The sequence below is a fragment of the Dromiciops gliroides genome, chromosome 4, assembly GCF_019393635.1.
Source record: "Dromiciops gliroides isolate mDroGli1 chromosome 4, mDroGli1.pri, whole genome shotgun sequence".
NCBI classification, from domain to species: domain Eukaryota; kingdom Metazoa; phylum Chordata; class Mammalia; order Microbiotheria; family Microbiotheriidae; genus Dromiciops; species Dromiciops gliroides.
In genome coordinates this window covers 333544629-333616717 of record NC_057864.1, presented here as the reverse complement: position 1 = coordinate 333616717, position 72089 = coordinate 333544629, and the positions used below count along the sequence as shown (strand labels likewise).

At 36.8% G+C, this 72089-nt stretch overlaps 1 long non-coding RNA gene across 1 annotated transcript; it reads left to right on the top strand.

The window, feature by feature from the left end:
- The first annotated feature begins 21623 nt into the window (after positions 1–21623).
- On the top strand, positions 21624–40481 carry LOC122726820. Its single transcript, XR_006352822.1, has 3 exons — positions 21624–21733; positions 24751–24938; positions 39902–40481. It is a non-coding gene; the product is annotated as an uncharacterized LOC122726820 (long non-coding RNA).
- Positions 40482–72089: the final 31608 nt, after the last annotated feature.

Here is a 72089-nt window from a genome sequence, read left to right as displayed (position 1 = left end):
ACTCTACCTAGGGATCAAACTTGTGACCGTGAACTAATCAGCACCTAAGTCTTGTAGAACAATTTATCCTAAAGAAATGCACTAACCAGCTACACACATATTCATTCTCTCTCTCTCTCTCCCTTTCTCTCTCTCTCTCTCTCTCTGTTTCTTTGTTTCTGTCAAAACACATACACAATGTTGACCACATAAAGTGATAAAACCTCAGATGTGAAAGGGAATTCCAACTACTACAAGGGTTGCTCTATGGCATTTAGCAAAGTAATCATTCAGCTGCCATATGAAGATCTCAAGTGGTTGGAAGTTTACTACATCTCAATGGAACTCATTCTACTTTTAAATACTTCTTTTTAGGAAGTTTTCCTTTTATTAAGCTCAATTTGACTTTTCTGCAGATGCTACCCATGACTTCTAGTTCTGCCCTTTGGGGCCCAGCAAAACAAGTGTAATCCCTCTTGTTTACACTGAAGGGCTGTCATGGGGAAGAGGGATTACACTGAAGGGCTGTCATGGGAAAGAGAGATGAGACTTGTTCTTCTTGGTCTTAGAGGGCAGAACTAGGACCAATTATAGCAGCTGATATTTATGTAGTACTATATGGCTTAAAAAAAAATATATATATATATATGTGTGTGTGTGTGTGTGTGTGTGTATAGATAGATAAAATTATAAATACATATACATACACATGCATGTATATATATATATGTGTATATATATATATAAAATCTTCAAAACAATGCTGAGATTCAAATATTACAGGTGATAATATCTCCATTTATAAAACTTACAATAAAACAGATTCAGATGACTTGCCTGTGGTCACACAGCTAATTTCAGAATTTGGTTCCTTTTGAATGAATGAATGAATGAAGCAATTATTAAGTACTCACTATTTACAAAGCAAATCCTAAGTGGTGGGGATACAAGTACAAAAGAAGAGACAGTCTACTCTCAGGGAGCTCAAATTCTGTTTTGGGGTGACAATACATATGGAAAGTTTCAGCTGCAAATCAAATGGAGAGGTCTCATGATCCTTAGAGTACAATAGCAAAACAGATGTAAGTGTTATTTTCATTCATTTCTTTTTTTTAATAATGTATGAGGTATTTTATTTTTTCCATTACATGTAAAGATAGTTCTCAACTTTTGTTTATACATGCTTTACAATTTCAGATTTTTCTCCCTCCCACCCCTCCCTCCCCCCTCCCCTAGACAGCAGGTAATCTGATATAGGTTATATCTATATATCTCTATACATATACATATACACATATATATATATACACACACACATATATATATACACATAATAACATTAATCCTATTTCTGCATTAATCCTGTTACAAGAGAAAGAATCAGAGCAGTGATGCAAAACCTCAAAATAGAAAGAAAAAAAAACCAACAGCACCCAAAACAAAAGAAATAATATGGTTCAATCAGCATCTATACTCCACAGTTCTTTCTTTCTTTTTTTTTTCTTGGATTTGGAGATCCTCTTCTATCATGAGTTCCCTGCAACTCTTCTGTACCATTGCATTGGTGAGAAGAATATAGTCCATCACAGTAGGTCAACACTCAATGTTGATGATACTGTGTATAATGTTCTTCTGGTTCTGCTCATCTCACTCATCATCAGCCCACGCAAGACCCTCCAGGTTTCTCTGAACTCCTCCTGCTCATCATTTCTTACAGCACAATAGTATTCCATTGTATTCATATACCACAACTTGTCCAGCCATTCCCCAAATGATGGGCACCCCCTCAACTTCCAATTCCTTGCTATCACGTAAAGAGCAGCTATAAATATTTTTGTACATGTGGGTCCCTTTCCCCCTTCCATGATTTCTTTGGGCAAAAGACCTAAAAGTGGAATTGCTGGGTCAGAGGGTATGCACAGCTTTATTACCCTTTGGGCATAATTCCAAATTGCTCTCCAGAATGGTTGGATCAGCTCACAGCTCCACCAACAATGCATTAGTGTTCCAATTTTCCCACAGCCTCTCCAACATTTATTATCTTCCTTTTTTGTCATTTTAGCCAATCTGATAGGTGTCAGGTGGTACCTCAGAGTTGTTTTAATTTGCATCTCTCTAATCATTAGAGATTTAGAGCATTTTTTCATATGGGAATACATAGCTTTGGTTTCTTCATCAGAAAACTGCCTGTTCATATCCTTTGACCATTTCTCAATTGGGGAATGACTTGGATTCTTATAAATTTGATTTAATTCCCTATATATTTTAGAGATGAGGCCTTTATCAGAAGCACTGGCCTCAAAAATTGTTTCCCAGCTTTCTGCCTCCCTTCCAATTTTGGATGCATTGCTTCTGTTTGTACAAAAATTTTTTAATTTAATATAATCAAAATCATCCATTTTGCATTTTATAATATACTCTATCTCTTGTTTGGTCAAAAACTGTTTTCCTTTCCAAAGATCTGATAGGTACACTATTCCTTTCTCTCCTAATTTACCTATGGTATCACCTCTTATGTCTAAATCATGTATCCATTTTGACCTTATTTTAGTATAAGGTGTAAGATGTTGGTCTATGCCTAATTTCTGCCATACTATCTTCCAGTTTTCCCAGCAGTTTTTGTCAAATACTGAGTTCCTATTCCAGAAGCTGGAGTCTTTGGGTTTATCAAACACTACATTACTAGTGTCATTTACTACTGCATTTCCTGAGCCTAGCCTATTCCATTGATCTACCACTCTATTTTTTAGCCAGTACCAGATAGTTTTGATGACTGCCGCTTTATAGTAAAGCTCTAGGTTTGGTACTGCTAACCCACCTTCCTGTGAATTTTTTTTCATTATTTCCCTGGATATTCTTGATTTTTTTTCCAGATGAATTTTGTTATTATTTTTTCTAGCTGTATAAAATAATTTTTAGGTAGTCTGATTGGTATGGCACTGAATAAGTAAATTAATTTAGGCAGTATTGTCATTTTTACTATATTAGCTCTGCCTATCCATGAGCAATTGATATCTTTCCAATTATTTAGATCTGATTTGACTTCTGTGAAGAGTGTTTGGTAGTTGTGTTCATAGAGTTCCTGGGTTTGTCTTGGCAAGTAGACTCCAAAGTATTTTATATTATCTACCGTTACTTTAAATGGAATTTCTCTTTCTATCTCTTGCTGCTGGACTTTGTTGGTCATGTATAGAAATGCTGATGATTTATGTGGATTTATTTTATATCCTGCTACTTTGCTAAAGTTGTTAATTGTTTCAAGTAATTTTTGACTTGATTCTCGAGGATTCCTTAAGTATACCATCATATCATCTGCAAAGAGTGATAGTTTTGTTTCCTCCTTGCCTATTCTAATTCCTTTAATTCCCTTCTCTTCTCTGATTGCTAAAGCTAACATTTCTAGAACAATATTAAATAATAGGGGTGATAATGGACATCCCTGTTTCACCCCTGATCTTATTGGGAAGGCCTCTAATTTATCTCCATTGCATATAATACTTGCTGATGGCTTTAGGTAGATACTGTTTATTATTCTAAGGAAAGCTCCCCCTATTCCTAAACTCTCTAGTGTTTTTATTAGGAATGGGTGCTGTACTTTGTCAAAAGCTTTCTCTGCATCTATTGAGATAATCATATGATTTTGGTTGGTTTTCTTATTGATGTGGTTGATTATGTTAATAGTTTTCCTAATGTTGAACCAGCCCTGCATTCCTGGTATAAATCCCACCTGGTCATAGTGTATTATCCTGGTGATCACTTGCTGTAATCTCCTTGCTAATATCTTATTTAAGATTTTAGCATCAATATTCATTAGGGAGATTGGTCTATAATTTTCTTTCTCTGTTTTTGCTTTGCCTGGTTTTGGTATCACTACCATATTTGTGTCATAAAACGAATTTGGTAGAACTCCTTCTTCACCTATTTTTCCAAATAATTTGTATAATATTGGAATTAATTGTTCTTTAAATGTTTGGTAAAATTCACCCGTAAACCCATCTGGCCCTGGGGATTTTTTCTTAGGGAGTTCATTAATAGCTTGTTCAATTTCTTTTTCTAATATGGGTTTATTTAAGGATTTTATTTCCTCTTCAGTTAACCTGGGTAGTTTGTATCTTTGTAAATATTCATCCATTTCATTTAGATTGTCAAATTTATTTGCATACAGTTGGGCAAAATATTTCCTAATTATTGCTTTAATTTCCACTTCATTGGTGGTAACATCACCCTTTTCATTTTTGATACTGGTAATTTGGTTTTCTTCTTTCTTTTTTTTAATCAAATTAACCAATATTTTATCTATTTTATTGGTTTTTTCATAAAACCAGCTCTTAGTTTTATTGATTAATTCTATAGTTTTTTTGCTTTCAATCTTATTAATTTCTCCTTTAATTTTCAGGATCTCTAATTTAGTGTCTAATTGGGGATTTCTAATTTGTTCTTTTTCTAACTTTTTAAGTTGCATGCCCAATTCATTAATCTCCTCTTTCTCTTTTTTATTCATGTAAGCATTTAGAGCTATAAATTTTCCCCTAAGCACTGCTTTGGCTGCATCCCATAGATTTTGGTATGTTGTCTCATTATTGTCATTCTCTTGGATAAAGTTATTGATTGTTTCTATGATTTCTTGTTTGGCCCATTCATTCTTTAGAATGAAATTATTTAGTTTCCAATTGATTCTCATTCTACTTTTCCCTGGCTCTTTCTTACATGTAATTTTTATTGCATCATGATCTGAGAAGGATGCATTTACTATTTCTGCCTTTCTACATTTGACTATGATGTTTTTGTGCCCTAATACATGGTCAATTTTTGAAAATGTGCCATGTACTGCTGAGAAAAAGGTATATTCCTTTCTATCCCCATTCAATTTTCTCCAGACATCTATCATGTCTAACTTTTCTAGCAATCTATTCACCTCTTTCACTTCTTTCTTATTTATTTTTTGGCTTGATTTATCTAATTCTGAGAGGGGGAGATTCAGATCCCCCACTAGTATAGTATTACTATCTAATTCCTCTTGTAACTCATTTAACTTCTCCTCTAAGAACTTGGATGCTATACCACTTGGCGCATACATATTCAATATTGATATTACTTCATTATCTATAGTACCTTTAAGTAAGATGTAATTTCCTTCCTTATCTTTTTTAATGAGATCTATTTTTGCCTGCACTTTGTCTGAGATAAGGATTGCTACCCCTGCCTTTTTTACTTTAGCTGAGGCATAATATATTCTGCTCCAGCCTTTTACCTTTACTCTGTGTGTATCTCTCTGCTTCAAATGTGTTTCTTGTAAACAGCATATTGTAGGGTTCTGGTTTTTAATCCACTCTGCAGTTCGCTTCCGTTTTATAGCAGAGTTCATCCCATTCACATTCACAGTTATTATTACTGACTGTCTATTCCCCTCCATTCTATTTACCCCCTTTGTACTTTTCCCCCCTTCTTTCACCCTATTCCTCCTCACCGACATTTTACTTCTTTCCCCTGCCTCCCCCTATCTGCCCTCCCTTTTTATCACCCCCCTCTCTTTTCTTTACCCTTTTCTCCCTTGCTTTTGTCCTCCCTTCTATCAGTCCCCCCCTTACCCTTCCCCTTTTGTTTCCCTAAAGAATGAATTAAGTTTCTTTATCCCAATGAACGTATATGTTATTCCCTCTTTGAGTCAAATCTAATGAGAATAGGGTTGAAACCATGTTCCCCCCTCCTTTCTTTCCCTCTATTGTAATAGGTTTTTTTCCACCTCTTCATATGATATAATTCATCCCATTCCACCTCCCCTTTCCTCTCCTCCCCATAGACTCCCTTTTTATCCCCTTAATTCTTTTGTATCATCACATCAAAGACAATTTATATTTATACCCTCTATATAAAGTCCTTCTCTCTGCCCAAATACATTTATAGTTCTTAAGAGTTATGAGTATTATCTTCCTGTGTAGAGATATAAACAGTTTAACCTAATAGGGTAACTTTTTTCCCCCTCTGTTTACCTTTTTAAACTTCTCTTGAGTCTTGTATGTTGAGATCAAATTTTCTATTCAGTTCGGGTCTTTTCACCAGGAAAGATTGAAAGTCCCCAATGTCATTAAATGTCCATCTTTTCCCCTGAAAGAAAATGCACATTTTTGCTGGGTAATAGATTCTCGGCTGCAATCCAAGCTCCTTTGCTTTCCGGAATATCATATTCCAAACCTTGCGGTCCTTTAATGTTGAAGCTGCCAGGTCCTGAGCAATCCTGACTGTGGCTCCATGATATTTAAATTGCTTCTTTCTGGCTGCTTGGAGTATTTTCTCCTTCACCTGATAATTCTGGAATTTGGCTACAATATTCCTTGGAGTTTTCCTTTTGGGGTCTCTTTCAGGAGGTGATCGGCGGATTCTTTCAATGATGATTTTATCCTCTGATTCTATGATATCAGGGCAGTTCTCCTTAATAATTTCCTGGAATATGGTGTCTGGATTCTTTTTCTGGTCATGGCTTTCAGGCAGTCCAATGATTCTCAAATTGTCTCTCCTCGATCTGTTTTCCAGATCAGTTGTCTTTCCAATGAGGTGTTTCACATTTTCTTCTATTTTTTCTTTTTTTTTATTCTGCTTGACTGATTCTTGGTGTCTCATGGATTCCTTATCTTCCAACTGTCCCACTTTAATTTTTAAGGCATTGTTCAGTGAGATTATGCACCTTTTTTTCCATTTGGCCAAGTGAATTTTTTAAAGTATTGTTTTCTTCAGTGAGATTATGCACCTTTTTTTCCATTTGGTCAAGTGAATTTTTTAAGGTATTGTTTTCTTTAGTGAGATTGTGCAGCTTTTTTTCCATTTGGCCTAATGAATTTTTTAAGGCTTTGTTTTCTTCAGCTTCCTTTTCCAAGCTGCTGATTCTTTTTTCATAGTTTTTTTGTTTTGCTTTCATTTCTCTCCCCATTTTTTCTTCTACCTCTTTCAATTGATTTTTAAAATCCTTTTTGAGCTCTTCCAGGAAGACTTTTTGTTCTTGCGACCAATTCACCTTCCCTTGTGAGGCTTCAGATGTAGCCAATTTGAGGCCATTGTCCTCATCTGAGTTTGTGTTGGCTTCTTCCCTATTGATACAGAAGCTCTCAATGGAGAGGGCTCTTTTTTGCTTCTTACTCATTATTGCAGCCTATTTATTTATTCTTTAAGTTGATGTCTGCTCTGGGGGCACCAGGGTCCCTGTTTGGGGCTTCTTGTGCAGGTGTATAGGTGCTGTGTGACCGGGCTTTTACTCTGAGGCCTTTATGGTGTGTGGAGATCCCCAGCCCTGCACTTCCTGTCTGATTGTGCTCGGCCAGCCAGGCGCCAGACCCCGGCGTCTGATCCCGCCGTTTGTGGCCCTCTCGGCCGGTGCAGGTAGGTTTTTCCACTGTCTTTCTTGGCCACCAGATTTTTGAACCAGGTTCCGGGAGCCTCAGTTGTTCGGCTGTGGCCCGCAGCTCCTGCTGACTTGCACTGACCCCCTCGGCGCTGGGTTGCTGCCCTGCGCTGGGCCTCCCTTTTGCCCGAGTCAGACCGACCTTTTCCTGAAGTCTTCTAAATTATCTCTGGTTGGAGGACTGTGTCTCTCTGTCTCTTTGAAGGTTCTGTAGTTTCAGAATCCGTCCAGAGGCTTGATTTAATGTTCGTTTTGAGGGAACAGAAGGAGAGCTCAGGCAGCTTGCTGCTTCCTCTCCGCCATCTTGGCTCCGCCCCCTCATTCATTTCTGATGTTAAACCATTTGATGGTATTTGACAACTTGAAAATAACTTCAATGATATTTTTTAAAAGATTCCTAAAACTGATCCAAACTCTGAGCACCTGAAAAACAACAATAACCAAAGAACAACAGATGATTGTTTGATGACCATTGATAGTGGTCCTAGAAAACATATAATAAAACAAATCTCCTTACTAATAGCAGAAGCATAAGGCAGCACTTGAGTGGCCTTTTCTGATAAGTGGAAGTCAAAGGGAGGCATATTTTGGCTCAACATAAAAGAAAATAATAATCAGAGCTGTCCAACAATTGAACACACTAATCCAGAGGCAAAGAATCATTTGATTCTTAGAAGCACACTCTAGGTGATCACTTTTGGAAGAACAGTTTTACAGTATGTGTAAGGGTTTGATTAGGTGGTCTCTGAAGATTCCTCCACTTTGGCCATCCTATGATTCTATGGCATGTATGTTTCAAGGTAAACCTCACGTATGTAATTTTGGCGGCTGATTTTGAATCAGAAAATTAAAAAAATTTAATGACTTTGGAAGACTGAGAAAAGTAATAAAACATGTTCCCAAATGGCCAGGAATTGGCTTATTCAAGTCAAAGATAATAGTCCAAATGATTTTCAAAGGCCCTCATTAGTTTACTCATAATTAGATAGCACTGATGGTCACATTTGCAGTTATATGCTTCTCTCCATAAATAGGTACAGTCTCTCTCTCCCTCTCCCCCTCTCTCTATCTTCCCCCCTCTATCTCCCTTCCCCCCTTTCTCCCTCCCTCTTCTCTCTTGTCCTCCCTCTCTCCATATATGTATACACACAAATATATAGTGTATATTATAAATATATGTATACACACATATATATGTGGTAACACATCAGTATACACATATACATAGGTATTAGATCTATGCAGATTTCCCTACATACATGGATGCACTGTATATAAGGAGAAATATCTGAAAACTAAACTCATTGATATTTTCCTGTAACTTCCCAAATAAAAGCATTTTTCCATTTACAAGGAGACCAGCTATACATTATTTTGATGGATTAAACTAGTACTCAGACCCCTCTATGTCTTTTCTTTCCTCTTGGAAGAATTGCATTTAACAACATTGGAAAGACTGGAATATTGTGTGAGACATTTTTGAGAATATTTATTGTTACCTAGAAAAATATGATGGGAATTTCTTCTTACAGGTGTCAGAGTGTATAAGTGATTAGAGCTACTGTGCTTAACAGTGATTTCTGAATAATACTTTAAAAATGATCTGGCATATAGTTAGGGTACCACTGATGGCCACCTTAAGAATATTGTTTCTTGACAATATTTTCCCATTGCAATGACAGAGCTTGATGAATCACACATTCTCTTTCTTGGCTTATTTGCTTCCTTTCCCACTTCTGTGGTGTCTTTCCATTTCTCAGGGATGAAAAATATAACAGCAATCATAAGATATGTATTGTGGAAGCCATGATTCCAACCTCAAGTGATGATGCCTCCATTATAATTCATAAGTGGTATGTAACCCAAATGGAAAGGTACATTATGTAGTAGAGCCTGAACAGAACACCTGCACTTACAAAAATACAGCAGGCAGATATAATTAATGGCAGGTGTGAATAAGAAAAAAGGTCTTATATAATTGTCCACAGAATGGCATAAACCAAATGAATAGATAATAAAAACAACCAACCCATGCAAAAGCTGGTATCTTCAAAATAAACATAACCTTGGCCAAGCATTATTATCATCACTGTTATCATTGTCATCATCATTGTAATCATCCCTTCAACATTAGCTTTTCAAAGCAGAGGCTAATGTTCTGGCAATATTTTTCAAAACACATTATTTATCTTCCTTAACCTTGTCAATGTTTACCTTTTCCTCTTTCTGAGCAGCTCTCCCAGAGCTACAAATATCCCAGCCCAAATTGGGACTCATTATAAGTTGGGCTTTCTTTGAAAGTTCTTCCTTTTGTTGTCTGGAGCCAACCAAGCTGAGCAGAGCAGCATGATCAGTCTAGCACTGTGAAGTGGGAAATCAGAGCCATTGAACACTATGAATTTTCCCAGTGTTTCCTTATGTCAGAGCCCCCTGAGTTAAATGCATCCATGCACTTCCACTGAGAAAATTCAGTGTTCTATAGCACTCAGAAATTTTTGTTTCCTACCTATGGTGAGGCGGTTTAGAAGTTAGCATTGAGCTTCATTATGAAACACAGAGGGATAAAATGGTTCAAGGGCCTTTAGAAGACATTAGAAGAACATAGAAGGGAAGTTTCTTCTTTTTTCTTCATTGAGCACCCCTCCCCCTTCAATGCTTATGTTTAGTTCAATCATGAATGATGGACTTTGGGAACAGGACTTGTGTTTTCATCACTCTAAGCAACTCCAGAAGAAACTCTCTTTACAAGTGCACTTTGGTAACTGCTTTACAATTTTTAATCTTACAGCATTCTATGGGGGCATTGAGAAGTTAAGTGACTTGCCCAGGGTCTGTCACCTTGTAAATGTCAGAGGTAAGACTTAAACCCACATCTTCTTGACCCATACCAGTGGTGTGTTGACTTATACTAGTTCCCAAAAGCCCATTGTTAAATATTAAGTGCAAACATTTATATCCTGGAAAAGCAAACTTACAAATTAGGGTTCAACTTATTATTTTGTTGATTGTCTAGATGTTAAAAAGTGATTAGAAAATGTTCATAATGCAAATTAAACTTAATGTAATAAAAAAGCTGATTACACACAACACTGTAAATCTATTATGTATAACTTGCTATTCCTTTTTAATATATAATAGAGTTATCATGTACATTTTCCCCTTTTTTTTCCCCTTCCCCTGACCTGGAAATGGCCACCATTGAACACACACACATATATATGATGTATCTGTATCTGCAAATGTATCTGCACACATATGCATCTACACATATAGATTTATATGCATATATGCAAAATCATTTTATAATACTTATATTTATTAGTTCTTTCTCTGGATACATATAGAATCTTCCTCCAGATTAAACTTAAAATTATGTTATCAGTAGATTTCACCAACCATCACCATATGTTAAACATTTACCAGCATATCCCTGGATGCCAGGTCTCTCTTCATTATACTATGCTGTCCCTCACATATATCAATATCTGAATTATAAAGGTACAGGTGGAACTGTCCCTAGTTTTGGAAAACTAATTTAAGTAAGATGAATTTTTAGAGTACATTTGGTGTAGTGGAAAGAACCTTGGATTTGAACTTCTAAGACCTGAGTTTGAAACTCTGCTATGCAACTTACTACCTGGTTGACTTTGGGCAAGTCTCTTCTACTCTCTGTGCCTTGGTTTGTTTATTTGTAAAACAAGGGGATTAAACTATGTTTTCTAAGTTTCCTTAAATCTCTAAGTGTTTGCTGCTATAAAATAGAAGCGTGAAATAGAGGGTCCTCAGTGAAATGATAAAGATTTACTAGGAACTGTCTACAACATAAATATACAGTCAATTACTTGTCATTTTTCTAATACACTTATGCCTTTAAAAACTGAATTGAGGTAGGAGTTACGTTAGGAGCTCTACTCAAACACCGGATTGTCAGCATGTTGCCATTACATAGTAGTTGTATTTTTACAACATGCAAACCATATGGCTAGGCCATTCATTTGGTTGCCCCGTTTGTATGATGCCAAACTTTCAGACCGACAGAATTTGGCACCTTGAACAAACTGGGAAATTCATTGTTAGCTCTGAGAAAGCTAAAGAGACAAGTTTGTAGAAGAGACTGATCATACTTTAAATCATTTGTAAAATAGTTATTAAATACCTAGAAAGAACATGTTAAATAATTCAGACATTTACATCTCACAGACTTCTAAGCCTCAGTAATGCTTATTAGAGATTTGGCCCTGAGTTTATCACTTGTTTCTTAAGTATATTCAATATAAATCATCTGTGTTTTCTATGTGTCCCACAATCCCACACATAGCCTGCTTTGTGCCTGGAAAGAGATCACGGCCCTGCATTGATTTTAGCTGACAGGCTAGATAAAGCTCTTTGGACATGCGGGTGTGTCAGAATGCCTTCTTCCCTCTATTGGAAGCAGAGAGATTGTTGAGCTTACTGATTGAACCTTAAAGATTTGGACAAATCTCAGATGTCTTCTTTTCAGAGAGAAAAGTATGGCAGGGCTTTGCATTATGGGATATGTGTGTGTGTGTGTGTGTGTGTGTGTGTGAGTGTGTGTGTGCATGCAGCAATGGAGGCCCATTTATGAATGTAAACTATTTTCCACTTAGTAAAACTGCTTTCATTTACATGAATCTTAAATGAGGTATACAGGATGGAAGTGATTAAGTAGTTGTGTAAACCTTTTGTGAATTAGAAAACAGTAGGGGTATAAAAGTACAGTGGTGCAGTGGATAAAGTACTGGGCCTGGAATCAGGAAGACCTGAGTACAAATCCAACCTGACACTTGCAGGCTGTGTGACCCTGGAAACAAAGCTTAATCTCTTTGACGTTCAGTTTCCTCAGATGGAAAATGGGGATAATAATATACTTATAATAACATCTTGGAGGGTTGTTGTGAGGATCATATGAGATAAAGTATGTAAAAAAATTCCCAAGCCTTCAAGTACAGTCTTATGTAAGTGTGTGTGCATATGAGTTTATGTGTGTATTACTAGATCTGTTTGGGGAACTCTGGTCAGAAAACTACGAATGTAGACTAGCAACTGTTCTGCAATTTAGTCCTAGAGAGTTGTCTGGGGCAAATATCATGCTCAGGATCACACAGGCAGTATGTGTCACTTGTAGAAATTGAACCCAAGCTTTTTGTATTCCAACTCTCCATCTATCCTCTTTTCATAGACAGTGGCTATTATTGTTGTTGTTGTTATGGTTTAACATACTACCTTTCCTATGTTCTTATCTTGTTTTTTATTATAGTTATGTTATACTTATAGCCTATGTATATATTTTTCATATTCTCCAATAGATTTTAAAGGACCCCAAGGACAGGGGCCATTTTATTTATGTTTTATTTTTTAATCTTCCCCAGTAACTAGTATGGTGCTTTGAACACTGTGCACTAAGGAATATTTGTTGAATCTGACTATTCAAGAAAGGGTTAAGAAAAGCAAAGGGAAGTCAAGACAGTGTATAGGTAGGGGAAATAGCAGGAATAAAAGCAGGAAAGTCTTGGCACAAGGGGCGAACTACATGGATAAAGGCCTGAGAGGTAAGAGAGAAATATGGATAAGTGGTAGACATTAGGATTGCATTGGTGGTGTTCTTGAAAGTCAGGTAGAGGAGCTGTACCTAAATGTCATAGGCCCTATATAACCATTGGGGGTTCTTCAGTAAGGGACTAACAGGAGGAAAAGACAAAATATGGGTGTGGTAGCATGCAGGATGGTTTGGCAGCAAAGAAAGAGGGGGGAAGTAAAGTGAGAGGTAAGTAATAGAAACCTAATCTAGAGACATAGCAGTGGAATGGAGAGGAAACATTTCAAGGGGGAAACAAGAACAACAAGGTATGAATTGGATAGGGGTGAAGGAGAGGGAAATATTGAATATCGCTGTACCATAGATTTAAAGCTAAAAGGGAACTTAGAAATGAATAAATCAAGTCTCATTTTGTAGATGAGGAAAGTGAGGTAGTGGGATGTTAAGTGACCTGTTTAAGGTTGCATTGCTAGTAGGTCTCTGAGGTAGAATTAAATTGCAGGCTTTCCTTTATCTATACCACTACTTAGTTTCCAGACAAAGATCTAATTTTTCTAACATGAGAGACCAAAAGACCGGATACAATTCTGTAAATCTGGGAGCTAGAAAAAATTATTTTGGATGAGGGCTAATTCATTTTGTTTCAGTACATTGTGAGTCAGAAGTGAGTTAGAAAAGGAATCAGCTACATGTTGGGTATGTAGAACTGGAGTACAAGTTGTGACCAGGGAAATAGGTTTGGGAGTTCATTAGAACAGAACTGGTAGCTGAAGTCATTAGAGTGGGTGAGTTCACTGAGGAAATGAGAGGCTGTATGCAGCTATCTTCAGAAAAAAATAGATTATTGAGAATTGAAATTTAGGTAACATTTAGTTAATTGTAAGGAGGAGGAAGGGGAATCTGAAAAAGAGAAAGTAGGTATTATCAAGCAGATAAGGGGAGAAATAGAAAAGTGAAATCAAAGAGAGGATAGAATTTTAACTATGGTAGGGGGATTTTATTCATATAGTGTAGTGATAGAAAGCAATACTCCAAATGGTTCTAGAAAATGCATCGGACCAAATCTTGTTAGGAAAATCCAGAAAACCTCACAGGAAATCATCTGTCCAGCCACAGGGACATCTGTGGGCTCTGAAAAGAGGTTAGGTATGGGGCACTTGGTGCATGGAGCACTCCAGGGATAAAAGAAGGATTATGAACAAAGTGAAGAGAACATCCCAGACCCAAACCAGGGCACCCAGAGAACATAATGTGTCATTACAATGGGGACAGGTAAGAACTGGCAACTTGGCTGCCCACTACCCATCCCAAGATCCAAGACAGAATGAGGAGACTTACCCAGGGCAGTGGTGTTCTTGAGTATAGAATCTTGGCAATGTAATAAGAAAGAGAAAGTTTAGAAGCCAGCAACGACAGTGATATGACTCAGACCTCAGGCACAAAGCAAGATCTTATTTCCAGTATCTATCTCAGAATATGGAAGAATAAGCAAGGCAGAAATCCTATATGAAAGGGTAGTCTATAGTTCTGTCACCCTGAGGCAACAAAGCTTCACAGTTGGCTGATATGGGTTGAATTCAGCAGCACCTACTATTGCCCTGACTCAAATGAAGTTTAGGAACTTGTAGAGCTCAGATCAGGGGGAATAGTAATCAGACTTTGCCCTCCTTTAGACCACTTTAAGAACACTGAAAACTTGCAGGTCATCAATTTGTCCCTGGGATCCTGGAGTAACACAACACTAAATACTTTGTAAGGTATTTAGCAATAGCACGAGATCCTCTCAAAAAATGTGACAGAGCCCAGCCCTAACATCATGCCTGAAGTCAGGAAGTAAACTGGAATAATGAGCAAACAAAAAAAGAGTTATTATGTAAGGAGTTATTATGGGGTATGATAAAATAATGGAATTTGGCAGATGCCCAGGAGTCCCACCTGATTTACTATTGTTTGAGAAACCAACTAAGTACCTACGTGGGATGATTAGATACAGGCCACACTTGGCCTGCCCTGAGTGATGTATACTGCTAATATCAGCTGGGGGACCACTCTCTTAGCCATCCAGGTTGAAGGACCTCCCTTTTGAGGCTGGGAGTGGGTTCTTTCCTGTTGGTGACCTTCCAAGAGTGGACTGGAGAGGGGTTGCACAGTTGAAACTATGGATCCCCAGGTGGTGAGTTAATAGAAATGAGGCCAGCTCTTTGAATTAGCTGAGCTGGAAGCAAGTTTGGGGATTGAGTTAGTCTTTGCTAGAGCCAGGGAGCTTATCCATTTTTCTCTTTCCCTATTTCCTGGCTTTATTAATTTCATCTTTGATGTAAATTTTATTCCCATTAATAAAACCTGATTTGTTTGTGGAAAAGAGGGTGTTAATCTCCTTTTTTTATTAGCCTGGGAGAAATAACTAACAAAGGCAGTTGGGAAGGGAGGAAACTTTGGACCTAGAGGCCTCTCATTATTTTCTGAACCCCAATATTACTGTGAGCCACCCAATTAACTCTTCACATACAAGCATAGAAGAAAATAGAGAATTCAAAATATCTATAAGCAAAGCCCCAGAGAAAAATACAGCTTGGGTATGAACTCAATTAGAATTTCTGGAAGAGACAATGCAATTAAAAAAAGAATAGTTAAAATGCTTTTGTAAATGGAAAAATTGTACTTAAGGAGAAAAACTGGATAAGAAATAAGAACCATAGAAAAATGAAGAAAGGAAGAATTACCTTGCCCAAGTAATAAACTCCCTGAAAATTAGAACAAAATTAAATAGAAGCCAATGAACCAATGAGGCAACAAGAAATTTTAAAATGAAGATTAAAAGATGGAAATAATAGAAAACAGAAGAAAAATGCATGATATCTCATAGGAAAAATTAATCTAGAAATTGGAATGTGAAAAAATTAAGAATCATTGGACTATCTTAATGCCATGACCAAAGGAAAAGCTTAGACATCATATTTCCAAAAAACTTAAAAGAAGATTGCCCACATATTTTAGAACCAGAGGGCAATATGTAAATAGAAAGAATCTACCAACCACTTTCTGAAAACAATTCCCCAAAGAGAACTCCCAGGATCATCATAGCCAAAATCCAGAACTTCCAGATTAAAGAAAAAATGTTGCAAGCATCTAGAAAGAAAGAATTCAAGTATTAAAGAGCCACAGTTAGAATCACACATGATTTAACAATCTGCACCCTAAAGGAGAGGAGAACTTGGAATACTTTATTCCAGAGCGCAAAGATTGTAGATACAGCCAAACAAATGTATGTATAATGATGCAGGAGAAAATGGATCTTTAGTGAAATAGAGGACTTCTAAGCATTCCTCTTGGAAAGACCAGAACTGTGTAGAAACTTTGAAATTCAAACACAGGAGTGAAGAGAAACATAAACATGAATGAAGAGTTATAAGTACTCAACAAAGACAAACTGCTTATATTCAAATATGGGGAGATAATATTTGTGTCCCCTTTGAGTCCTATGATAATGAGTGTTCATAGATAGAATCTAGTTAGACAAGGGAGTAAGAATGTTTCTGTTTTGTGTGGATGATCTTAAGAATGGAAAAAGAGGGGAAGAAGAATAGCCTGGGAGTGTAGGGGGTAGAATGGAAAGGAAAGTTACTGAAAATTATCTCACACAACAATATAAACAAGGAGGAGGGAGTGGAGGGAAGTTAACACTTGAACCTCACTTATATGAAAAGAAGAATACACATACAAAGTTGGGTAGAGGCATACATTTCACTCATAAGGATGAAAAAAGTGGAGGGGTCATTAGAGAAAGAGATTAAGACAAAGATTAGTCCTAAATAAAACCAATTCTAAGGATATACAAAAGTGTTTATAGCTCAATTTCAGGTAGCAATGAAGGAGAACCTGAGGAGGTACCCATATATTGGAGAATGAATGAACACATTTGCTGAATTCTTATTAATGTAACTACCAAGAGAGATTCCAAAAGATTAATGATGAAACATGCTACCTACTTCCTGACACAATGGTGAAGGAGTAAGAATAAAAAATTAAACAAATAGCTTTTGGACCTGACTGGTGTGGAAAACACAATAACCAATCACATATCCTGAAGATCTATGGTGAAACATGTTGTCCACCTTCTGACAGAGAAGTGACAGGCTCAGGGAAAAGACTGATGTGTGTGAATGTATATAAATATATGTATATATACACACCTATCTATCTGTATATCTATATATCTATCTGTCTGTCTGTGTATCTGTCTATCTATCTATCTTCATATAATTTATCTAGGCTTGGATAATGTGACAACTTATTTTGCTTGACTATACATGTTCATAACAAGACTTTTGTTTTTCTTCTTTCTTATTTGAGGTAGGTAAGGGAAGTAGAAAGGAGAGAACTGATATTTGCAAATAAAATAATTAATTAAAAAAGAAAAGTGTGAAGATGAGGTAAAATTGTCAGTGTAACTATTGGAATGACGCCACCTGCTGGAGACTTACTGTAGAAGAGTTCCGCCCATGAAACGAAGGTCTTTGAGGGCAAGACCAGGAGTCTTTTCTTTGGCATCAGGAAGTGATGCGGACTAGTGGGAGGAGGAAGGAAGAGACTGGTGCTTGCTCTTGCTCTCTTTCCTTTGAACTCTGGTGGAGAGCGGAGCTAGAAATGTGCTCTCCCTTTAATAGATAGGAATCTAGGCCTTTCTTCTCTCTTTATCAAATTCTTATTCTCCTTAATAAATGCTTAAAAGTCTAACTCTTGCTAAAGTTTATAATTTATTAGCGACCACCCCCTCTAGATATTTTAGACAGTTTAGCTAGAATTTTAGCCCTGAACATCAGGAAGTATGTCATTGATGATCTTTAACAAATCAATCTCAGAAAACTGTTGAGGGTCAGAATGCGGATTACAGAAATGAAAAAAAAAAAGAGCAGGCAATGGAAAATGGAGGCAGAGAGTATAAATGTTTGAGAATTCTGGCAGGAAAGGACTTGAAAGGAAATGAAAGTATTAGAAAGAAAGCAGGATCAACTGAAGGTATTGAAGGTTTTTTCTTTTTTTTTTTAAATATTGGGAAAGATCTGAATGTGTTTGAATGCATAAGAGAAGAATAAGAGGAAATGGGAATCAGAGGAAATGAGAAGAGAACAAGAAAATGTCTGACCTCCCTAGATAGGTAGATAAAGTATTTATTAAGTAATTACTAAGTTCCAGAAATTGGACTAAGTGCTGAGAATACAAATGCAAACAAAAAAGATGGCTCCTACCCTCTTGGACTTTCCTTTCCTTAAGATAACACATAAAAGGAACTGAAAAGTTGAAGGTGTTGGGCAGGAGGGGAGCAGTGTTATAAAAATCCAGAGAATTGAAAACAAAGCTAGGTTAGAACTGGTCACTTCTCTGGAGATTATATAGTAGAAGAGATCACTGAAGGAGGTAGTGCTGTTTATTCCTTGGAAATTTTCAAGAGATGATTTGGCCTAAAACATTTACCTGCCTAAAGTCAGGGGACAGGAGAAAATATTTTCTTGGTGTCTCTTCTAACTCTATGGTTCTATGGTAATATCTCTGTGGATGCCACCATTTAAAAAGTCCTGATATATAGTTTCTTAAATTGGGAAAGTACTTAATGAGTGTAACTAGGGATTTGAACACAGTTATATAAAACTGTATCTATTCATGGAGATTGCTTGGTGTTCCATGTCTTTATGAGGGGCAGAGTTAGAAAGAACTTAGAAAAGTAGAGAGATCCTGGTATTATGATTTTTGGCTTCAAGAAATAAGGTGTGAGGTTCTAAATTCTTTTCTGGGAGAGGTCCCTGAAGGGGAAGAAAGATTCTGGGAAGAAGCCAACTGATGGAGGGTTAGCACCACAATCATGTCCCTATCCCCAGTTTACTATACTTGAGACTCTGGGGACGTTCCCCTTCAGTAAGATCTGGGTCTGAGTTTTCTTCCTCCAAATTGGAAAGGTCATTTATTCTGTTTTATCTAATATAGTCTCATTTGTATAACTTCTCTGATTTCTGTTTGCTGTCTGCTTGGATAAATGGACTTATGTCCTATTCATTTTGTGTTATGTTGTCTTTTTTGCAATTGATATTTGGAGAGAAGGGAATAAAACCTTTTTATATATAGCCTGGAACACTCCTTCCTTGTTAAGTGATAGTAACCAATAGCATAACTTAAAACACAATCCCTCTGCCCCTACACCGACAAACAATATTTAGCAGCATGGATAGATATAATTCTAACTTGGTACTCCCTCTCTGAGGATGGCAGAGTAGCCAGTCTCATGTATTCAATCACTTTCTTTCCTAACAGAAAGCAATGTTACCCTTGAAGAATGGGTAGAGGAGACTCTAGAAATATTTAGCCTCCTTGAAGGTTATATCTTGATAGACCCATGTAGGCACCTCTAATCTATATGGGCAACACACACACACTCTCGTCCCTTACTCATAAATTATCTCATTTAATCTTCACAATGACACTGTGAGGTAGGTGTTACAGGTATTATTATCCCCATTTACAGATGAGGAAACAGGTTTAGACCATAAGTGGCTTAGCTAGAGTCTCACAGTTAAATGGTAGAGATGGGTTCTCAATCAAGTTTTACAAGACTCAAAGCATGGCATCACATCCACTATGCCATGAAGTCATCACAACTTGAATTTCCAATTTGATTCAGTCAGTTACTCTGCATATTACCACTTCAACAGGATTGGCAACTCTCTGAAGCTTGCAAACTTCTACTTAAGAAATGATAAATATTTTTATTCATGATAAAATGGCTGTTAAAGATAGGATGGGGTGACTAGATCAGGCTAGAAATTTGATTGCCTCATCCTGTGTACACATGACTTTTTGGCTTCTGCATTCTACTATTGAGGGGATCCTATCTGGATCCCTCAGCAAATACCAACAGATATTGATGCTGCTATTTGAAGACCTGGAAGAGACCTTTGAGATAATTAGTCTTACCTTCTTCAATTTATGAATGAGCCAGAGAATTGAAGGATTTACTGAAGGTCACATAGGTAGTGTTCATCAGAGACACAGTTCCAGCTCCTGTCCTCTGTCTCCAATTTCAGTATTATTTCTACTCTGTCATACTGACTCCTGGTGGCAGAGGGAAATGGCAAATATGAGCCCTTCTCTCATGATTTTTATTTTAAATTTTGAAAAATGTGAATGTAAACAAAGGTTGATGTTGCTAAATTGAGTAATAGATTGGCATAAAATTTGACAGGCAATAAAGATATCAGGGCACCAGACTTTAGAGGTATTACTGAAATAAATTTTCTAAGAGCTAAAAATGTTCCTGTTATTAATAATTCCTTTTTAATAAATTAATCTGAAATTTGTCATCCATGGGCTAAAAGCTGTCTTTTAAATGCTCCTTTACTGATACACAATGACCTTTTAGCCCTTGCTGATTAGAAAATACACCAGCCGTATGGGCCTTCATGTTATGCCACTGGCTCTGGCTGGGTTCCATAGCACTATGAATAGTGCCCCCATACTGTGGCAGCTGCCATTTTCTTTTTGCCAGCTGGCAGGATCATGGCTATCCATTAATGCTTTGGAAAATGATTAATAGCTTCCTCCAAGGATAAGAGGTGAATTTAGAATCACTTACAGATGAATGAAAATGATCTACTGGGTGATTCTCCTACCCCAGAATTCCTCCAACCACAGTTGTCTTGCCAGTATCTGAAATGAAGCATAAAGTAGTTCTGATGACAACATAGAAGCTTCAGAGCAAACACAACACTCAAACTGAATGTCTGTCATTATCAATGTCTATTTTTATGTTCTATTTTTAATACTAAAATGCTGATTGTTTATATAATTAGGACCATTTAATAGTTATAATGGGACATCTTTCAAGATTTGTGAATGGGTTGTATTTCTGTTCACATCAATAATGTCAAATGTGATTTTCAAAAACATCTTCTCTTGTTGTCTCTCCATATGTTTGATGGCTACAGTGACCTTCCTTGTTTGCATCTCTCTCTTTTTGAAATGTATTTTGTTTGAGAAAGAAAAAAGGAAGCTTTATTTAATAAAAGATATCTAGTAAAAAAACCTACAAGGATATAAAGAAACACAATGGGAAAAGACTAATTTTCATGACACATGCCATTTCCTTAACTAATATTATGGAAAATACATCACATTTCATTCTAAAACTGATATTTATAGGGTACTTTATAATTTGCAAAGAACTTTTAAGTTATCTTCTCATTTGAGCTTACCAAAACTCCATGACGTAGGTATTGTAGGAATTATTATATCCATTTTTTCAGATAAAGAACTCAAGATCAGAAATGGTAAGTGACTTACCTATGGTCATGAAAACAACAATGATCTGAAACAGAATCTGAATCCAGATCTTCTTGACTCCAAGTCACTTTATCACTATGCCATATGACCTATACAAGATTAAACTTAACTGAAAATATGTAAATAGAAGGTACACAAGCTTACATTCCTCAGTAAATGAGATACCTGGAACATCATCATCAAGGTGTGATATGGTCATAGCGTCTGCTCCTTAGGAGGGGTAAGGGTTAAGATGTCACTGAATAATACCTGGATTGTGGTCCTCTCAGCTCTGGAAGACACTATAGCTATCACAATCTTGGAGCTAGAGGGCAGTATTTCCCCAGCAGTGAGAGATTGTGAATAACCTTCAGAGCAGACAAAAGAGAGTCTGCCTCAAGAAGTCTAATGCATAGCTGTGAGAGCTGCCAGTTGGAGTCAGAGGGAAGAGGCTGCAATGTAACAAAGCTGCTAAAGAGATGAAACCTGTAAAGGTAAGAGGGGGCTGTGTTATGAAGGACTTGGAATTCCAAACAGAGGAGTTTGTATTTGATTTTAGAGGTGATAGGGAGCCACTGGAGTTTATCGAGAATGTTTGTGTGTGTGTGTGTGTGTGTGTGTGTGTGTGTGTGTGTGTGTGTGTTTGTGGTTACATGATCATACCTGTGCTTTAGGAAAATCACTTTGGTGGCTGAATGGAAGATGGATTGGAGAGAGACATGAAGCAGACTGACCCACCAGCAGGCTATTGTAATAATTCAGGCACAAGGAGATGAGGGCCTGCACTGGAGTAGTGGCAGTGTCAGAGAAGAGAAGGTATTGTATTCAAGAGATGCTGCAGAAGTCAAATAGGCAGGCCTTGGCAACAGTTTTGATATGAAGGGTGAGAAATAGTAAGGAATCAATTATTTACCTAGGTTGTAAGCCTGAGGGAACCAGAGCATGATATAGCCCTCTACAATAATAGAGAAGGTAAGAGCCAGGGAGGGCTTAGGAGGAAAGATAATGAGTTCAGATTTGGATACGTTGAGTTTTAGACATCTGATTTGAGATGTCTGAAAGTCATTTGAGATGTGAGATTGGAGGTCAGCAGAGAGTTTAGGGCAGGATAGGTAGATTTGAGAATCATAAGCATATGGACGGTAATTAAATCCACAGAAACTGATGGGATTACCAAGCAAAGTAGTATAAATGAAGAAGAGATGAATGCCCAGGATAGAACCCTTGAGGAGGCTTATGGTTAGAGGACATCATCTGGATGAGGCTCTAGTAAAGAAGAAAATGACTTGTCTGATAGCTCAAAGGATAACCAGGAGAAAGTGGTATCCAAAACAGCTAGAGAACAAGAGGAGTCAAGGAGAGTGGGATCAATGGTGTCAAAGTCTACAGAATTCAAGGAGAACAAGAATTGAAGCTTTCAGATTAGACAGTTAAGAGATCATTGGTAACTTTGGAGCAAGCACTTTCAGTGTAATGGTAAGATTGGAAGATGGATTGTAAGAGGTTAAAAAGAGAGTGAGAGGAGAGAAAGTGGTGGTACCTATTGTAGGTAGCCTCTTATAGGAGTTTAGCCACAAAGGGCAGATAGAGATATAGGATAGCAGTTAGCATGGATAGAAAGATCAAGTGAAGGTTTTTTGAGGATGGGGAAGACAAGGACATGTTTGTTGGTGGTAGGAAAAGAACCAGTAAACAAAGAGTGACTGAAAATAAATGATAGGGTGGGGATGACTAGGGAGGGAAATCTGTTGCAGGAGATAGGATAAAATGAGATTGCTTGTGAAGGTAGAGGAATAAATCCACCTCTTCAAGTGAGACAGGGTGGAGAAGTAGAAAAGTGGCAGAAGGCATATAAATGATATGAGATGAGATAGAGGAGAAAAGAGGGAACTCTTGATGAGAGGCCTCATTTTTTCCTGTAAAATATGAGGCAAGATTCTCATCTGAGAGGATTGGAGAGTGGGAGACATGGGGCATTTGAGGGGGGATGAAAAGTTTGGGAAGAGCCACTGTGGAAAATGAGATATCAAGTTGATAAGGGTAGTATTTAAATAGGATTGCCTAGCAGCACTGAGGGCCCATTTGAGATTGTGTAACAGAAATTTGTAGTGGACTCAACCAGATCAATAGACCTATGCAATTTTATTCACCTACGTTCATCTCTCTCCTCTCTCCTCTCTCTCTCTCTCTCTCTCTCTCTCTCTCTCTCTCTCTCTCTCTCTCTCTCTCTCTCTCTCTCTCTCTGTTTCTGTGTGTAGGAGCAAATGGTAGGACTGATCCAAGGCTAAGACTTGCCAATAGGGTACAACAGACATTACAATAAAAGCAACTCAAGAGAAGATGACAATGTACAGTTAAGCTGATTCCCTAAGGGATCAAGGTGGGGAAAAGAGGAGAGAATAATTGTATATGAGAGATACCCTGGGAGAGAACTAAATGATCAAGAAATTGAAGGTTGGAGTATGGATGAAGTATAGAATTTGGTAAGGAAAGGCAAAAGAAGAAGTGGAAAGCCAATAGTTTATGTTTAGATAAGGAGATTAAATTTTTGAACATGGAGTTGATGCATATATGGGTGATAGCAGGATTAAGGGTATGACTATTTTGGGTGTGGCTGAGGTTGCATGGAGAAGTAGGTCATGGGAAGTAAGTAGGTTTAGGAATTGATTTTTTAGGGTATTTGAGCAAGATTTAGTATGTATAATGAGTTACCTAGTATTAGGGCAAGACTTGGAGAGGCAGGAGAGAAAAGTTATGAGATGGGTACCAAACTTCTTGAGAAGGGAAGAGAATTTACCTGGAGGTCAGTAGATAATAGTTATTGAGATTTCTATTGGATGGTAGATATGAATTTCAAGATCTTTAAAGGAGGAGAGGTTAGTGATTGACAGAGGCAGGGGGAGGACCTTAAATTATAAATGGAGAGCAACTGTTACAACTCTCCCACATCAACCAGTGAGCCAAGGAGAATGAGTAAAGGTGTAGCAAGTACTAGAAAGGGCAGGGAGGCTGTATAATGATGAAGGAATCAAGTCTTAGAATATCTAGAAAATGTAAGTGGGAAAAGAAAAAAAGATTTAGGATGAAGAGAAGTTTGTTGTCTATAGAAAAGACATTTCAAAGGACATAGTGAAAGTGGTGGATGGTGTTTGTTTGGAACTGTAGGGTGGAAAGGTGAAGGAAAGGGAATAAGAAATTGTATGATAAGGCATGGGTTTGGATGATGACTGACGGGTTCAGAATCATTGGGATGTGCAGGGTACAACCAGGTGTGAAATGTTCATCACTGAGTGCAAGGCACCACTCCTATTTTGAGAGGGAGCTGGAGATTTAGCTGCAAACAAATGGAGAATGACATGGAAGGCATACATTGAGCTACTGAGGTGAGAGGCTCCATTTGTTGTTTTACTACTCCTCTTTCCTCCATGACTAGAGATTAGGTAGGAAACAGTGCAGCAGGGGATGGAAATCCTGTTACTCACTGATTTTCCTCTTCCTCTTTCCTCAAAAGACAGGTGCAGAAGGAGATGGAAGGCATGAGGTCAAAGGGAAGCTTGCTCCTTTTTGTATTGGAGATTCTCCACATTCCAGTATGTAGATCATGTTGGCAGCTGGAACTGGAAGTTGCCTTAAAGAAGTCACTTTTCTGGCCTCTAAAATTCTTCCTTCAGGAGGCAGGGAGGAAGCAGATATAAACAGGTATTTCAGAGGGGTAGGTGGTGTTTGGTTGGAACTTAGGGGTGGCAAGATTGACTGAAATGGGAATAAGTTCCTCTTCTCACCTGGGGATGGGGACCAAGTAGGCACGGTGTGAAGTTTAAGTGTCCTGGTACTGGGGGAAATTACTTTGGGGCAGAAGAAAGTCCTCTGGCCTAATCCCTTGCTGCCTTCCCTCCTGGGACATGCATAACAAAATGGAAAACAGGGTCAGAGGAAGGTCTCCCTGACTATCTCATGCCTGTGGGTATATGTATGTGTATGTGTATGTGTATGTGTATGTATCTATGTATCTATACACATACACATATGTTTGTATATACATATTTGTATGCATTTATGTAATTAATTTATAGCTGGCAAAATAAAATGGAAGAAGTAGTTATCAGGAAATACAAAGAATAGGGCATGGGGATAGATCTTTGTACCCAACATTAAGAATTTACTTACCTAGATGTTCTGATCTCTTATAAATTTTATCAAATTTTTTTAGGTCTTTTTTGTTGTTGCTGTTGTTCCATTCTTCTTAGTCATATCTGACTTTCCATTACCCCATTTCAGTCTTGGCAAAAATACTGGAGTGGTTTGCCATTTCAATTTTCTGCTCATTTTACAGATAAGGAACTGAGGCAAACAAAGGTAAATGACTTGTGCCACCTAGCTGCCCTTATTTTTTTCCTTAGTTTTCCTAAAAATACCCCAGAGAGAGTGATCTACATGGACACAGGCTCATTTTATCCATAGGCTAAAGGATGAGATAATTTTTGTAGCCAGGTATGGGCTAATTGGATTCTGGGAGTCCAACGAATGTCTACAGTCTACAGTGAAAAAGGTGGTGAAGGTAGAAGCAGGGCCATCTGGGAACCTTATATCTTTATGCTACCCTGTGGGAGAAGAAGAGCATGGTATGCAAAGAATGAACTCTTTTATCCATGGTGGGAAGAGAAGAAAAGAAAGAATGAGTATTTACCCAACTATTCCTTTTGTATTGATTTTTATTCCCCCTTTCAAATTATCACCTTCCATGAGATTAGTTTTGTTTAGGATTGATGCTAATTTATTCCCACAGGTGTGTTAAATATTGTTAAAAGGTACTATAGATAATAGGACAACTAGGTTACACAATGTATAGAGTACTGGACCTGGAGTTAGGAAGCCCTGAGTTCAGATCTGAACTTAGACACTGACTAGCTATGTGACTATGTGCAAGTACTTTAGCTCTGTGTGCCTCAGTTTCTTTATCTGCAAAATGATCTGGGAAAGGAAGTAACAAACACTCCTTATTTTTTGCCAAGAAAGTCCCCCCAAAGAGGTCACAGACTCAAACATGACTGAAAACAACTAAATAACAATAGACAATGGTGTAATATAAAAATTTTTACATTGTTTCTTTGATAATGGCCTCATTTCTCAAATACAAGGGAAATTGAGTCAAATTTATAAAAAAAAGAGACATTTTCCAATTGATAAATGGTCAAATGATATGCAGAGGCAGTTTTCAGAAGAAGAAATCAAAGCTATCTATAGTCATATGAAAAAATGATTTAAATCACTATTGATTATAGAAATGCAAATTAAAACATCTCTGAAGTGCTACCTCACACATCAGAAATTACAAATGCTGGAGAGAATGAGGGCAAATAGGTACAGTCATGAACTATTGGTGGGGTTGAGAACTGGTCCAAACATTTGGGAGAAGAATTTGGAACTGTGCCAACAAGGTCTATAAATAAGCACATACCCTTTGCCCCGGCAATACCACAAAAAGATCTGTACCCCAAATAGATCAAATAAAAAATGACGGGGACCTATATGTACAAAAATATTTATAGTACTTCTTTTTGTGAGAGCAAAGTATTGGAAATTAAGAAAGAAGTGAGCAGAACAAGAGGACACTGTATATAGTAATAGCAATATTGGGTTTTTTTGTTGTTTTTGTTTTTTTGTGGGGTAATGAGGGTTAAGTGATTTGCCCAGGGTCACAAGCAATATTGTTTTAAGAATGACTAAACAAAGAAGTTATTTTGTCTAATATAAATACAACTTATAAATATGACTGACTTGGGGCAGCTAGATGGCGCAGTGGATAAGCACCGGCCCTGGATTCAGGAGTACCTGAGTTCAAATCCGGCCTCAGACACTTACTAGCTGTGTGACCCTGGGCCAGTCACTTAACCCCAATTGCCTCAACAACAACAACAAAAATAAATAAATAAATATGACTGACTTGCCTAGGGTCACACAGGCATCATGTGTCAGATTCAAAGCCATAGGTTTTCCTGGCTGTGAGATCAGATTTATGTCTACTATACAAAGTTGTTTCTGAAATAAACCAAAAAAGAATAAAATAAATACACAAGTGGAAAGGAGACTAGGATAAGATCTATACATGTACTAACATAAAAACAAAATAAAGAGGAGTGTTCCAGTTTGGTACACTAGAAGCTTAACCTCTCATGAGGGTTATACAGAGTCTAAAGAAAAAATGTTTAAGAATATGTATCAATCATCAATATCATAATTAATCATATATGCATGCAAGTATTTCTATGTTTTTCTAAAATCACTGAGCTCATAATTTCTTATAGCACAGTAGTATTCCATCACAATTCTGTACCACAACTTGTTCAGCCATTCCCTGATTGACAGGCATCGCTATAATTTCTAGTTCTTTGTTACCACAAAGAGAGCTGCTATAAATATTCTAGAATATATAGTTCTTTTCCTTTTTACCTATTCATCTTTGGAAAATGACCAAGGGGAGGTATCACTGGGTCAAAGAGTATAGGTACTTTAATAACTTTTTGGTCACAATTTCAAATTTCAAATTGCTCTCCAAAATGGTTGGATCATTTCATAATTCCATCAATAATGAATGTGTCCCAATTTTTCCATATCCTCTCTGACATTTGTCACTTTCCCCTCTTTTCATTTTAGCCAATCTGGTAGGTGTAAAGTTAGACATTAAAATTGTTTTAACCTTCATTTCTCTAATCACTAATAATTTAGAGCATTTTTATATGATTATAAATTGTTTTGAATTCTTCTTTGGAAAACTTCCTGTTCAAATCCTATGATCCTTTATGAATTGAGGAGTGACTTGCATTCTTACATATTTGACAAAGTTCTTTATATATTGTAGATATGAGACTTTTTTTCTGATTAACTATCTATAAATCCCCCCCACACTGTAATTTTCTGCTTTTCTTCTAATCTTGGTTATATTTATTTTATTTGTGCAACCCCTTTTTAATTTAATGCAATGAAAATTATCCATTTGTACCTAATTTTGCTATCTCGTGTTTATTCATAAATTGTTCACATATCTATGTCTGATAAGTAATATATTCCATGTTCTAATTTTCTTGTAAAATCTCTCCTTGTACATAGGCCATGTATCCATTTTGACCCTATCTTGGTAAATGGGTGTGAAATACTGGTCAATACCCTGTTCCTGCCATACTGCTTTCCAGTTTCCCCCCAAATTTTTACCAAATAATGAATTCTTATCCCAAAATCTTAAGTCTTTACACTTGTCAACACAAGGTTATTATGTTTATTTACTGCTTTAAATTGTATGCCTACTCTATTCCTTTCTATTTCTTTGGCAATACCAGATAGTTTTGAAAATTACTGCCTTAAAATACAGTTTAAGATCTGATACTAATAAACCTCCTTCCTTTACATTTCCCCCCATTTTTTCTTTTGATATTCTTTGATATTCTACCCCTGTGATTGCACATATTTCTGTTCCCAGGATGGGTTGAAGTCACAGGAAGCACAATCCATTTTCAGAGAAGGTGGTATCTTGTTGTGTCCATTTCACATTCTTTCTGCCTCTGCCATCCCCTGCCACACCAACATGAGAAATTCTTTAATGACATCCTTTAACATTATCTTCTTGGGAAAATCCCACCTTCCATCTGCACTGACCTCAGTCTCTCTCCTCTACTGCTTTTACACTGTTATCCCATAGTCTTGATACTTAGTAAGTAAATGAAAAACCTATTTCTTCTCACTCCAAGGGTAAACTGTTTTGAATCTTCAATTTCCCTTGGTTTCTTTCTTCGCTTCTCCCTGCTTGTTTATCTTCCCAGAATGTCTTCTTCTCAGTGAAGTATTGATTAACTTGTGGAGGACCATGGAATTTAGACCACAAACTATTAGGGTCTTTCTTCCTGATTCTTTAAGATCTTTTAAAAAAGCTTTGACCCCTTAGATCCTTTTTGTCCCATGATGAACCCTCTGTTTTGTTTCTTTTATCTCTTAATGTACTTTTATTATTTTTTAAAGAGTCTAGAAATATGATAAAGTGACTTTCATTACTAAGTCTTTTCAAGATAATTGAACTTATTTGCTTATATTTTGTTGCTTTTGTTTGGAGTCTTTGCAAGTCAAGAATTCCATTTCTTTCTTTCTCCATCTCTCTGGCTCTCTTTCTCTGTTTCTCTTTGTCTTGGTGCCTCTCTCTGTATCTCTCTGTTTCTGTCTTTCTATGCCCAATAAGGCAACACTTTAAATAGCTATCTCGCTGAAATGAAGGATATATTATTTTGAATTTATTTTAAGCCCTATTGCTTTAAAAATATCCCTGTTTCATTTCCTGACATTATTGGATTTTATTTTTACTTTATCTGAAATCAAAATTGCAAGCCTTTCCCCCCAAAAATAATTTGGTTGAAGCATATTAACTTATTTTCCATCCTTTAAATTTCACTGACTATATATATATATATGTATATGTATATATATAATATTTTTATGCACATCCACCCAAAATTATCCATTTCTCCATTCTTTTTTCTTTTTATTGGTGGGGTTTAATACATTTACATTTTAGTTTATAATTTCCCTTCCTTTAAACTTGTATATATTTTTCTTGTTTTCTTCTTCTTTGTTCTGGGGTTTGTTTTCCTTTTTCCCTCTCCTCCAAACAAGAATAAGAACAATAGCAATAATAGTAATAACAATCTGTTTCCAACTGCCTCCTACTCTATACCTTGTCCAATTCCAAATTACTTGAGTTTACTTTCATTGTTATTCTCTTTTTTACCCTTCTTTCTCCAATTTAGATAATAATACAGAACTGAATTCTCTTTGCCTCCTGTATCTCATTCATTTTACTAATTTCATTGACATTATGTTGTAATACCCCTTGAGAAAATGTTTCATTTTATTCTTTTTCCTTATACATTCTTCCTTCTAGTGTATAACATCATCTAAAAGCTTAGGAAATGATTTTGTGCTTACTTCATCCTTTCTTGTTCTCTCAGTTGTCCTTATATGTGGGGATTCTGGAGAATATTACCATAACTCTAATTTTTAATAATCCCCTCATTGATTAGTAGGATTTTAAATCTCCCCTCTCCATTTAAAAATATTTCTCCTCAGGAATATAAATTCCTCATGAATACTGAGTCAAGAAGGAGACAGTAGGGCATGGGGGACATTGTTATATTCCTTTGGGTCTTAGAGACCTGGTACCTGTTCCTTGATTTTTTCCCCCCAGCATTAGTGTCTTCCTTAATGTCAAAACATCCTCCTACTGGACTTTAATCCTGATTAATAAATATGGCACTAAATTGAAGAGCCATTATGCAAAATTCAAAGTTTAACTGTAAGGCAAAAAACAAACACAAAATGCCCTCTCAATGCTGACAAGTTTTTGATGAAGTATAATGGTTAGTTTCAATTTGCATTCATTCTTATTTTAAAAAATTCCATCATTATATTATATTTCTTCTATGTCATGATGTCTCTTTGATTTTTTTTTTTGCAAGGCAATGATAGTGATTTTCCCAGGGTCACAGACCTAGTAAGTGTCAAGTGTCTGAAGCTGGATTTGAACTCAGGTCCTCCTGAATCCAGGGCTGGTGCTTTATCCATTGCATCACCTAGCTGCCCCCCCATGTTATCTCTTTCTCTCTCTCTCTCTCTAGTCATCCTTTTCTACCTGCCAGCTTGGGATCCTTTACTTTAGGGAATACTTTTGGGGAATAAAAGTAACTAAAAAATAGGACTTATTTTCAGGATGATTGAATTGATGTTTGTATGCAATGTTTTTAATTAATTAATCTAATTTAACCTTTTAAAATGTCACCCTTACTTCCAGCCAAAGTCATAAATATGACTTTTTACTGATTTATTTTTAAGAACCTCTGCATTTGCTTTCAGCACTAATTTCACTTTAGAGGAATAAGAAGGAAATTGTCTTTTTAAAAATACACTTTAAAATTTTGTGGGTTTATTTTTTTTTTTGCTAAGACTTGCTGAATTTTTCTGTTTTCCTGAGTTGATGGCAACATTATGTTTGCATGGGCCCAGTATTGTATCTAGCATTGGGTGACTTAAGGTTTCTCTCCAGAGTGCTAAAGTTTAGATGACACTGACAGACCTTTCACTTCTTCACATGGTCAAAATAATTGGTTTTAAAATATAGTTAGCAAGAAAAATTAACTAAAGTAGGCAGCTACATAAGGTAACATCATGCTTTCTATACTAAAAGCTGTACCTTGGATGAAATTCTCTCTAGCTTGGCCTCAACCTATTCCCTTCTCCAACTTACCAACCTCAGTAGTAGCAAAGCAGCATCCTGGGATCTTATGGAGGATTTACCCCTAATTCTAAAGTGGAGTGTCTTGAGGATACAGCTCTCATGAGGCCTTATGATTTGAATCCTGAGATCATTCCCTTAAATCTTCATCACTCCCCAAAGATTACAGAGATAATAAGAGAAAGGTATGATATATGATTACACAAGAGGTTCGGAGTTGTATTCAAGATTTGAATATGGGGAATAAGGATATATTGGCAGAACTAAGCTGGGCCTTAAAGAAAAGGCATGAGATATGCATGGAATTTGTGTGTGTGTGTGTGTATGTGTGTGTTTGTGTGTGTGTGTTGGTACAGGGGAAGTGGGGGGTTTTGGGTAGTATTCTAGGTATTGAAGTGAGGCTTATTTCTTCTTTTTGGTCCAAGTCAAAACTAATAATTATAGTGGTTTTGAAGACCCTTAAAGTTATAGAGAATGTACTATGCCTGGTTTTCTGAATTTCTTTTCTTCAATATTTTTTCTCTTGACTTTTTTTTCTCTCCCCTGGGCTGTCTAGCCTGTTCAAAATCTTATTTCATGTTCTAAACTTTATCAGTTTCTTAGACAAATAGGTTCTATTCTATTAATTTACATCCCTTGGTGTTTAGTAAGCTTTACTGGCAACTCTGCTTTAACTTGTTGATAAAAAGAGGAAAAACTTTCCAATTAAGGATCCTGAATTGCCAAAACCCACCACTGTTCTTTCTCTACCCAATACAATCACCTCAGTAGGCTTAAGTATTCTCACACATGGATAAATTCTAGTCATAGAAGAGAATATATAAGTCCCCAGGAGAAATATTACCTCACCCCAGACATAGATTTGCTTCATAGTTCTCTTGTTGTTGGCACCTTGATGACTTTAGAGGCACCTGGGGGTAGAGTGGCTAGAATGCTGTGTCCAGAATCAAGAAGATCTGAGTTCAAATCTGGCCTTGATCCTGGTCAAATCCCTTAACCTCTTTTCCCTTTAGTGTCTCCAACTGCAAAATAGGAAATAAAATTAACAGTTACTTCACAGGATTATCATGAAGATTAAATGAAATAATTGTTTAAAACATATAGCATAATGCCTGCCACATGGTAGACACCATACACATTCTTCTCTTATTTCCTTGAATTGCTTGTCATGCTATATTTCGCCTTCCTTGGCTTTTGAAACCTGTCTAACCATTAATGAACAGTTTGACTGCTTGGGTTCCTAACTCCATCATCCTGAACTCTTGCCTTTACTGTGCAGAGTTCTGATCTGCTTCTTCTAATCTACATTCTCATACTAATGTCTCTCTGTCTTAGCAAACTCATAATCTCTGCTCCTCCTCTACTGACAGGATATGGTGGTGGCAATGATTTCAAGAGTAGTTGCTCAATTCAGTTCATGCCACAAGAAATAACTGAAGTCTAGGCACTGGGGAACTAAAATCAAAGTACTGCATAGCCCTTGCCTTCAAGCAGAATGTATTCCAAAAGGAGATAAAATAAATGCACAGATAATAATAATGTGTATCACAAAATGATAGATAAATACTTAAGAGAGGTCTAGGGTAGTATGCAAAATCTTAATTAGAGATCACTTATCGCCAGGTGGCTAGGGAAGGTGCTTTCATGTAGGAGACAGAAACTGAACTAGGTCTTAAAAAAGGAAATAATTTCAGCAGGTGAAGGGGTGTGTGTGTGTGTGTGTGTGTGTGTGTGTGTGTGTGTGACATTCTATGTAGTAGACACTGCAATGTACAAAGGAGTAGAAACAACCAAGGGCACAAGAGAATGGAAAGGCAAATTGCTCATCTTGGCTTAAAACTTGAGTATTTGGAGTAATATAGAATAAGGGGGAAAAGATAGGTTCAAACCAGATTGTGAGACATTGAATTCCAGGCTAATTTAATTGGGGAACCACTCTGTAAGATTTAAAACAGGAGGGTGATCTATTTATTGGGAAATTTACTTTGGCAGTGTTATGAATGCTAGATTGGATACTAATCTTTCTATCTATCTATCTATCATCTATCTATCTATATACCTATCTATCTAATATATATATATATATATATATAATAGTTCAGATAAGGGATAAGATAGCATCAGAAAGAGCTATGATGATGATAGTCGGAGTGGAAATGAGAAAATCAATCAAGATATATCATAAAGACAAAATGACCTGTTCTTGGTTGCTGAGTTGGACATAAGAGGAGCAGTAAGAGTCCAGGATAACACAGAGATAATAGAGAGAATAATCATATCATCAGTAGAAACAGAGAATTCAGTAAGAAGGATTGGTTTAAAGGAGAGAAGAAAATGCTTTTGATTTTGGACATGGTGAATGATTAAGTCATTGATCGGAATATTCATGGATAATCCAATTGGAGATGCACAGTAAGAAGTTGGAAATATGGGACCAAAGTTCAGAAATGAGGACAGGGCCACAGATGGGGATTTGGGAAACACCTGCTGAGGAGATAGTTGAAGCCATGTCCATGCATGACGTCACCAAAGCAGAGGTTTCTGGTAGAAGATTCACATTTGGTGAGTTGGAGGATAAGAAAAACAAAGGAAAATTTTAAAAAAGAGAGCTCTGAAAGGGAGGATAAGTACCAGAATACACAGTAGCAGAAAGAAGAGGTCATCAACAATATTGAGCACTTCAGAGAGGCCAAGGAAAATGAGAATAGAAAAAAGCCCACAGGATGTTGCAAATTTAGTACTGGCTGGTTAGAGTGTTTGGACTAGAGTGGAAGAACTGGAAGCTCAAATACAAGAATTTGAAGAATGAGTGTATAGTGAGGAAGAGGAGGCAGAAAATTCAAGACTATTATTATTATTATTTTTTTAAGTTTGGCAGGGGAGTGTAAGGAAAGTGATGGACCCTAGCTGAAAGTGGAAGTTGGGTCAAAGGAGTGATTTTTTTTTACTGTGGCTAGTAGGTGTTTATATGACCAGTGCCTGGTCCTGTCTAGCAGTCAGGAACCTGAATATGTAGCTATCATTCAAATGTTGATCCCCCTGTCATGTGCACCACTCAAAATCATATGACCCATATGGTGCTCTGAGGTACTGGCTCCTTGTTTCTCAGTGCACCTGTCATTTTTCTACTTGGTGGCATTCTTTTATAGATAATTATGTTTTGTTGTCTGCACAGGGATGTGGGTTAAATAAGTTTACCAAGAAGATCAATGGTTCATAACCCTCCCACTATTCCCCCTTTGACTAATTCATCCCTTCATCTTTTTTTTAATTCTTGTTCCTTCTAAGTTCAAATATAAATATATATGTTTGAATGACATATTTCAAAATAGTGAAAATATATCAAAGCAACTTGAAGTCAATACTCCCACACTGTGCTTTTCCAGTCTGAAAATGATCTAGTCCCTGTGCCAGCCCTCTAGCCATAGGGAGGTAGGCTCTAAAATCCAAAGTTCGATGCCCCATCACTCTCAGAGGAGAAGGAAGAATATCCACCTAAGGCCTTTCATTGACAATAGACCATGAGAAAATAATGGGATTTGGCAGATGTCCAAAGGTCGCACATGGAGATTGATTTAGAATTGATTCAATTAAGTGAGACTGACTGAGAGACTGACTGAGAACCTACTTAAAGTTAATTAAATTGAAACCACACCAGGCTGGCCCTAAATAGGGTATTGTTCTCAGAAGCTAAGGACTTTGAACTCAAGGAGACCACCCTAAAATACAGTGAACCGATCTAACCAATCAGCTTGAAAGATGGCCTCTTTCAGGGAGAGAGGCAGGAAATAGGAAGTAAGGCTGTCTCCCTGGTTCTGTTTTATTTCTGTGGTGGCAGGGAAGGAGAAGAAGGAGGCCAGGCTGAACCCTTGGGTAGATAGGCTTCTTCTTAAACTTTCTGAACTCCACGTGTTCTCTCTTTACTATTCTTTAATAAATGCTTCATGCCCAAAGACTGGTGCTAAAAGCTTCTAATTTAAGGCAACCACACAAGACTAGTAAAGACCAGAGACCTGGGCTGGGGGTGTGAGAGGGGGAGATGAGACAAAAAAGGCCCTTGATCTGAGTGTCAAAGGAACTAGGGATTCCAAGACTTAGATGTAAAGTGCTTCCCATGCCAGGGATGGAAGACAACCTATACAAAGACAAGGAGATGAAAGATGGAGTGTGTGATGAACAGTAATGAGGCCAGTTTAGCTAAACCATAGAGCACATGAAGGGAAGTAATGTATTGAGACTGGAAAACTAGTTTGGGGTAAATTTCTAAATACTATATAGAGCAGATTAAATTTAATTCTACAGGCAATAGGGAGCCACAGGAATTTATTGGCTATAGGGGAATGACATGGCTAGATCTGAGCTTAGGAAAAACACTTTGTAGTTGTGTGAAAGATGGATTGGGAAGGGAAGAAGCTGAAGGCAGAGAGATCAATTAGGAAGCTGCTGGAACAGCCCAGGTGAGAGGTAATGAGGGCTTCAATTAGGTTGGTGACTGTGTGAAAGAAGGATGATATGAGAGAGTTTGAAGAAGTTGGCAGCTTCTCTTTCTATAATTTCACCCTGTCCTTTTAATACCAGTCAAGACTAAGAGAATTTCTCCCCACAAGACATAAACTGTAGTCTGTATAACTTTAATCAATCAGCATTTGTTAAGCAACTACTATGTGCTAGACAGTGTTAGGTGCTGGAGAATCAAAGAGAGAAATGAAATGGTATATAGAAAATAGTTTCAGTGGGGGTGGGGTGGGGAAGAACAAGCAATTAAGGGATCAAGAAATTGATAACATAAATGAGAGGAATTGTCTTTATTGTGTTAGATAATGGCCTTATATTATCTTGCATAATTTAAATGCTATGTATCTTCCATTATCCTGAACCACTATATATATATATATATATATATATATATATATATATATGTGTGTGTGTGTGTGTGTGTGTGTGTATAAATACATATATACATGTATATATACACATATAAAAGATAGTGATAATCTAGTGTTGACATACATTTGCAAATTTAATATTTAATAGATTTGATTGGTATATAGTACCCAGATGATTATTTTCAACTTGAATTTGTTATGTTGTCCACTAGAATACAGAAGCTACTTTAACATGCTGTGAGTCCTGAGTGAATAGGAAGATTTTATTTATCCTTATTCCCTTACTGCAAAGCGAAATAATTATTCAAAATGTTTGGCAGTAAAAGGAGAGACAAATCAATTCTGTGAAGCAAATTAGTTTATATGATGTGGTATAATGTTAAGCATTCCTTTCCATGTTTGGAGCCCTCCCCTTCAATAACTTTTATGCACCTCCTCCATTCCCCCTTTTTCCCATGGTATATGAGGGGAGCCTATTGGGAAAACTAAGTATGGTGAGACCATAATTAAAATTTTGTATCTGTGAAAGAACATTAGGTGGTTTTTAAAGCAATTTTCTTACAATTTTCATGTTAGGAACAATGGGAAGAACCATCTTTGTGTTTTTCTTTATCTAGACAATATAATGGTAGACATGCTGTTTTATGATGCTAGTTTTTCTCTGAATGCATTATTATTGCTGCTGGCAGCTTATTTAAGTATTTTATGGAATGATATCATTTAGCTTGTATGTACCCTAAAGCTTTTTTGATTGAAGGGCTCAATATAAAAAATACATTAGTGATCCCCTTTTTGTACACTGGAGAATTCTGGTTAAATACCCTTCTTAACAATAAGTAGTGAACAAAGTTATGATGCCTTCTGAATTCCTTTCCCTTTACCTCCATCTACCATAGGTCAATTCCTTATCAGAGCATCATAAATCTAGAGGTAGAAAGGACCATAGAATTTTTATAGAACATTTTATAGTTGAGGAAACTGGGGTGGTTAAATGACTTGCTCAAGGTAATAAATATCAGAGACAGGATATGAATTCAGCTCCTCTATCTAGAGAGCTCCTATTCTTTCCACTGTGCTACAGAGTCTTCTTTCAGAGATTCTAGTTTCTAGTTATTTTATGCACCAGGCAATAATTTCTATGGAAATAGGAAAGTAGAGGGATTGGAAATAAGCCTATTACTCCCCAGCCAAATACATTAAATTTTTGGGGGGTATTGGAGCAGGAAGGAGAAAATGGAATGAATGAATAAGTGATTGTAAAAGCGATTATTAAGCACATGCTATGTGCCTGTAATTTTGCTGCGTGCTGGGGATACAAATAGGGAAAGAAAGTCCTTGCCTTCAAGAGGCTCACATTTTATTAAGGAAGACAACACATATGATATAGTTGTGGTAATGGAAGAATTCTTTGGACTGGGAAGAAAGAAAGATAGTGAATGTAACTATAGGGAAATTGATTGACATGACCTTCCCAGGCATAGGTAGTTGGACTTGATTACTAGTGCCCAAAATAAGCAGTGGAAAGGAGGGCTGGGACAGTCATATGCTAGGAAGATGACAGGAGAACAGCAGTGTGGTGGGTTTGGGTTGAGCTAGTTATGGAGAATCCTCACTAATCAGAGAATACAATCCCCAAGTGGGAGCTCCTAACTGCTATTTCTAGAATTATGGCCATCAGTCACACTGGTCTCTTTTTATTTGATGCCTTCTCAATCTTTAGCATACTGTCAGTATCAGGAGGGAGAAGAGAGCACCACAATGCAGAGAGGCAGAAGATGACACACATTGTGTCTTGTCCTGCATATGATACATTCCTCTGAGCAAAAGTAGGGAAGCTGTAGTGAGCTTGGTTTCTTTAATCTCTTAGTTTTCTCTCCTTGCATCATCACTGTGACAGGTCATCATAAGGTCACAGGTCTAGGAACCTTAGAGATCCCCCAGTCCTGGGGATTTATAACCTGATGTCCGAAAATAGATTTCAAGGAGTTTGTAAATTTGGATGGGAAAAATAATTACATTTTTATTTTTCCTAAGCTCTAAATGAAATTTAGCATTTCCTTCAATTCTTTAAAAACATTACTCCAAGAAAGGGTTTATAGCTTACCAAAGCTTAACTAAAAAAGGCTAAGAAGTCCTGACCTAGTCCAACCTTTTATTTTATAGAGGAGGTAATTGAAGACAGAGGTTAAGAGACTTGCCCAAGCTCAGCCAAAGTAGTAAGCATCAGAAGCAGGTTTGAACCTAGGTCCTCTGACAACAGAATTAGTGTGTACTGGTTCAAGCATACAATTCATGCTGTATGCAACCCACACACAATGCATATCACAATGAGAAGAATAAGGAAATAAAGATGAATGCTGTGATCAAATATGACCTAGACCTGACCATTTGAGCTCTATCAACTCACTTCTTATCCCTAGAGTGTAACATTGGCCATCACCTAGATGTGAAAGGCAGTGTCTTTATATAGTTGGGGGAATTAATATCCCTCACTCACTTGTAAAAATATCATCAGTTGGTCTAGTCAATCCTTGTCACTAGATACTATTGTCAGTGGTGAGACAAATTAAGAGAAATAAACCTATTAACATGCAGTTATTAAGTCTTTTCCATGTGCCTATTCCTATGATAGGTACTGGGTATACACATACATAAATTAAAGTACTACTCAAAATGATTACATTCTAACAGAGGAGCTTAAATTAAAGGAGCGTGATATAATATTAGACTCTAAGAATTGGAGGACTCCTTATCTCATCCATCCTGTATTAAGCAGAATCTCTTCCATGATATGACTGGCAGTTATCATCAACTCCCTGCTTGGATACCTCCAGGCAAAGGGAACTCAGTCTCTCTGCCTCAAAGGCAGATCATTCCACTTTGGGACAGTCACATTTATTAGGAGTTATGTTAAACTGAGTTGTATAACACACCCAGTTAATAGTTGTTGGATTTGGGGACAAATAAATTATAGACTAATTCATGTTTCGATAATATGATTGAAAAAGTGTATTGTTTTCAATAAGATGAAGGACTAGACATCATAAGCATTGTTGGCACCCTTTTTCCTTATATGAAAACTGAAGCCCACAGTGGTTAAAAATTTTGCTTAAGTTCCCACAGCTCCCTTTGAATGTGGTAGCTGGGAAGGTCAGTCTGGTCTTAGGTGTTTATACAAAATTAGGGAGTGAAGAATTCAGGGAGAGTGAGTGAGAATGTAGAGGTTGGGAACTGAATAAAGTGGGTTTAGGATTTGCACTAAGAACAGAGATAATGGTTTTTAATAGGAAGTATGACTGTGTTTTATGGTTGAGGAGTTGTGGTATATTTTGGAAGACATCTTAGAGGAATTGTTTGCCCTTCATTTTTGAAGATGACCAGTGATATCTCAATGTGGTGGGTAATGTTTTGATTTGAGTGTGAATTGGATTTAAGTGAGGCAGAATTAATTGTACAAAAAGGGTGACAGAGTTGCACAAAGTCATCAGCCTCATTCTCTTTTCCAGAATCATCAAAGTCCAGTGGCAGGACAAAGATCAAGATGACTGGTTATGGCCTGTGATGCAATGGATGACCTTGGCATCTTCAATGTCTGACCAAGCTCTAAGCACTCCTCGATGCCTGATTCAGCTACCTGCATGGCTATCGGAACAAATTGTTCTCATCCACCCATTCCACCAGGGGAAATATTCCCATGCTTGGAGTAGACATTCCCTTAACTCACTGATGGGTTGGATGCCTGTCAGTTACTCTCAATCTGGTTTTTAGCCTGTCTGCTTAAATGGTTTTACTGGTGTCAACCTGACCAAACCAGCCTGTAATCTGTGGATAGCTGGAGCCAAACAGCACATGCTAGAGATAAGAGAGTTTGGACTCAAACGACAGTTTAATTTCAAAGTGAGGGAAGCAGCTTACAAGCAAGGAGGCCAATTAGACACATGTGCCAGGGCCTCACCCCTAGTAGGGGGACCTGAGGCACCACAGGTGGTTGAGCAACCCTGAAAAGGGCTCAGCAAGTCCTCACACCAGAGGTGCTAGCTTGCTCTCTCTCTCTCTGTCTCTCTGTCTCTCTGTCTCTCTGTCTCTGTCTCTGTCTCTGTCTCTGTCTCTGTCTCTGTCTCTGTCTCCTTCTGTTTCTCCTCTCTCTGTCACTTTGTCTCTCTGTCTCTCTCTCTCTCCTTCCTCTCTCTTTTGCCCTCTCTCTCTGTATTCTTTCTCTTGCACTCTCTGCTCAAATGACAATCCTCCATGAAATCTTCCCTGCTTTATATATCTGTCAGTAAGAACCTTCCCCCTCAATACTCATGGAGCTCACAATTTTGTAATCTGAATGCACTTATCATATGATATTGTTGACTATGGTGAAGTATTTTGGTCTTTTTTTTCTGTATTAGACTGTAAGATGATTGAGAACAGATAAGATAACTGTCTTATCTAAATTTTTATCTCCCCCATTCCCCACTACCCTAATCCTGGCACTGTTAGTAGAATGCTCTATATTCCTTTGCTTTTGCTCAGTGTTTTTTGGGTTGGGCTCCCATACTATATTATTAACCTACTTAGCTCACAGTTCACAAACACTCCTGAGCATTTTCACTTGAACTTATTTCTAGTCACATTTCTGATATCTGGTATTTCTGCAGATTTTTTTTATTAAACCCAAGTATAAAACTTCATGTTTATCCCTATTAAATTTTACCTTATTAGATTAAGTCCTTTATTCCAGCTTGTTGAGTTCTTTTTAGATTCTAATTCTGTTATCCAATGTATTGGTTTTCCTCTTAGGCTTTTTTTCCCTTCGAATTTGATTACAATGACATCTATGCCTCTATCAAGGTCATTTATTAAAATGTCGAAAAGAAAAGGAACATGGGCAAAATACTGGGACATACCTTCAGAGAATTCCTTCCAGTATAACTTTTCTGTACAATATTAGATCACTTCAGGCTACCTAACACTTCAGGAACTCTTTCAATTCTGTTCCTCTCAAATTAAGAGGATGTTATCACTCCATGCCCTTTATTTCTTCCATTTAACTACCATGAATTCTGAGATGACAGGGTGATGTCTATTCAAAGTTTGCATAATGTCTACTTCTTTATACAGGTTTTTCTTTTTGGTCAAATCATTAAGGTTCTATCATTACTAATCATTGTGGTTCATTGTTCAATCAGATCTGAATCCAGGCCACCTCTTCCTCATTGACAGGGTATCATGAGCATAGTGAAATACTTTGAGGAATTCCAGATAGCTTATGTTGACATTATTTCCCCTGGCTCTACTAGATTAGTAATACTGAAAAAAATAAAGTGAGGAAGAAGAAGGCATGCACAACTTGTGGCATCAAGAAAAAGTTTTAGGGACAATGTAGCACCTTCGGTGAATACATAGTTTCATACATTGAGAGATAAGAAGGAAATGCTTTCCAGGCAATGAGAATGGCCTGTGTAAACTTGTGGAAATGGAAGATGGGATATTGACTTTGAAGAGAGGCTAATAATACACTTTTGTTGGAACATGGAGTTAATGAAATGAAATAGTAAGAAATAAGGCTGAGAAAGTGATGAGGAGCTAGACTGTAGAGGGTCTAAATCAATAGACTAAGGAGTTTTCTTGATTTGGTTGCGTAAGTAATGAAGAACTATTGCTAGTTTTTTGAGCAGAGCAAGGATGGGATCAGACCTGGGCTTTACAAAAATTATTTTGGAAGCTGAGTAAAGGATGGATTAGAAAGGGAAGAAACTGGAAGCAAGGGGACTGATTAGTCGGCTACAACAGTAGCTTCTGGAGGGTGGTTGAGAGCAGAATACAACACATTACAAATGGATAATTATCTTGGAGGAACACTCCAAAGGATATCATTAGAGAAATATATGACTGAAAAGATAAAGATGGAGTGATCCTATAGAGATATCAAAACATAAGTAAGAGACAGCCAACATTCTCCACTGGTGATAGTTTAAGGATTGCATAGAACTGACATGTTGCTAGCCAATAGATAAACAGAGACTAAAGATGGGGGTGGGGTGAAAAGTGCAGATGACAGTGGGATAAAGAAAACAGGAAAAGAAGATGGATTTAGTAAGGAAAACAGCCACATCTTCACCAGAGATAGTAATAAAGGTAGAGATGATGAATGAAGATGAAGTGTTTTGGAGTATGGAGTAGGAGAGAAGAAAGAACACATGAAAAATGAGTTCTACTTTTCTCAGTAATAAAGGAGGTAGGAACATCTCTTGGGGGGGGTAGGGAGAAAAATTCAGTTAATTTGATTTCATTGGACCTTCACTGATACATGACAAAACATGAATTTGTACTGGACCCAGTCAATATAGTGATGTAACCTCCTCTAGTGCTGTTCAGCAGCTAGGGAGTATGAGCACTAAAGGTACATGGAGGAGATCAAGGATTGAGAAATGGTAGAGCCTGAACAGTGCTAGGACAAGTGAACCAAGGCTAGAGGTTGGTGTATAGATGGCATCCAGAGTGTTAAGGTAAGAAAGTGATACCAGAAAAGAGATGAAGGAGAAGGAGAACAGAGAGGGAGAGAAAAAGAGAGGCTCTGGGGAGTATGAATAATAGATTTAGAAGTAATACAGACAGAAATCTGGAAGATTATGATATAACAGTAATTCAGTATTGTGAGAGTGTCACAGTTAAAGATGATGGTCCTCCACTACAGCATAAATTTCTTCAGGGCAGGGACTTTTTCATTATTGCATTTCCCGGACCTAACACAATACCCTGTGTAAAGTAGGGGGTTTAAAATGCTTTTTAAATGGAATTGAATTGAATTGGGTGGTCAAATCTAAGGTATGACTACTCTTCTGGGTGTTTGACATTGCATTCTTTTAAACAAGTAGTTTTTCTTCTTATTGATTGAAATTCTATCTAGAATACCATTTCTACTTGTTGCTTCCTTCACCTTTTGAAGAATGAAATCTATTTATATATTCCTTCATTCTTTCCTTCATTCATTTATTTTTGTGGGGCAATGAGGGTTAAGTGACTTTCCCAGGGTCACACAGCTAGGAAGCGTTAAGTGTCAAGTGTCTGAGGCCAGATTGGAACTCAGGTTCTTCTGAGTCCAGGTCTAGTATTCTTTCACTCCATGACCTAGCTGCCCCACAAGAAACCTTTTCTAATCCCTTAATGCTTCAAATTCCCTCTATTGATTAAGTCCAGTGTACCCTCTATATGTCTCATTTATATGTAGTAGTTAACATGGTATATTGAACTTAAAGCCTCTTGAGATCAGGGGCGATGTACCTTTCTTTGTATCCCCAGGACTTAGCTCAGTACCTGTCACAGAGAAGGGATTTAATAAATGATTGATGACTTCACTTGAATCTCACTCAAATGATCATTGTTTTCTCTAGCACACATCATCATGGAAAATATATAGCTCTTATCCTCTAGTGTATGAAGGAAGAGGATTCTATGATTTACTTATCATTTGATATTCAATTAGCAATTGTCCTAATGCTTTCCAAATGTTCATGGTAGGCCAGCCCATGGTTGTCTCAGTGCCCTTCTCCCAGGAATTACTAATTATCAAGGCTTGTCTCTTCCTATAGCCCGGACTAGGTGACCTTTATCTTGGCAGTGTCTGTGCATTCTCTTATCAAGCTGCTTACTGTATAAATGATATACTGAAGTCCATACCAATGGTTCTGTGTGGCACATATGAAAATTGATTATGTTCTTGGTGATGTATAAGGAGAGCAGCTAGAAGAATTTGAGGAGTGGTTTCATGAAAGTGGTGATAGACCCTCCCACAGAAAATTGGAATGGTCCTTAAACAAGAACTTTACATGTGATATAAGGATATTTTATGAAGCTATCTGGCCTACATTGAAAAGAAACAAATGTTTGAAGGGCCAGGAACACTAAAATAATTTTCAAATAAAGAATAGTTCTGTAAATACACTTTCAATGGTAAAGGAAGGGCCAGATAACAATGATATCTATGTATTCAGAATTTTGAAAAGTAGAGCCAGTTAATTTTCCCTTACCTTTTTTTTTTTTGGTGGGGCAATGAGGGTTAAGTGACTTGCCCAGGGTGACACAACTAGTAAGGGTCAAGTGTCTGAGCCTGGATTTAAACTCAGGTCCTCCTGAATCTAGGGCTGGTGCTTTATCCACTGCACCACTTAGCTGCCCCACCTTCTTTCTTTTTAAAAAAATTTATTTATTTTATTCTGAAATTAAGGAATAAAACAATCTTCTCAATAACATAGAAGAAAGAAGAAAAAGATGATTGCACATAAACCTCAAATTCTATTATGTACAACTTCCTACTCCTTTTAAATATATAATAAAGTTATCATGTAACTTCCCCCCCCCTTTTTTCTTCACTCCCCCAGCCTTGAGATGGCTACCATTAGACAAAAATATGCATATGTGTATAATGTGTACACACACACACATACACACATAAAATAATTCTAAACATACTTCTATTCATCAATTCTTTCTCTTGATGCAGATACCCTTTTTTCTTGTTGATTTCATATTGGTGTACAAATTACCTGGAATAAGCAATAATTTTGAGCTGGGTCTATTTTGTGACAGCAGTGGGCACATGCATGTGCTTATACTGACATTAAGCTGCTAAGACTGTGTGATCTTGATGAGCTGAAATGTGATTGAATTGGTTTCTCTGTCTTTATTTAGGATTCTACTAGTAGAATGATCAATTTCATGCTATATGTAGGTATTTAATTTTGTTTTGTTGTATTTTTAATTTTGTTGGTTTTAAGAATGAGTATTATTCAAAAGAAATTTGCAAATCTTGTAACTTTTCCAAAGCACATGAGTGACTTTTAGATATATTGCAGCAGCTATTGGTGTGGGAAGGTGAAACATTTTAAGTATCATTCAAGCCCATAATGAAACTTGATCAGTGATATTAATATATAATGGAAAGTGTATTAAAAAAAGATGTCTAAAGCCTTTAAACTATTGCTACAAAACAGATTAATCAATCTTTAGAAATCAAGCAAAGATCTCACAGCCAAATGCAAGAAAGCAGAAATATTAAGTGTTTCCTTTTTGGACCATAATATAATCAAACTTGTATTCAATTAAAGGAATGGAAAACATAGATTAAAATTAATTGGAGACTATATAACAAATCCTATAGAATAAGTGGGCCAAAGAACAAATCATAGAAACAACTGACAATTTCATTAAAGAGAATGATAAAGAGACAACATACCAAAATTCATGGAATGCAGCCAATGAATGGGGGATCTCTATCTCTAAACACTTATATCAATAATGTAGAGAAAGAGCAGATCAATGAATTGAGCATGCAATTAAGAATAAACTAGAAAAATAACTAATTAAAAAACCCCAATTAAACACCAAAATACAAATCCTAAAAATCAAAAGAAAGAGTAATAAGATTGAAAGTAAGAAAACTGTTGAACTAATAAAAGTAGGAGCTGGTTTTATGGGGGAAAAACAGTAAAACAAACAAACCATTGCTTAATTTGATTTTTAAGAAAGAATGAAGAAAACCAAATTACCAGTATCAAAAATGAAAAGGGTAAATTCACCACCAATAAAGATGAAATTAAAGCAATTATTCAGCCCAATTATATGCTAATAAATTTGACAATCTAACTGAAATGGATGAATATTTACAAAAACAGAAATTGCTCAAACAGAAGAAGAAATGAAATACTTAAATAGCCCTATGTTAGAAAAAGAAGTTGAACAAGCCATCAATAAGCTCCAAAAGAAAAAATTCCTGGGACCAATTGCATATGCAAATAAATTCCACCAAACATATAAATAACAATTCCAATACTATATAAAATGTTTGGGAAAAATTAGGCAAAGGAGTTTTTTTTTTACCAAATTTCTTTTGTGACACAAATATGGTACTGATACCTAAACCAGGAAAAACAAAGAATAGAGGAAGAAAACTATAGACCAGTTTCCCTAATGGTTATTGATGAAAAAATTTAAATAAAATAGTAGCAAGGAGATTACAAGACAACTAAGTGGTACAGTGAATAGAGCACTGGACATGAGTCAGTAAGACTCTTCTTCCTGAGTTCAAATTTGGCATCAGACATTTACTAGCTGTGGGACCCTGGGCAAGTCACTGACCCTGTTTGCCTCAGTTTCCTCATTTGTAAAATAAGTTGGAGAAAGAAATGGCAAATAATTCTAGTATCTTTGCCAAGAAAACTCCAAATGAGGTTAAAAAGAGTCAGAGATGACTGAAAACAACTGAACAACAAGAAGAAGATTACAGGAATTTGTGACAAAGATCATACATTATGAGCAAATGAGATTTATATCATGAGTGTAGGGCTGGTTCAATATTAGTAAAACTCTCTTCATAATTACCCACATCAATAACAAAAACAACAAAAATCATATGATTAGCTCAATTGATACAGAAAAAGATTTTTGACAAAACACAATACTCACTCCTATTTAAAACACTAGAAAGTATAGAATTGAATGCAGCTTTCTTTAAAATGATGAGTGGTATCTATCTAATACCATCAACAAATGTTATTTGTAAGACAGATAAGCTAGAAATCTTCCCAATGATAACAAAGGTGAAGCAAAGTTGCCCATTACCACCATTATTATTCAATATTGTCCTAGAAATGCTAGTTATAATAATAAGAGAGGAAATTAGAATAAGCAATAAGGGAACAGAAATTTAATTCTGCAGATCATAGAATGGTATACCTAGAGAATCCTCAAGAATTGACAGATATTGACCCACATGTACAAAAATATTTATAGTTGCTCTTTTTTGTGCTGGTAAGGAACTGGAAATTGAGGAGATGTCTATCAAGTGGGGAATGGCTGAACAAGTTGTGGCATATGAATGTAATGGAATATTATTGTGCTGTAAGAAATGATGAGCAGGAGGAGTTCAGAGAAACCTGGAAGGACTTAAATGACCTGATGCTGACTGAGAGGAGAAGAACCAGGAGAACATTGTACAGAGTATCAACAACATTGTATGTTGATCAACTGTGATAGACAACTCTTCTGAGCAATACAATGATCCAAGATAGTTTCAAAGGACTCATGATGGAAAATGCTCTCCAAATCCAGAAAAAAGGAACTATAGAATCTAGATGCAGATTGAACCATATTATCTCTAATTTTTAGTTTTTCTTTTTTGAAAATTTTCCTTTTTGCTCTGATTCTTCTTGCACAGCATGACTAATGCAGAAATATGTTTAATGTGATTGTACATATATAACCTATATTGCTTGCTGTCTTGGGGAGGGGGGTTGGAGAGGAGGGAGGGAGAAAAAAATTGAAACTAGAAATCTTATACAAACAAATGTTGGAAAACTATCTCTACATGTAACTGGAAAATAATAAAATCCTTTTATGGAAAAAAACAAAAAAAACAACAAAAAAAGAATTGACCAATATTTAATAATGATCATTTGTGAATGACTTAGCTTTTCTGACCAACACAGTGATCTAAGACAATTTCAAAAGACTAGTGATGAAAAATGCTATCCACCTCCAGAGAAAGAACTGATGGAGTCTGAATGCAGATCAAAGCATACATTTTTTCCCCCAAAGCATACTTTTAAAGCTTTCTTTTTTCTTTTCCTGTGTTTTGCAACATGACTATTATGGAAATATATTTTGCATGTATTATATATGTATAGTCAAGCAATTATATATACATACATATATGAACATATGCATATAAATTTGCCTTTTCAAGGAGGAAGGAGGGAGACAATTTGGAACTCAACAATTAAAAAAAATGTTATTTTACACAGTATCAACAAAATTGTGTGATGGTCAACTGTGATAGACTTAACTCTTCTGAGCAATACAATTATCCAAGATAATTCCAAAGAACTCACGATGGAAAATGCTCTCCATATCCAGAAAAGAGAACTGTCAAGTCTGGATGCAGATTGAACCATATTGTTTCTACTTTTTTGGTTCTTTTTTGAAGTTTTTCCCTTTTGTTCTGATTCTTCTTTCGCAACATGACTTATGCAGAAATATGTTTAATGTGATTGTACATATATAATCTAAATCAGATTGCTTTCTGTCTTTGGGAGGGTGAAGGAAGGGAGAGAGGGATGAAAATTGGGAATTAGAAATCTTATAGAAACAAATGTTGAAAACTATCTCTATAGGTAACTGGAAAATAAAATATTTTTTATGATCAAAAATGATAAAAATTTAAAAAATCTTTTCCATGTAATTGAGAAATATTTAACAAGATGTGTTTATTTATTTATTTATTTATTTGCAGGACAATGAAGGTTGAGTGACTTGCCCAGGGTCACACAGCTAGTGTCAAGTGTCTGAGATTGGATTTGAACTCAGGTCCTCCTGAATCCAGGACCAGTGCTTTATCCATTGTACCACCTAGCTGACCCAAGAAGTGATTTAAAAAATATTTAAATTACTGTTTATTATAGCTATAGACATCAGTTTTGGGTATGCATATATTAATTTATTAATATTATACCAGTAAAGGATTTACCATGTGTCTCCCTAACTTCTCATAGTCTCAGGCCATGTGGTAGAGAAAGGAGAGTGAGCTTCAGCATGCCAGTTAATGTGAACAGGAGAAAAGCCCCAAAAGACCCAAGCTGTCTCAGAGAGAAAGCATGTGGTTTCAAGGAGACATAAGAGAGCTCAGAAGACCTAGAATACCTCTAAAACCTCAAAAGACTCTAATGGTATCTTTCAAGGGTTTTTATCTTCTTTTAATAGATGTAGATCATTACACACTGATCAAAGCTAATTGTTCAGCATCATTTGGTTCTATTGGTTGACATGACTTGAAGGTCTACAATAAAATGAACTCTACTGATGACATCAGGGAAAAAGAATGCAAAAGACCCTCACAAAAATTGTTCAAGGCAAAGTCCATTTTCTAGGTGTGGTTTAATGCCATCCATCCTTCAGTGAACTAGACAAAAGAATCTTTCTCCATTTCTTTTGTTCCCTTGGCTTTGTCCCAGATCAAGGAGAACCAGACTTTCTGGAATGGGGAGGAGGAGAAAGGACAGAGAAATTGATCTTTGGGTCCCCCAAGAAATCCATTATTAATAATTATTGTCTCACAAATAGAAATAACATATATTGGGAAAAAAGAAAACAAGCAAAAACATTAGAGCATCTAGCAGGTGAAGGATATGTTATTGATTTTTCTACAAGCCAGGGTTCTTAATCATCTTAGTTTGATAACTATATGTAAATTAAATTGTTTTCATATAACTTTATTTTATTCATTTAAAAACATGTTGAGAAGACGTTCATAAACTTCACCTTGCTTCTAAAAGCATCTGTACTACCTGCACACACAGCACAGACACACACTATCAGACACACAGACACACATAAACCTACTCTACAGTATAGTGTAGGATGCTTGAAATTAAATGAACAGTGTGAATGCCACTAAAATAATAAGCTGCTATGATTGTTGCTATGAAGAAAAATGTCATGGGAAAGATAACAGGAAGATTGAAGTACTGATGATTGAAAAAAATAATCTATATTGATGAAACTCACTTTTTCATTCATAGCCACTGCAGAATTGTCATCAGATGTCCAGATCAACCAGTAATATCTGTGTATCTTTAACAGATTGTAAAGCATCTTCCTGAACAAGTGTGTTGCCTATTTTTTATTTCCAGTGGGTCTTGATTGTTTGTCTCTATTAAGGAACTGATTGATTCTGAAAAAAAAAAATGATACTGAGAAAAGGAATTGTTCCAGAATTACAGGATTACTTATATGAAAATGGATACTACAATCTTGTACTATGTCATATGCCATGAAAGGTTAAGAAATTTATTCAAGGGGCAGATAGGTTGTTTAGTGGATTAAGCACTGGCCCTGGATTCAGGAGGACCTGAGTTCAAGTCCAGCCTCAGACACTTGACACTTACTAGCTGTGTGACCCTGGGCAAGTTACTTAAACCCTCATTGCTCCACCAAAAAAAGAATTTTATTCAAGAGATGGAGATAAAAATGTTTTAACCAAGAGTAACTTATATCCCCTTGAAAACATTTGGGCTATCAGTGTGGCTAGATTTGAAAAATTGAACTGAAGGCACCCAATATCCCATGTACATGAAAATGTACTTTCATGATGAAGAATTAAAGAATATATGTCAAAATCTTGTGAACTTAAAGGCAAAGTATTAAGTACAGTTCCTGGAACATAGTGGATGCTATATACATGTTTATTCCCTTAAGGCTTCCCCTTCTCAGTTAATTTGCTCTTAAGTTGTTGGGTTTTTCTTTTCTCTCTTGCTGCTTCTCTTGAAGAGGAAGATTTTTATATATTCCCTTCTCACCTTTCTTTAGAGGTCTCTTTCTTTTTCTAAGGGCAGTGGAGTTCAGAAAATCTACGTTGTTTATTTAGTTTGGCCAGGAGCTCAAGCACATATGAGCTAGAGGCCAGTGGGACCTTGGGAAAAATATCTTTTTTCCTCTATCCTGTCTTCCCAAAGGTACTGTAAATTGCCACCTTCAGGTCTGGTTCCAACATACTATATGTGTGTGGGCATATATTTCTCCTCTCTCTTTAGTGACACTTAGCCCTGCTCACCTCCCTTCTGTCTACCTGTCTTCTCTACTTGAATAAAGTCGTTTCTAATGCCAATTAGTTATTTGAGCTAATTATTTTTTTGATGAACAATGGGTTTCACATTTGTCTGTGAGCTAAAATTCCTTCATTATGATATTTCTCTATACATGAATTTTATATGCTTAATAAATTAAATATCTGTTTTCAAAGAAAAATCTTTGAGAGTAAAAATGGTGGCACAATCTTTCAATATATAGTATTACCAAAAAAATTAAAAAGTATGAAGTTCATGAGATTCAAAATAGGTATGAAAGAAGCATGTGTATTTTTGAAGAGTTGCATTAAAAATTCTATTTAAAAGTAACTTAAAGTGTTCTTTTTATTATTATCTTAAATATCAACACATATGAACATTTCAATATACAAAGAAAAGAAAATGGAATTGTATTAGAAACTGTGATTCTCTCTTACATTAAACCTGCTTGGTTTTTTAAAACTGCTTATTAAATTCAACCTAATAGTAATAAAACTTCTTAATTTGTCAGTGTATCCTTCTTAACTTCCTTCTGCTCTTTTTTGTGTATTTTTCAATGTCTATAATACATCGAATTTGAGATGTATAATCAGTAGGTAGAAATACAAGACTATAGGTCAGCAGAGAGATTGGAGTTGGATAAATAGATTTGAGATTCCCTAGGATAGCCACAATTAAATCCAGGGAAGCTGATGAGAATATCAAGTGAAACAACACATAGAGAAAAGAGGACACAGAAAAGAGCCTTATAAGAAATCCAGTTAATAGGTATTACCTTAATGAAGATCCAACAAAGGAGACTGAGTCACAGCCAGATAGGAAAGAGTTTTTTTTTAAAACTTAGAGAGAAGTATCTAGGAGGTAATGGTGATCCATAGTGTTAAAAGGTTTCAGAAAGATGAGGATTGAGAAAAGTCCATTTTATTTGGTAATTTTTAGATCACTTGTGATACAAAAATTATATAAGGATTCATTGAAAAGTACTGTTGTCAATCATACTTATCAACACACAAATGTGTAAAAACAGTTTATTATAAACTGAAAGCATAGACCTATGGCCTACAAAAAACAGTGGGCTCCAAAGGAAGTTTTAAGCTAAATTATATGTGTTGGTTTAGATAGGCTGTTACTATCCCTACAAAGGAATTTTAGAGGGGGCAGAAGAAGAAATGATTTATATATCAAAGAATAGATAGCAGAAAGGGAAGATCTACATCAGGTAAAATAATTATGGGGACCAATTTTTACCTGGGGAGTGTTAGCTAAGCGGCTTGCTGCAATATTGGGTCAAGGAAGGAGACTGGCAGCCTTCCTCAAAACAGAACAGGATTTATTTTAACAAGAACGAACTTAAAAAAACAAAACAAAAACAGGATCAGTAGGATCAAGGGAAAGGAAATAAAATGGGGAAAGGGAAATTATACAACCTGAAAAAATACCACCACCCAGGAATCAGCTGAGAATACATAGTTCCACTCTTGTCACCTTCCAGCTTCCAGCTAGAATGCCGAATTCTCCTCCCCAATCCCAGAAAAACCCCACACGGCCCCCAACCAATTGGATGGCCGCTTTGACAGTCACATGACTGCCCTCACTAGGTTTGCAATCATTATAATTTTGCCAGGCCCATGTAGGTGTCGGGGAGGTGAGGTGCCAGCGCCATGGCAACGGCTACAACCAGTGGGTGGAACACTGTGCAGTTTGCGGAGCCTGAGACCAGTGTGCGCTGAGGCATAAAAACCTCAAATAATAATTAATTCTTTACATAATAAACTAATTAGTAAACACTGGAGATATAACTTGAATTTTCAGATTATTAACACCAAAGCTATAGCTAGTTATATGATACACTCATCCTAAGTAAATAAAACTGAGCCAGAAATTATCACTAATCAGTTAATTACTGGAGTTAAAGTTTGATGTTTCAGCTTAATTCTGCTGGCCCTAGACAGTTAAGTGACCTGTTCATCTTAACTAAATGGAAGTAAGAAAGTTCAGCCAGAAATTTTCTTATGACACTGGTAATTTTGGAGAGTATAATTTCAGTTGAATGATTAGGTCAGAGGCCAGACTAAAGAGAGTTAAGAAGACAGTGAGGGGAGTAGAAATGGAAATGTCTTTTATAGACAGCTCTTTCAAGGAGTTTAGCCACAAAAGTGGGGAGAGTTAGTGGGGTAGATGGATCAAATAAGGGCTTTTTCAGTATAGGGAAGACATGGGCATGTTTGTAGTTAGAAGCAGCAAGTTGATGAGGAGAGGTTGAAGATAAGTGAGAGAGTAGAGATGATAGAAGGGGGCAATATTATATCCAGGAGGCTAGAAAATACTGTAGAACAGGATCACTTGTGCATATAGAGGAGATGGCTTTGGAAAGGCCAATGGTCACTTAGTTACGTGATACAGGGACTAAGAAGGAGATGGTTGCAGAAGGCATTTGGTTTATATGAGATGAAGAAGTGGGGAAAAGAGGGAGCTCTTTCCAGATGGTCTCATTCCCTCCCTTCCCCCCACCTCCCCAGTAAATATGAGGCAAGGTTCTCAAATGAGAGGGTGGTGGGGGAGGAAGCCATGGGAGGTTTGAGGATGAATTAAATGGTTTAAAAAGTAACTGCATTAAGTGGGATAGTGAGTTAATTATGGAGGTAAAAAGGGATTTCTTAGTAAGCAGTAAGGTCCCAGATAAGGTTATGTAACATAAATTTGTAGTAGACCCACTCAGTACAGTTGCATGATTTTTTTCACCTTCATTCAGCAGCACATACATAGGAGAAAAGGCAGAGGATGGTAAAGATGATAAAAGGCTGAGCCTTTGGCAGGACACAATTGCTAATATTATAAAAAGGCAAGGGCCTCAAGAGAAGAGGACAGTATAGAATTGACCTAGATGTCAAGATAGGGAAAGGGAGAGAGTATGTCTAGTGTAGGGGTGATGGCCTAGGAGAGAACTGAGGGGTCTAGGAACTGGAGTTCATGATGTGGCTGAAGAACAGTATTTAGTATTGGAAGGTAGAAAGGGAGGTAGAATGCACCCATTCTAAGGTAGGGAGGTTTCTCAGTAGGGTTGGCCATGCTGATACAATTCTTTCTATCTTTCTTTCTTCCTTTCTTTCTTTCTTTCTTTCTTTCTTTCTTTCTTTCTTTCTTTCTTTCTTTCTTTCTTTCTTTCTTTCTTTCGGGGGAGTAGTGAGGGTTAGTGACTTGGCCAGGGTCGCACAGCTAGTGTTAAGTGTCTGAGGTCAAATTTGAACTCAGGTCCTTCTGAATCCAGGGCTGGTGCTTTATCCACTGCACCACCTAGCTGCCCCTGTACAATTCATTCTTATTGTCTTAGTGGTAACCCCAGTTTGAGGAAGCTATATATCTTGCAACTCACAATTGTTTCTCCTGAGACTCCACAGATATCTCTCCCATTCCAACCAATCAGCCAAGTGGAGAGAATTAACTCTTTACCATAAAACATTTATAGAATATAAGTAAACAGAACGCAAAGCAGAAATGTTAGCAATAATTATTATCCATAAATCCAGACCACATTCTCCTACCAATTCATATAGTGTCTGTAGGGAAGAATGAGCATAACTTTATAATGTCCTATGAGGGAAGCACATGAATAGGTGAGCACGTGTGCCTGGGGGCAATTTATAACTTTAGACTGTAGGCCTTGATATTTTTGGTTTCCTCAGAGAACATTCTCTACCAAAATTCATTACATGAATGCAGTTACTTTTCCACGGCTGACTTGCTTTACCGCTTCCTCGGTTGGTCTATAAGGCAATGTTATATGTACTCTTTTTATAAAAAGCAGTTTTCCTAAGCCTGGGTTCTGAAGAGCTATTTGTTTGCTTTCTTAGGTGGGTTCTGAGGGGTTTCCCCCCTCAAGCAATAGATGGTATTCTTGCCTCTCCATTTTTCACCCAGCTTTGTTTTCACTAAAGGATTCTCGTTCCTTCTATCAGCTCCCAGTAGCAAAGTTTTTGCTCTAGTCACCTTAGAAGTAAATCACAACAATAGATGCAAAACCTGTCTTCATTCAGTCATCATAGTGGGAATGGGGAGTGTTAATGCATCCTATAGACTTTTTCTCAGCTTTTAGCTCAGCTGCTTTTCTTAGAACCATTTGCTCAGCTGGGCCTGACTCCTTTAAAGAAGCAGGCAGCACTCAGTTCTGAGCCCTCAGTTTTGTGGCTCTTAAAGCAGCAGGGGGTAGCCTTCTCTACTTCTGTATATCCTGTTTATGTCTTCATTCTCTGTTTCCATCTCAGCTTTTCTCCTTCCTCAAAACAAGGCCTCCATGTATAAAATGATTTATAGCTATCTTAGAGTAAGAAACCATAATTCATATCTGTTACAACACCATGAATAGGTAATACTAAATTGTCCTACAGCACCCCAAAAGTTAGAATTGTCAGGGTTTCCAAGATATCAACTTCAAAGATTTTATAATAGTCATTTATCAATTAGCTACTGGGAAAGTAGATACTTTGAAGATCTTTGTAATCAATAAACATTTTTCTCTGATGAACAAATACAGAATTCCTGGGAATCCCAAACCACTATCTCCAGACCATTCCTCATAGCCATCAATTCCTGTGAAAAAGGGGACATCTAACCCCAGCATCCTGACAGGAAGACTAGAGGCAGCATGTTCCAGGAAAGTTGAATTTCCACCACCAGTACCTTCATCTCTATCTCATCTCACACTGATGGAGTCAGCCAAGGAGCCCAAACTCAACAGTAGCATCCCTTAAACCACCAGACCTGTTTCCAGTCCAGTAACCATCACTGATAGGAGAAATCATTGTGAGAAGGAGCCCACCTTCTTCATCAATACAAGTAACAGCAGTTGACTGCCACCAATGGACATAGGATCACTAAAGCCCTGTGAGGGGTAACACCAGCTTTTCTTCCCAAGACAACTGGTCCTTTTCCGGTCCAACCTTTAAAGTTATCATCTGGGGAGGTGAATATAATGGAGAAGAGGTCAGCCATCCCTACCAATTCAACTAACTGCTATTCACAAGGAAGGCAAGGAAGTCTAGGTGAAATAGCAAGTTCAACCATGTCATTCCCCCCTACCCCACTAAACTCCAATTTTTCCCTATCACTTCCAGGATCAAATACAAAATCTACTGTTTGGTGTTTAAAGCTTTTCATAATCTATGTCCTCTCCTCCTGCTCTTACCTTTCTAGGCTTCTTACACCTTACTTTGGACCATGTATTCTTTGATCTAGTGACACTGGCTTCCTTGCTATTTCATGAAAAAGACATACTCTCTCTCAGCCCCAGGCATTTTGTCTGGCTGTCTCCAATACACAGAATGCTCTTTGTTCCCAGCACTCCTCCTGGTTTCCCTGGCTTCCTTTAAGCCCCAACTAAAAACCCATATTTTACTGGAAGCCTTCCCCAAACCATCCTTAATTCTACTCCCTTCCTTCTGTTAATTATTTCCTATTTATCCTATATATTGCTTGCTTGTACATACGTGTTTACTTGTCTCTCCCTTTAGACGAGCTCCTTGATGTAAATGCTATTTTTTGGCCCCTTTTTGTATCCTAGTACTTAGCACAGTGCCTGCAACATGGTTAGCACTTAACAAGTATTTATTGACTGACTGAATTAACTGGTCCTGAGGGAGAGACAGTATGAACTAGACAGGTCAAATCACCACCATCAATCATTTTGACCACTATCTTCTCTCAGATCCTGATGGAGACAATCCAGGACCCTGTATAGAAGAGCTTTGGCAATAATGAAACTTTAGACCCACGGCTCCAAGACATCATTTTGGGATGGGCAGAGTAGTGGAGAAATGTGTTGAGATGTAACCTGGCAACTGTTCCTACAGGTGTTTAAAGCCACTGACACTGAAGACTTCCAAAAGAAAATTCTTTCTGCTAAAGTCCTTGGAATAGTCAAATTTTTAGCATCAGATCTGATATGAATTTGTCAATGGAAGTGACATAAAAGAAGAAACATTAACATTGGTTTTACTATTGCACCCTAGGGACCAGGGGACTTTTCCATCTGATTAGCAATTGAATCTTTCTCTAAGTGTTGTCTCCCCCATTAGAATGTGAGCCCTTTGAGAGCAAGGACTGCCTTACATTTCTTTTTACATACTCCAGGCTTAGCACAGTACTTTACATATGACAAGTTCTTAATAAATGCTTCATTCATTCATTTCTTCTCAGCTCCTTTCAGAACTATCTGAGTTTCTCCCCAGAGGATTACTTTCTGAGGGAAGGCTTTCTCTCATGCATTATTAGAATTGTCTCTATTTTTGCTTCTTTCCTAATAAAATTGTTCAAATCTGAAAGGGGCAGAATCTTACAGGAAAGATTCAAGTTTTGTGCTGTTGTTTCCATTCACATTATTGTAGTCATTGTGTATATTGTTTTCCTGGTCCTTTTTACATCTCTTTACATTAATTCATATAAGACTTTGCATGTATGATTAATGAAAAACCCTGAAAGACAGAGTTTCTGGGTAATTAATAACTTATTAATTAGGCTAGTGAATAATCAATAAATTGATAGTCAGTGGTTTCTCCTTATAACCAAAGACAAAAGACATGAAAAGCCTGAAAGTTTTAAATAATCCTAGAAAGGGAAATCATTGACAACTGAAAATTAACCCTGATTGGTGAACATTTAAAGAGGAAGTGGATTAGAAGTCTTCAGCTCCTCTGGCTCAGAATGTGGCTTGATCATGAAACTTAGCCACCTCTAGCAATCAAGACAGGAGAATCTGTCTCCATCTAGACTACTCTGGTGTTCTCCTTCATGAGTTGGGTCACCCTAAATTCTTATGGAAGGGTACAAGGATAAGGGCTCATTTCCTCTGGGCAAGAACTCCCCTAGAATGGATTGTTTGTATTCTAAACAGAAGTAAGCTCTCCTGGTTGGGTGGGGTCTGGCCTAAGATAGAAGAAGAGCATGTTTCCCAAGGGTTTCTTCAGAGTGTGTCTTTCCTCGGGAGTTGGGCCTCAATGAAAACAAAGGAGAAAAGCTTAGGTCCCAATTTAATAATGGGTTATTAATATAATAGAAAAATAATTTCTCTCACATGCTTTTCTGAACACTTCATAGTCATCATTTCTCAAGGCATATTAAAATTCCATTGTTTCCTTTTACAATAATTTATTCAAGCATTCCCCAATTAATGGGCATCTACATCATTTCTAGTTCTTTACTCTCTCAAAATTCTTATTTATAAAGTCTTTTGATAAACACTACCTTTTGTCTACTTCTCGTCTTTTCCTTTCCCTGCTTTCCTCTTACCATTGCTCAGATTCAATCTATATGCATCTTGCCTCTTCTCTGAGGCACTGAAACATGGGAAATTAAGAACAAGATGGAGAATGAGTGTGAAAAGTCTATATTGTGGGGAATAGCAAGATACTATTGGAGTTCAAGGTTGCCCTGAATATCATAGGTTACCAACCCAGAACAAAACCAGAAAGATGGTATCAAAGTGAGGGTGGCAAGAAAAACAACAACCCAGGATTAGCATTCTTGTTTGGAGTAAGTTATTAAAAAAAAATCTTGTATTAGATTTGAAGGGAGCTTGTTCTTGACTTTGAAATAGAGTCATGTTAGTTTAGGCTCTAGAATAAAGCATTTCAAGGAAGTAGGAGGGTAATTATGAAAAAGGAAAAGGAATTGGAATTAACATATAGGAGCAAATAAAAGGAGAGAAGTTGGGGGTTGATGAATGTAAATTTCTTGAGGGAAGGGATGATTTCATTTTTTGTTTTTTATCCCACAGAACTAATATCATCTGTTAAATTGTAAACACCTTCAGGGGAGGCAGAGACTGTCTTTTTGCATCTTTTGATATCCCCAGTGCTTTGTGCAGTAGGTGCTTAATAACTATCGATTGTTAGCATAGTGCTTGGAACATAGTAGGTGTATAATCAATGCTTGTTGATATATTGGTTGATTGACTATAGCTCAGAGCAAGAAATAATGGCAAGTTCAGAGCACAAATGTATTAGGAGCAATTTGAATGATCAAACTCCTGGCAGGAGCAATAAACTTCTTAAAGGTTTTAAAGATCTGTCTCCTCTGATCCCTAAAGAGGTGCTTTTCAACCTGACCCTGATGCTTGCTGCTACTATCACTTCCCTCTGTACCACATGAACTTTAGAATTTGGCACTTTTGGTTCCCTTCATGAAACTCTGGAGCTATTTGCTATGGATTGGCTCATCTGATTTCTGTCTTGTTCAATTATGCTTTAGAATAGCCTATATATCCATTTAAGAGATCACGTTGAGGCTAAGTAGATTTGCTGATCACTTAGGGAATGGTAAATAGAGCTTACTTCTGAAAGACACAATCTTTTTTTTTAAGTAATAAACATTTTTATTTATGGTTTTGGGTTCCAAATTCTATCCTTCCTTCCTTCCCTCCTCTACCACCTCCCTGATGTGGTAAGCAATCAGATATAGGTTATACAGGTACAATTATGTAAAATATTGCCATATTAGTAATTTTGTATAAGAAAATTTGAATAAAAGAAAAAACAAGAACAAAAGTGAAAAATAGCATGCTTCATCCTGTTTTTCATCAATATTAGTCCTTTCTTTGGAGGTGCATACTATGTTTCATTGATGGTTCTTTGGCATTGTCTTGGATCATTGTATTGTTGAGAATAGTTGTCTTTCACAGTTCTTCATCAAACAATATTGGCATCTCTGTGCACAATGTTCTCTTGGTTTTGCTCTCTTCATTATACATCAATTCATACAAGTCTTTCCAGGCCTTTCTGAAATCATCCTGCTTGTCATTTCTTAAAGTACAATAATATTCCATCACCATCATATACCACAGCTTGTTTAGCCATTCCCCAATTGATGGGAAATAGTTTGATTTCCAATGCTTAGCCACCACAAAAGAGCTATATAAATATTTTTGTACAAATAGGTCTTTTTCTCTTTTGGATGATGCCTTTCAGATATAAACCTAGCAGTGGTATTGCTGGATCAAAAGATATGCACAATTCTATAACCCTTTGGGCATAGTTCCAAATTGCTCTCCATAATGGTGGGATCTTTTCACAACTCCACCAATAGTGGATTAGCATCCTAGCTTTCACACATCCCTTCCAACATCCAATATTTTTATTTCTGCTATATATAGGTGGGAGGTGATACCTCAGAGGTGTTTTATTTTGCAATTCTCTGATCAATAGTGATTGAGAGCATTTTTTTTGTATCATTATAGATAGCTTTGATTTCTTTCAAAAGATGCCCAATGTCAGGACCTGAATCCAAATCCAGCCTCAGACATTTAACACTTACTAGCTGTGTGACCCTGGGCAAGTCACTTAAACCCAATTGTCTCACCAAAAAAAAAACATGCCCAATGTCACCATCTTGACAATTGGAGTGGGTAGAATTCTCCTTTCTTCAAAGTGGAAGATATTTTCAGGCAGTTTTGTTTTTTCCTGGGTTTATAGTTATGGCAGTTTGAGCACTTCTCTCCTTTTTATTACCTTCTCTCCTTAAAAGGTGATGTTAGGTTGTTTGTATAAATAAATTGTTGCTCCAGTCACAGGAGATGGGATGAAGCAATTTTTTTTTTTTGGAAAATTTGATGAACCTTTGATTGACAAGGTTATTTTTCAATTATACTCAATCATTACAGATTTATGTTTTTTTTTCCTGAAATATCTTTCCTGAATCATTTAAGATGACAATGTCCATACATGGTAACACCAGGGTGGTGCCCTTTTGATTTGTGCTTCCTTCTTAAAGAGCAGGTCCTTAGAATGGCTTCCTTTTTGTTTTCTCTCCACTTTGAGAGAATACATTGTCATAATGCTTGTGCCAGTACACAGACTGTGGTATTAGCATTTCCATTATGCAGTCCTAATTTTAGCCTCTAGTGAAAACTGCGAGTTTTAATGAAGCTATAGAAATTTGCTTGGAGTTGAAATCAGATGTTATCAAGCCTCATTCCAAAAATATTCTCTCACATTCAAACAAATAGAAATTCTGCTTGGCAGAAAAAGGCATTTGCTCAGGTAAAGTCAAGCATGAGAGAGTAATGCATGAATGCTGTTGGTTTTCATTAGAAGTGTAGGGATGATATTGTCCTTTGCTGAACCCTTGATTTATATTCGACCCTTTTTATATTGTATTTTTTTGACATGATGAAAAAGAGTTTATTTGGTATTAAATTACAAGCTTGATTGTTTAGTATCCCTACAAGGAAACTAATTTATAAATAACCTATTATGTACCAGGCATTAGAGATAGAAAGACAAAAATTAAACAGTTCCTGTACCCAAGGAACTTATGGTCTATTTGGATGTATTATAATATTTAAATCCTGGTCAGAATCTTTCAGGTATGATGAGGAGAATAATGATGTAGTGATTTAATAGATTGTTTTATAACAATCACCTCCAAGAGACATTATCGAATTGGAGTGTCACAACACATCTGCAAATAAAAATGGGCATATGTTACTATTCCCATTTGAAAGATAAAGTGAGGATCAGAGATATTGCATGGATTATCCAGACTTCCATGATTAGTAAATGGTAGAGTTGGGTCTATTATCTAAGTATGTAGGTATATAGAGTTGTGGATCTGGAATCAGGAAGACCTGAATTAAAATTTAGCTTCAGATATTTATTAGTTTTGTGACTCTGGGCAAATCACTTAACCTCTGCCTGCCTCAGTTTCCTGATCTGGAAAATGGGGATAGTAATAACATCTACTTCTAAGAGTTATTATGAGCATGAGAGATAACATTTATAAAGCACTTTGTAAACCTTAAAGAGCTATATAAATGCAAAACAACAACAACAACAATAGCAACAACAATTAGGTTTTTTACTCCTGGTACAGAGCTCTTCTCATTACACTGACTACTGTAATACTTGCTTTCTATTTTGTCATTTTTGCTAAATATAATTTTCTTGATTGTCTGCAAACATAATGACCATGTCTACATTTAATTTTCATCAGGGTTTTTTCCTCCAATGTCTTGCATTACAATTCTGATTTTTTTTTTTACTACTATCCCATACTATGACAATGTCTTGTTATTGGATAGGCAATATGTGATTTCTTTAAAAGGGATGAAATAATTTGCATTGTCAGACCGCTATCATGACTTGAATCCTAAAAGTAGATAAAGGATTGGATGATCTACTGTTTTTTTAGACCAATGAAACTTAAGGTTTCACCAGATACTGATATCTTTTATTAATATTTTATTTTTTCATAGGATGTTGCTGCTAGAAATATATCTATTGATAAATTGCTGATTTCAATGATAATAATTTTTGTATATTACTATGTTTTTGAAAACTGTGTCCATTAGAATTCATTTTTTCCTACTTTCCCAAATTTCCTTATTTGGTTCTTAGTCAATACTGCAAACCCTTAGGTTTTCTGAAACACAATATCATCCATAAGACATCTCTCTACTTGCTTGGTTTGTTTACTTGTATGTCAGCTGTTTTGATTGAATGCTTTGCAATGGTGGCTCCATATACTTTTTCTCATCTGGGAGAAGAGAGAGAGAGAGAGAGAGAGAGAGAGAGAGAGAGAGAGAGAGAGAGAGAGAGAGAGAGAGAGAGAGAGAGAGAGGAGCACAATAGGAAAGAAAGCACTTTAAATTTAATTTCTAGAAAAAAAACATGTTAAATGGCAGTATTTAAAAAATTATATTAAATCTTGAGAAACATTCAAAGTCTGTATGGTACAATGGAAAGGATGCTGAAGTTGGAGTTGGAGAATCTTAGTTTGAATTCTGGTACTGCTACTTTCTGCCTGTGTGAACTTGGGCCAGTCATTTTGTATCTTTGGGATTTAGTTTATTTATCTGTAAAAAGTAAGAGTTGGATTTAAGTGACTTTCAAGGTCCCTTCCATATGTAATTTGTCATTCTGCGAACTACAGTAGTGGTAATGTTTCCCTTAACTCTTAATCAACCTTAAGACCAAATGTCAGTGACAATGGACCATGAAGAAAGCACCAATTAGGAGTTTCCATGAATAGTATGGGTCAAAATTGAAAAGAGAATAGGAAATATTGAACTCATCCACATTAGAATGCCAAATGAGAGGCAGTGTTACATTGTGATCAGAAAGCTGGCCTTGGAGCTAAGAATATTTGGATTCATCTCATCGCTGACATGGACTAGTTGTGTGACACTGGTAAATAAAAATTATTTACTCTCAGTACTCTAGGTGACACTTAAAGACATTAAATGGCAAAAAAAGGTGCAGACACATTGGTACAAAGAGTTTCCTTATTTGGGAATTCATTTTATCAATAAAATAAGTGACTGGCACAGTTCCTCTTGTTCAACCCCCAGCAGGCAAAAATGGAAAATGATGAGACCAATTCCTTGATAGTTCAAAATGTCAAAAGACTGAAATTTAACAATGATGGTGAATCTGTTAAATGTTACCATTACATTAAAATTGTTTCCCTCTCGCTGCTCCTATTTTTAAGTTGAACTCAAATTTATATTCTTAACACATAGGATTGACCATGTCACTCCCCTGTTATGTCCAGGACAAAATACAAATCCCTCTCTTTGGTATTTTAATCCCTTCACAAATGAGCTCCAAACTATCTTTCTAGACTGATTTTACATTATGCTTATTCACTCATTCCAGGGTCATTGGCCTTCTTTCTTTTTCCTTAATACAATAGACCATCTTCCACCTCCATACCTTTGCACAGTCTGTCCTTCTGTCTGAAATGTTTTTCCTTCACTCTCTCTCTCTGTCTCTGAGGATTGCTAGCTTCCTTCAAAGTTCAGCTTGTCCACGTTCTATAATAATCTTTTCCTGATTTTCTGGTAGTACTCCCTGGAAATTACTTTGTATTAATTTTTTAAATACCTCATGTTAATTTATTTACATGTTCTCTCACCTCCTTCCTAGAAGAATATAACCTCCTTGAAGGCAGGTACCATTTTGGTTTTGCCTTTTTATCCTCGGTGCCCATGACACAGTGTCTGGCACATAGTGCCAATCTAACCCAGTGCCTGTGACAGTGCCTGGCACAAATGCTTTTTGAATTGAAAAGGGAAACATAATTTTCTTATATTTTTGGACTAACACTCTGTATCTTATTCTTGATAGCAGTTTGAATAATGAAACTTAGTAATTTTTCTGTCACAGATCACAACAGAAAGTCAATGCTGAAAGAAGTACATTTTTAGTTTAAATAAGCACAAGTTTAAATGATTTAGCTATTCCCTATTCCAAATATGGATGTACCTACCACTTTTCCCTATTTTTAATGATGAGATTGTTGGGTTCCTGTGCCAAGCCTACACTATGAGAACAATGAAGGCTTGGATTGTTTCTCCAAGGAATGGATTGGATCCCATATTCCTTTCTTATATCCATTGTTCTTTCCCGTTTGTATATTTGAGCATCTCCTATGGGAAAGCTTGGTATTGTAATGTCCTTGAGGTATGTAAAAAAGTAGAAGATAGAAGATATCATCCAAGAAAAGATAACAAGCTGGTTGGTTAGGCAATGCACACTTAAAATGACATAAAATAATACAAAGCAACCCATTTTCTTTGGCAAAGTAGAATACAAACTGAATTCCTAATGCTATGAATATGTACTATTCAAGAGGGATCATAGGATTCTAGATTTAAAACTAGGAATCCAAACCCCTTCATATTACAGTTGGGTCTACTGAGGTCTAAAGAGGTTAGGCAAGTTGCCTAGGGTGACAAAAATATTAAATGGCAGAACAGTGTTCTGTACCCATATCCTCGGTTTCCCAGCTGAGGATCTTTCCTTATACACAGTTTTTCATTCCTTATACATAGTTAGTTAAATCACAGTCATGTGAGGGGCAGCTAGATGGCACAGTGGTTAAAGCAATGGCCCTGGATTCAGGAGTACCTGAGTTCAAATCCAGCCTCTGACACTTGACACTTACTAGCTGTGTGACCCTGGGAAAGTCACTTAACCCTCATTGCCTGCAAAAACCAAAAAACAAAACAAAATCACAGTCATGTGGGGTTAGTCAGGTATATGTGTGTGTATGTATGTATACACAAATGCAAATGTGTCTATACATACATACATATAAAAATACATACACACATATATGTATGATTTTTTTAGTTAATGTTTTGTCTCCTTAATTAGACTTTGAAAGAGTTAATGAACAATAAATTAGTGGAGAGAGGCAGAAAAATACATTTTAGGTAAGAAGAACAGCATGTAAATAGCACAGAAGGTGGAATGAGCAAGTACCCATGCATGTGTGTGTTTGGGGAGGGATTTGTTTCATCAATAAAATGGGTCAAATTAGTGATGGTTGAACTTTACAGTAGTGGTTTGATGAGGTTAAGGGATATGCTTTTATAGAGGGGGAAGTGGAAGTCATTCCCAAATGTATTTGAAATATGAAGCTTTTAAAAATCTATCATAGATCACCTTCCAGAGAACCACCAATTTTTTTGTTTATTTGTTTGGGGTTTTTTTGGTGAGGCAATTGGGGTTAAGTGACTTGCCCAAGGTCACACAGCTAGTAAGTGTCTGAGGCTGGATTTGAACACAGGTCCTCCTGAATCCAGGGCTGGTGCTCTATCCACTGTGCCACCTAGCTGCCCCTACCAATTTTTTTGAATGAAGGGCTTATTGGTGTGTAAACAAATATAAGTGAAGATTAGATAGCCATAAGGACCCATAAAATGAAACAGACAAAACATCTGGGGTTAGCATATGGGTATAGCATGGAAAAAGTAGAACTGAGAATCAGTTGCAAATATAGACCCAATTTTTATTCTGCCATATGCCCAGCTCTATGGTTTCTTGTATAACTTTTATACCTTTTTTTCATTGTCATATGAACCTGTGTTTTCACTGGTATGGGGAATTCCCATTGTTAAAATTCCCTCTACTGATGCAGATCAGGAACTTATCATCTGACATAGTTGCCTGGAGGTGTTGCAAAGTTAAATGACTTGTGAAGGGCCACATGGATAGTATGTAGCAGAGGTGGGACTTGAACCCTGATCTTCCTGGTTTCAAGGTTGGCCATCCATTGACTACATTATCTTGTATTTTCTATCACACACACACACACACATATTTGAATACTAGGGGAGGAAACTGAATATATCTAATAAAAACATTTCTACATTTCTATTTTTATCTTTGGAACTCAAGGAGAAATGTATTTAGGTAACGTAGAAACAGCATTTTAATCTCAGAGTTACAGCATCTCAAAGCATGAAAGGACTTTGGAGGTCACTTAATCTTCATTGGAAATCCTTGTAAAGATATTCTTTTTTTGTTTGTTTGTTTGTTTTTTTTTTTGTTTTTTTTTTTAGGCAACAGGGGTTAAGTGACTTGCCCACGGTCACACAGCTAGTAAATGTCAAGTGTCTGAGGCCGGATTTGAACTCAGGTACTCCTGAGTCCAGGGCCGGTGCTTTAACCACTGCGCCATCTAGCTGCCCCGTAACGATATTCTTGAAAAGTCTCTGGAGTTGATTACCATGAATCTTGTTGATATTACCAAGCAGCAATTGGCAAAGCATCCACAATGGAAAAAAAAAAGTTGTCCTTTCCCTAAGGTCCCATGCTATCCCTTCTTTTTCATTCTGCATCCTGCTCCATTTGCTTATTGTGTATAACCAATCCATGTAGCTGTTAAGATCTCTTTCCATCTCTACTTCTCACCTATTCTGACTGCTTGTCATTTCTGATGGCTCGCACTTCCTTTCAACTTTGCCAAGAGGGCTTATAGTCCTCTCATTACCCATTTTCTTCATCTTTTGTCTTGTTTTATCTACATTTATAACTCAGCATGTTTATATTCCATCTTCTCTGATTTCCCATTTGTATTTCTGTCCCTCATGTATCTTTTCTCTTCATCTTCAATTTCCTGATACTCCATTTTCTCTTTCCTATTCTTACCATTTCAGACTCTGACCTAGGCATATTCACTCAGACACCCTCTTATACTGGTTCATTCTCTCCTCCCATCTCCTTTTTCTTTAATTTTTCATCTCTAACCACCCTCCCTCTATGTATTACATGTATTCTACCCTAAGGTGTTCTTTGGTTTCTGTTCACTGCTGCATAGAGAATCCTGCTTACCCCACGGGAATTGGCAGCTGCCCTGTACAGCCCATTGTGTTCATTTAGGGGAAGCTAGATGGTAGAGTTGACCTGATGCTCCAAAACATAAAAATACTTACATAACTGCAAAAGTGTCAAATGTGATAAATTATAACAGACTCTTTTGAAAACTCAGGCCATCCTTATTGTCTTGAAATAGAAAACTTCTGCCTTGACCCTAGTTCATGTTGTTTTGATTACTCCATGAATTCTGTTGATTATCTAGGAGTGACTCATGCTTCTGATTTAAACCCCATCTCCTGCATTTAGCTAGTTGGCTTATTCCCCAATTCTCTGGTAACTAACCCCTGGCTCTGTATTACAATAATCTGGCATTCCTGGTCCTGTCCTTATGTAAACACCTCCCTATTGCAGTCTTTTCCATCTCTCTAGCTCATAAAATACCAACTTTTGCTATTGAGGATAGGGATGGTGAAGGGGGATTATTACTTTAATTTGACAAACATTTATTAAGTCCTTACTATGTGAAAGGCCCTGTGCTAGGTGCTAGGGATACAAAGATAAAAATGATATAATCACAGGATCATAGACTGAGAACTAGAAGGGATCTTAGAAATCCTTTCTTAATCCACTTAGTCCACTCTACTTTGTTTCTGCTGCTATGCCAGGTTGCAACTACATGTCCTTTTGAGGTTAAGCTCATCACTTCTCACCTCATCACCATACTGGTAACTCCACCCTTGATTGATACCACCTGGTTCATACTCATCTCTCTTCTGATTGTAGGACAAAGTAGGGGTGAAGAAGCAATCTCCTCCCAATGCCTTCCTTTATAGAGGGCAGAAAGTGGGCTTTCTGAGCTCCTTCTACTTTGCCTTTGATGCTCTTCCTGGTTTCAACTCCATGGAATAAGATGCCCCTATGCCACATATGCCCGTTTCCTCCCTTTGCTGTCTTCTTTTCTGTGTTGTCTTCTTCAGAGTGCAAACTCCTTGAGCACAGGAACTGTATTTCTTATTTTTAATTGCATTGCTAGCACTTAGCACAGTGTTTAAGGCATAGGAAGCATTTAATAATTGTTTGTTGGATTGGATTAATTTCAAACTTCCAAACCCCTCAACTCCAATTTTGGTGATGGGGAAAAGGAAGAAGAGAGTTGAAGGAACTTGCCCAAGTACCCAGAAGAACAAAGTGGCAGAGTGAGGCTTGAACATGGATCCACTGACTCAAATTATAGGACTCTTTTACAATAATAAATGACCTCTTCTTTTTCTCTGTTCTTAAGGAGTGTACATTTTGCTGGGGGTGGGGTGTAATGTGTATACAGATAAACACAAAATGATTTAAAGAAGGTAGAGACACTAACAACTGAAAGAATTGGGCTGGGGGGAAGCTTTCCCAAAGACAACTGAGCTGGGCCTTAAGAGCTAAGGGTTCAGAAAACAAGATATGAAGAGTTAGATCATACCATACTTGAAGAGACAGACTGCAAACAAATCAGAGAGAGGAGATAGACTGACTGATTTGAAGAAAGCAAACATTCCAGTTTGACTGGAATGGAGAATGTGTGAAGGGAAAAATATGAAATAATGATGTTGTTGATTAGGGGGTGAAACTCTATGACCTTAGGAAGATTATTTGGCAGTTGTGCCCCATTTCCAGGGTTCAAAAGGAACATTATAATTTCAACCTTAACTTCATTTACTGCTTCATTCATCTGAAGCTCTTTGTTCATCTTTGTAACTGCTTAAGCTAACTGAACAAAAATACGTTGTAGGATAGGTTCATACTGACTAGTGAGCAACACTGTTTGAAGAAAATGATCAAGCCTATTCTTTGTGCCTTCTGAGTTTCAAGACCTTCAATCATTTGACTTTCTTCCTTGTCCAACTTTCTTCCTCAAAACTTACCAATATGGAGATCAAATTATAGAACTGTTATTTTGTTTTACGTCTAAAGCTTGGTATTATTGCAAAGGGTTTTAGTTGACCAGATATTGCTAACCTGAGAGGTTTTGAAAAATTGTCTTTCTCATGGAAAACTTTGCAGTCTCTACACAGAGCAAAGGGATGTATCTGCTCTACTTGTCTTAACCATATCCTGTTAATATGTTACTTTTTCCTAGAATACTTCAATGATATCCAATCCTGTATAACTTCCATCTATCTCTCAATTCCATATTGCCTTCATTTTTCTTTTGTCCTATAGATCCACAATGAAAGACTATAAAATGATCAGATTTTTCCCAGCTCTGAGAATTTTACTATCATATCCATTAGCATGTCTGGTCCTTCCCTTGACACTATAAGAATAAAGGATGCCTGAGCAAGAAAATGTAGGGTGCTCAACAAATTCTTCAACACCAACACACACACACACACACACACACACACAATTTCTGCTCATGTTAGACTGGTCTTCTTGATGTTTTCTAATAACACTACATTTATATTTGCCACTATGCCTTTATTTGTATTATTCCCTATCATATCCCTTTCCTTATTTTACACCTATACAAATACAAACCCTATCAAACTTTTGAAATTCATCTTAGGTCCTACCCTATCTTTGAAGCTTTTTCTGACTAGCCAGTCCCCATTGAATTCTCCCTCCTCTGAAATCTCTTGATAGTTGTGGCATGTTCCACACAATTTGTACTTTTAAAAATCTTTTCCTATAGTTTTAGGTGTTACTTTTTTCTCTTCAATTAAACTATGCAATACTTAGGTTTAGATTCCTTGCTACTCTAGAACTAAGAAAGCTGAAGATAAATCCAGGAGCCCAAGATTTTCTCAGGAAGATTCAGTAGCCCCATATAGCAAAGTGTAGATATGGAGGAATAGTATCAAGGTGCAGTGTAAAATGTATTTTGAGTCTTTGGACTTTATTTTCACTCATGGCTGAAGGAGTTCCTACCATGTCACCATGTGGTATCCTAGTTTCCTCTTCTATGAAATGGGGAGCCTGGACTAGTTGATCTTACAGTTCCCTTCTCATGTCAAATCTATGAGCCTATGATTCCTTTCAACAAGAGGCTTAAGGTCTCCTTCAGCTCTTAGCACAGTCTTCTGCTCACATCTGATGCTCAACAACAAATATTAGTTGCACTAAATACTTTTGGAGCAGAAATCATGCAGTATAATTTTCTACTTCAATTCATGAAATTTCAGAGCTGGAAGGGAGCTTGGAGGTAAAATAATTCAGCTTTCTTTTTTATAGATGAGAAAGAGGAGTCCATGAAAAACTAAATTACTTGCTTTATGAATTACCTATGATACCTAGCCCAGTTCTAGGCACATAGTTGGTGTTCAATCCTAGTTGAATTTTTTTTTGGGTGAGGAAATTGGGGATAAGTGACTTGCCCAGGGTCACACAGCTAGTAAGTGTCAAGTGTCTGAGGCCGGATTTGAACTCAGGGCTGACTCCAGGGCTGGTGCTTTATCCACTGTGCCACCTAGCTGCCCCCCTAGTTGACTTTTTACAGGAATCTTAATATAAGGTCATGCAAGGCCTGCTAAAAAAATTAATTTGGCTCTTCGATATAATAGCTGGAGCTCTCATTAGTGTTTATTCTATTTATATACTATTTGTCTAGGTCACATTTTCTCTGATGCCTCTCTGATCTTATAGGAGTCTGCCATTCCTTTAATTAGTGAGAGAAAATGTATTCCCTTCTTCCCCCACCTGGTAATAAGTTACATTTTGTACCTTTTGTGATGCTTTGCCTTGAGTGGTCAAGGACTTTTGGCAAGCCTTATTGTTCAAAGAGTTTTAGATCCATAAGCTGTATAGACTTTCTTACCAGAGGGGGAAAAATGCTAACATTGCTTTCTTTGGTTAGTCAGTGTAATTCTCATCAGTAGCAATTAAGTGATAAACTGGCAAAAGGATTAGTTCATAGTCATCTTTCTGCAGCAGACTTTTAAAAAAATATGATTCCACTTTAGTAGTTTATTGCATCACTGGATATTATATTTCCACTCCTAATGATTTTAGAGGCAGGAATAAAAAAATAGTCTTCCTACTTCAAGTTAAGTTTGGAATTGAAACAGCAGAGAAAATGACCTGTGACCCAAGAGAAAATGACAGGAAGAAAAAAGTATAACATCATCTCAGCTTCTTACTTTGCTAGACAAAAATAGTCTTCACATTCCTAGATATGTAATGATCAAGCCATTGGGTACCAAGATGATAGATTTGGCAGCTTTCTATTAGAAATGAGGATCTGAAATTCAGACCAGGGAAGCCAATATTTCTAAAAGTAGGCATTTTCTTAAAATATAATTTACCATGGCAGAGTATAATTTCCCTAGGTCAAGTCTAACTTTTGATGTATGGCTTGGCTCTAGTAAACATTTACAAAATTTTAATTAAGGTATCTATCTATCTATCTATCTATCTATCTATCTACCTATCTATCTATCTATATAAAATTTTTGTATGGGTGAAATTGTTCTAGTTTCTCTACTGTGTAGGGACTGGCACCCTCACTCTAAATGATCTTTCTCAATATGATTCATTGCTATGAAATTGCAAACTGAGTTAGTAAGAATCCATCTTTTCTTTCTGAGTGAAATCTATTAGGCTACCATGACAGTTTCCTTTACTCATCAAAATGTGGCGGATTTATTAGTCAGCTTGAAAGTAGTAACTCCCAGTGACAGAGTGGTTTCTGCTTGAAGCCTCTTTTGGGAAGTTTACAAAAGAGAGTAAGCAAATCTTATTTGATTTCATTGGACTCCTCTAAGCCTCTGTCATTATATTTTAAAGGGATTTGCTAGGTCAGGGAGTCTCAGAAGTCATAATTTTCATCAGTGGAAGGACCCTGGATTTTTTTCCCAGTGAGCATCAATCATGAGGTCCTGGTCAATGGGACTCAGTTAAAGGGTCCTAGAGGCATATATTCAGATCTATAGCAATGGTGGGGCATCCAGTTCTTTGTCAGAGACTGAGACTTTAGAGGTAGCTGACAACATCTTCCTGGGGATGATATCTGCTTT